The sequence below is a fragment of the Mobula hypostoma genome, chromosome 4 (genome assembly GCF_963921235.1).
Source record: "Mobula hypostoma chromosome 4, sMobHyp1.1, whole genome shotgun sequence".
NCBI classification, from domain to species: domain Eukaryota; kingdom Metazoa; phylum Chordata; class Chondrichthyes; order Myliobatiformes; family Myliobatidae; genus Mobula; species Mobula hypostoma.
In genome coordinates, this window is record NC_086100.1 from 199,453,634 (window position 1) to 199,508,633 (window position 55,000).

At 44.0% G+C, this 55,000-nt stretch overlaps 2 protein-coding genes across 3 annotated transcripts in view; one reads left to right on the top strand and one right to left on the bottom strand.

The window, feature by feature from the left end:
• The window catches only part of LOC134345026 (retinol dehydrogenase 11-like), a 31,967-nt gene extending 21,277 nt beyond the window's left edge, over positions 1–10,690 (bottom strand). Inside the window, exon 1 of the mRNA XM_063045159.1 lies at positions 10,504–10,690. Coding sequence (XP_062901229.1) covers positions 10,504–10,690 — 187 coding nt within the window. The remainder of the gene's footprint in view (positions 1–10,503) is intronic.
• Positions 10,691–20,317: 9,627 nt separating this feature from the next.
• LOC134345027 (sperm flagellar protein 1-like) lies at positions 20,318–35,685 on the top strand. 2 transcript variants are annotated; one of them, XM_063045160.1, is made up of 3 exons: positions 20,318–20,404; positions 31,777–31,879; positions 35,492–35,685. In XM_063045160.1, exons 1-3 carry the CDS (start codon positions 20,370–20,372, stop codon positions 35,582–35,584), a joined length of 231 nt encoding a protein of 76 aa, XP_062901230.1. In that variant the 5' UTR covers positions 20,318–20,369; the 3' UTR covers positions 35,585–35,685. The 2 variants fall into 2 exon arrangements, 1 of the variants encoding a protein (XP_062901230.1); XR_010017595.1 differs by lacking the exons at positions 20,318–20,404; positions 31,777–31,879 and adding an exon at positions 33,409–33,608.
• Positions 35,686–55,000: the final 19,315 nt, after the last annotated feature.

Below are 55,000 nucleotides of genomic sequence, written 5' to 3' on the forward strand. Positions count from 1 at the left end.
ACACCACGTCTACTGCATCTCCTTTGTCTACTCTGCTTGTAATTTCCTTTAAAAATTGCAGTAGGTAAGTCAGGAAGGATTTTCCTTTCAGGAAACCATGCTGGCTTTGGCCTATCTTGTCATGTGCCTCCAAGTATTCCATAATCTCATCCCTAACAATCAATTCTAACAACTTCCCAACCACTGATGTCAGGCTAACAGGTCTATAGTTTCCTTTCTGCTGCCTCCCACCCTTCTTAAATAGCGGAGTAACATTTGCAATTTTCCAGTCTTGAAAGGTCATTATTAATGCCTCTGCAATCTCCCCAGCTAATTCCTTCAAAACCCAAAGGTGCATTCCATCAGGTCCAGGAGATTTATCCACCCTCAGACCATTAAGCTTCCTGAGCACCTTTTCAGTCTTAATTTTCAGTGCACATACTTTATTTCCCTAATTCATTTGTATATTGCAGATGTCTTCCACTGTGAAGACTGATGCAAAATACGCATTTAGTTCCTCTGCCATCTCTGTGTCTCTCATTACACTGAGAGACAGCGTAGGGTAGACGGGGAGAAAAGATGAGATACGAAGGTAAGCTAGCCAAGAATATAAAAGGAGGATAGTAAAAGCTTCTTTAGGTACGTGAAGCGGAAAAAATTAGTTAAGATCAAAGTTGAGCCCTTGAAGACAGAAATGGGTGAATTTATTATGGGGAACAAGGAAATGGCAGACGAGTTGAACGGGTACTTTGGATCTGTTTTCACTAGGGAAGACACAAACAATCTCCCAGTGGCCGGAAGACCTAGGGTAACGGAGGAACTGAAAGAGATTCACATTAGACAGAAAGTGGTGTTGGATAGACTGATGGGATTGAAGGCTGATAAATCCCCAGGGCCTGATGGTCTGCACCCCGGGGTACTTAAGGAGGTGGCTCTGGAAATCGTGGACTCATTGGTAATTATTTTCCAATGATCTATAGATTCAGGATCAGTTCCTGAGGACTAGAGGGTAGCTAATGTTATCTCACTTTTTAAGAAAGGAGGGAGAGAGAAAACAGGGAATTATAGACCAGTTAGCCTGACATCAGTGGTGGGGAAGATGCTGAAGTCAATTATAAAGGATGAAATAACAACACATTTGGATGGCAGTAACAGGATCGGTCCGAGTCAGCATGGATTTACGAAGGGGTAATCATGCTTGACTAATCTTCTGGAATTTTTTGAGGATGTAACTATGAAAATGGACAAGGGGGAGCCAGTGGATGTAGTGTACCTGGACTTTCAGAAAGCCTTTGTTAAGGTCCCATATAGGAGATTAGTGGGCAAAATTAGAGCACATGGTATTGGGGGTAGAGTACTGACATGGATAGAAAATTGGTTGGCAGACAGGAAACAAAGAGTAGGGATTAATGGGTCCCTTTCAGAATGGCAGGCTGTGACTAGTGGGATACTGCAAGGCTTGGTGCTGGGACCGCAGCTATTTACAATATACATGAATGATTTGGATGAAAGGATTAAAAGTAACATTAGCAAATTTGCAGATGACACCAAGCTGGGTGGCACTGTGAAATGTGCAGAGGATGTTGAGATAATGCAGGGTGACTTGGACAGGTTGAGTGAGTGGGCAGATGTATAGCAGATGCAATTTAATGTGGATAAATGTGAGGTTATCCACTTTGGTAGCAAGAACAGGAAGGCAGATTACCATTTGAATGGTGTCAAATTAGGAAAAGGGGAAGTACAACGAGATCTTGGTGTACTTGTTCATCAGTCACTGAAAGTAAGTATGCAGGTACAGCAGGCAGTGAAGAAAGCTAATGGCATGTTGGCCTTCATGACAATGGGAGTTGAGTATAGGAGCAAAGAGGTCCTTCTGCAGTTGTACAGGGCCCTGGTGAGACCACACCTGGAGTATTGTGTACAGTTTTGGTCTGCAAATTTGAATAAGGACATTTTTGCTATTCAGGGAGTGCAGCGTAGGTTCACGAGGTTAATTCCCAGGATGGCGGGAATGTCATATGTTGAAAGATTGGAGTGACTGGGCTTGTATACACTGGAATTTAGAAGGATGAGAGGGGATCTGGTTGAAACATATAAGATTATTAAGGGATTGGATACACTAGAGGCAGGAAAGATGTTCCCAATGCTGGGGGAGTCCAGAACCAGAGGCCACAATTTGAGAATAAGGGGTAGGCCATTTAGAACGGAGTTAAGGAAAAACTTTTTCACCCAGAGAGTTGTGGATCTGCGGAATGCTCTGCCTCAGAAGGCAGTGGAGGCCAATTCTCTGGATGCTTTCAAGAAAGAGTTAGATAGAGCTTTTAATGATAGCAGAGTCAAGGGATATGGGGAAAAGGCAGGAACGGGGTACTGATTGTGAATGATCAGCCATGATCACAGTGAATGGCGGTGCTGGCTCGAAGGGCTGAATGGCCTACTCCTGCACCTATTGTCTATTGTCCATTACAATAACTCCAGCGCTATTTTCTTTTGGTCCTATATCTACCCTCAACTCTCTTTTACCTTTCATATACTTAAAAAAGCTTTTAGTATCTTCTTTGATATTAGTCGGCAGCTTCCTTCCATAATTCATCTTTGCCTTCCTAATGACCTTCTTAGTTTCCTTCTGCAAGTTTTTAAAAGCTTCCCAATCCTCTATCTTCCTTGTATGCCCTCTCTTTTGCTTTTACTTTGGCTCTGACTTCACTTGTCAGACACGATAGTGTCCTTCTTCCATTTGAAAATTTCTTCTTCTTTGGAATATATCTGTCTTGCACTTCCCTCATCTTTTGCAAAAACTCCAACCAGTGTTGCTCTGCTGTCCTTATTGCTAGTGTCCCTTTCCGGTCAACCTTGGCCAGTTCCCCTCTCATGCCATTTAATTTCCTTTATTCCATTGAAATACCGACACATTGGAATTTAGATTCTCTTTCTCAAATTTCAAAGTGAACTCGATTATATTGTAAACAACAGGAATTCTGCAGATGCTGGAAATTCAAGCAACATACGTCAAAGTTGCTGGTGAACGCAGCAGGCCAGGCAGCATCTCTAGGAAGAGGTGCAGTCGACGTTTCAGGCCGAGACCCTTCGTCAGGACTAACTGAAGGAAGAGTGAGTAAGGGATTTGAAAGTTGGAGGGGGAGGGGGAGATCCAAAATGATAGGAGAAGACAGGAGTGGGAGGGATAGAGCCGAGAGCTGGACAGGTGATAGGCAAAAGGGGATACGAGAGGATCATGGGACAGGAGGTCCAGGAAGAAAGACAAGGGCGGGGGGTGACCCAGAGGATGGGCAAGAGGTATATTCAGAGGGACAGAGGGAGAAAAAGGAGAGTGAGAGAAAGAATGTGTGCATAAAAATGAGTAACAGATGGGGTACGAGGGGGAGGTGGGGCCTTAGCAGAAGTTAGAGAAGTCGATGTTCATGCCATCAGGTTGGAGGCTACCCAGACGGAATATAAGGTGTTGTTCCTCCAACCTGAGTGTGGCCTGAGTGTGGTTGGAGGAACAACACCTTATATTCCGTCTGGGTAGCCTCCAACCTGATGGCATGAACATCGACTTCTCTAACTTCCGCTAAGGCCCCACCTCCCCCTCGTACCCCATGTGTTACTCATTTTTATGCACACATTCTTTCTCTCACTCTCCTTTTTCTCCCTCTGTCCCTCTGAATATACCTCTTGCCCATCCTCTGGGTCACCCCCCCCTTGTCTTTCTTCCCAGACCTCCTGTCCCATGATCCTCTCATATCCCCTTTTGCCTATCACCTGTCCAGCTCTCGGCTCTATCCCTCCCCCTCCTGTCTTCTCCTATCATTTTGGATCTCCCCCTCCCCCTCCAGCTTTCAAATCCCTTACTCACTCTTCCTTCAGTTAGTCCTGATGAAGGGTCTCGGCCTGAAACGTCGACTGCACCTCTTCCCAGAGATGCTGCCTGGCCTGCTGCGTTCACCAGCAACTTTGATGTATGTTGCTCGATTATATTGTGATCACTGTCCCCTAAGGGTTCCTTAACCTTATGCTCTCTTATCACCTCTGGATCATTGCACAACACCCAATCCAGCACAGCTGATCCCTTAGTGGGCTCAACAACAAGCTGTTCTAAAAAGCCATCCCTGTGTACATACATCTATTGATGCTTCTGGACACATCTTCAGTGATGTTCCTGGAATCATCGGGTGTTTCGGGTCTTTCAACGTCATACAACCTCCTCCAGGTGACCCAGCCAGGGCTGATCAGACCCCAGCTTGTGTCCAGATGGCTAGCTACTTATGACTCCATGGCTCCCCTCTTTTGAGCCACAGCCATCTTGAGGCCCTCTCTGCCGCATCGGTGGTACTGCGGATGGCTCTCCTCTTCCTCTCTCCCTCGCTGCCCAAAATGCTGAAGGCTCTAACTAAGGAACAGGCTATGAATCCCCTACAACCAACCTCCACTGGGAGACACCTCGCTCTCCATCCAGCCTGCTGACAGTTGCTGACCAGTCCTGCGTACTAGGAGAGCTTCCTTTCAAAGGCCTCTTCCAATCTATCTTCCCATAGGACTGTCAGCTCCAGCAGCACCACTTGCTTAGTAGACTCAGACACTAGGACAATGTCTGGTCGCAGGATGGTGGCTGCGATATGGTTGGGGAACTTCAGTTGCCCTTCGAGGTCCACCAACAGCTGCCAGTCCCTTGCAGAGGTCAGAATGCCTGCAGATGTCCTTTTGGCAGGTATTGGCTGCTCTCCAGCTCTGACAAAGGCAATGGTCTGTTTGGAGGGTTGGGACCACTTCGCCCACTCAACTCCTGCGCTGATGGCTTCAGCGATGGTCTTCAGGACCTGATCATGCCTCCACCTGTACTGTCCGTCACCAAGTGCCCTTGCGCAGCCACTGAGGATGTGCTCCAGGGTTCCTCGCTTGGAGCACAGTGGGCACGCAGATGACTCTGCCTTGCCCCATGTGTGCAGGTTTGATGGGCTTGGAAGCACATCGTACACTGCCTGGATGAGAAATTGGATGCGGTGTGGTTCGGCTTTCCAAAGATCAGCCCAGGTCACTTTCCTCTCAACCGCATTCTCCCATCTTGTCCAAGCTCCCTGTTGCTTCATTCCCACTGCCTCGCAGGCTCTCATCTCCTCCACTACTGCTCTCACCTCCTCCTGAACTAGACGACGCCTTTCCTTCCCTCTGGTGTCCATTTGGGGAGTTGGAAAGGATCCTAGCCCAGCTCGGCCTTGTGTGACCACTCCCACCAGCCTCCTGTGACGCAGCCTTGCCTCTGCCTCCTGAACAGCTTCCTCTGCCCTCCACTTCCTGCCAGTACTTACTTGGATCCCTGCTCTAGCCACCTTCGGGTCACTTGAGTCCCTATACTGTAGCACTTCTCTGGCTCTTGTTGCCTTGAATTCTTCCTCCAAGGATTTGAAGGGCAGTTGCAGTTTGTTGTGTCCATAGAGTGCGATGCTGCTCAGGCTCTTTGGCAGCTCCAGCCATCTCCTGAGGTGGTTGCTAACCCTCCTCTCTAAGGCTTCGACTGTCGAGATCGGAACTGCATAGACGAGGAGGGGCCACAGGATTCTGGGAAGAATGCCATGCTGATACACCCAGGCTTTAAACTTCCCAGGTAGGCCAGACTTGTCCACCGATTTCAGCCAGCCATCCAACAGGGTGCAGGTTGCCTGAATGAATGTTGTGCCCCTTAAAGAGCTGTCAAAAACTTTGCCTAAGCTCTTGACTGGCTTTTCTGTGATGGTTGGGATGGTTGGGATGGCTGTGCCTGTGATGCTGAACCGGAACTTGTTCTCCACCTTCCCTTTCCTCAGCACCATCGATCTTGATTTGGCTGGTTTGAAATGCATCCGGGCCCACTCCACCAGCTTTTCGAGCCCTTGCAGAATCCTCTGACAGCCTGGGACTGATTCTGTGGTGACTGTGAGGTCATCCATGAATGCCCTGATAGGTGGTTGCCGTTGAGCGGAATTCATTCTGGGCCCTCTGCACTCTGGTTCAGCAGACTTAGTGAGCATGTTCATGGCTAGGGAGAACAGTGTCACTGAGATAGTGCACCCTGTGATGATGCCAATCTCCACCTTGTGCCAGCTTGATGTAATTGCTCCTGAAGAGACCCTCATCCTGAAGTTGCTGTAATAATCAGCGATAAGGTCTCTGATTCTGCTGGGGACGTGATATTTGGTCAGTGTGAACTGCACCCGCTTGTGCAGGATGGAGCCATATGCATTTGCCAGGTCGAGCCACAACACTGACAGGTTGCCCTTGTTCTCTCTGGCCTCCCTAGACATTCTACAAATTCTCTCTTGAGGTCCAGTACTGGGCTGGTTTTCCCAATCCAGTTTTATGTTAAAATCCCCAACGATTATCATGACATTGCCTTTCTGACACGCCTTTTCTATCTCCCGCTGAAATTTGTAATCCACATCCCGGCTGCTGTTTGGAGGCCTGTATACAACTGCCATTAGGGTACTTTTACCCTTGCCATTTCTTAACTCAACCCTTAGAGACTCTACACCCTCCAATCCTATATCATCCCTTTCTAATGATTTAATGTTATTTTTTATACACAGAGCCACACCACCCCCTCTGCCTACTAACCCAACTTTCTGATACACCGTATATCCTTGGATGTTCAGCTCTCAATGGCAGCCATCCTTTAGCCGAGTTTCAGAGATGGCCACAACTTGCCAATCTGTATCTGAATTTCAAGATCGTCCATTTTATTTAGAGACTTAGAGACAGGATTTATAAGAATTTGAGAAGTGTGGTCTGATTAGGGATAGTCAGGATGTTTTTTGTGAGGGGCAGGTTCTGCCTCACAAGCCAGAATGAATTCTTTGAAGGTGTGACAGCTGCTTCTTGAAATCACTCACCAAGTATGTTTAGTTGTGTGAAAAGATACCTTCTGTGGGAATGACGTTCATGGCAGGGAAATACAACAACCAACAAGCCACATTGGTAAAAGCAGGAGGGCCAGCGTTGTGGGGGCATGATTAGCTGGGACAGTTACAATTTGCTGGACGTCTATCCACCATTTGCATGCCATGTCCCTGGCGATGAAGTCGACCGAATGCCAATTACTAAAGGTACCTGATGATGCCAAAAATATCTCTAAGCCTCTGTTTGGAACCAAGGAAGGGCCATGATCCCCCCCCCCAACCCCCCGCGCAAGCAGCAACGAGCAACAATCCCCCCTCCCCTCCCAGCAAAAATAAATGAGCATCAGGACCGTCACCGAGTCCCAGCGTGTGCTAAACAATAGCAAAGACAGACCAAAGTTACTCCAAAGGCTTCCCATTTCATCCGACATCCGACAACCCACAAACCACAGGTTCTCTCTCTCCCAGCTCTTCTTTCTTAATGACTATATGCTCAAGCTTTTCAGTCCTCTGTAATCATCCCTACAATCGCCAAAATCCTTTTCACCGGTAAACACTGAAAGCAAAGTATTCATTAAGTATCTCCGCTACCTCCTCCAGCTCCATGCACATGTTTCTTCTCTCGCTCCTGGTTGGTCCTATTCTCACTCGACTCATCCTCTTGCTCTTCACATACTTGTAGAATGCCTTGGGGTTTTCCTTAATCCTGTCCGCCAAGGCCTTCTCATGGCCCCTTCTGGCTCTCCTAATTTCCTTCTTAAGCTCCTTCCTGGCAACCTTGTATTTTCTAGAGCTCTACAGTACCTGGTTTCTTGAACCTTTCATAAGCTTTTCTTTTCTTCTTAACTGGATTTATTACATACCTTGTGCTCCATGGTTCTTTAGCCCTACCATCCTTTCCCTGTCTCAATGGAATACTGATGCAGAACTCCATACAAATGTTCCCTGACGTTTGCCACATTTCTGCTGTGCATTTCCCTGAGAACATCTGCTCCCAATCTATGTTCCCAAGTTTCTGCCTAATAGCATCATATTTCCCCCTACCCCAATTAAATGTTTTCCCAAATTGTCTGCTCCTATCCCCCTCCAACGCTAAGGTAGAGGAGATAGAGTTGTGATCGCTACCGGCAAAGTGTTCTCCCACGGAGAGATCCAACACCCGACCATGTTCATTTCCCAATACTAGATTAAGTACAGCCTCTCCTCTAGCTGGCTTATCTACATATTGTGTCAGGAAACCTTCCTGAACACACCTAACAAACTCCACCTCATCCAAACCCCTTGCTCTGAGGAGATAGAAAATGTAGAAAACCTACAGCACAATACAGGCCCTTCGGCCCACAATGCTGTGCCGAACATGTCCCTACCTTAGAAATTACCAGGGTTACCCAGAGCCCTCTATTATTCTAAGCTCCATGTACCTATCCAAAAGTCTCTTAAAAGACCCTATTGTATCCGCCTCCACCACCATTGCTGGCAGCCCATTCCATGCACTTATTACCGCTCTCTGTGTAAAAAACTTACTCCTGACTTCTCCTCTGTACCTACTCCCCAGCACCTTAAACCTGTGTCCTCTTGTGACAGCCATTTCAGCCCTGGGAAAAAGCCTCAGACTATCCACAGGATCAATACCTCTCATCATCTTATACACCTCTATCAGGGTCACCTCTCTTCCTCTGTCACTCCAAGGAGAAAAGGCCAAGTTCACTCAACCTGTTTTCATAAGGCATGCTCCCCAATCCAGGCAACATCCTTGTAAATCTCCTCTGCACCCTTTCTATGGTTTCCACGTCCTTCTTGTAGTGAGGCGACCAGAACTGAGCACAGTACTCCAAGTGGGGTCTGACCAACCTCTGTGTTATACACCTCCAACCTTTGTGTCATATGTTAATATTTGTCAGACAATATTTGGAAAGTTAAAATCAATCATCACAACAACCCTATTATTTTTGAACTATTCCAGAATCTGCCTCCCTATCTGCTTCTCAATATCTCTGCTACTATTAGGGGGTCTATAAAAACTCCCAGTGGAGTTGTTGCCCCCTTCCTGTTTCTAACTTACACCCAGAATGACTCAGTAGACAATCCCTCCATGACTTCCTCCTTTTCTGCAGCCGTGACACTATCTCTGATTAGCAATGCCACTCCCCCACCTCTTTTGCCTCCCTCTCTGTTCTTTTTGAAACATCTAAAGCCCGGAACACTCAGCAGTCATTCCTGCCCCTGAGACATCCAAGTCTCTGTAATGGCCACAATATCATAGTTCCACATACTGATTCACACTCTAGTTTAATCTGCCTTGTTTATGATACTCCTTGCATTAAAATAGACAACTGTCAACCATCTGGCTCAGTGCATCTTTGCTCTAACAACTGCCTGTCCTTCCTCACAAACTCCCTACGAGCTGTCTCTACCTGTGAACCAACTGGCCCATTCTCTGCTTTTTCACTATGGTTCCTACGCCCCCGCATTTATAATTCAAACCCTCCCCAGTAGCATTAGCAAACCTCCCTCCCAGGATATTGGTTCCCCTCCAGTTCAGGTGCAACTCATCCCACTTGTACAGGTCACCCCTTCCCAGAAAAGGTTCCACTGATCCAGGAACTTGAAACCCTGCCCCCTGCACCATCTGCTCAGCTACTCATTCATCTGTGCTATCTTCCTGTTCCGACCTTCACCAGCTCGTGGCACTGGGAGTAATCGGAGATGACCACCTTGGAGGTTCTGCTCTCTAGCCTCCTTCCCAACTCCCTCAACTTACTGCAGTGGACCACTACCCCTCTCCTGCCTGTGCCATTGGTACCAACATGTACCACGACCTCTGGTGAGTGTGGGGGAGAGAGCGAGGGGGTTTGAGTGCGGGGGAGAGAGTGTGAGGGGGTTGAGTGTGGGGGAGAGAGCGAGGGGGGGTTGAGTCTGGGGGAGAGAATAAGGGAGAGATTGGGAGGGTTTGAGTGTGGGGATGGGTGTGTGGGTGGGGGAGGGAGGGAGGGTTTGAGTGTGGGTGGGGTTGAATGTGGGTGAGGGAGGGAGGGTTTGAGTGTGGGTGGGGAAGGGAGGGAGGGGTTGAGTGTGGGGATGGGTGTGTGGGTGGGGGAGGGAGGGAGGGAGGGTTTGAGTGTGGGTGGGGAGAGCGGGAGGGGTTGAGTGTGGGGATGGGTGGGTGGGGGAGGGAGGGAGGGGTTAAGTGTGGGTGGGTGAGGGAGGGAGGGAGGGTTGAGTGTGGGTAGGGGAGAGCGGGAGGGTTTGAGTGTGGGGATGGGTGGGTGGGGGAGGGAGGGTGAGGGGTATCTATTCAGAAGGGTCAGTGAGAGGGTTCAGGTGGGTGGAGAGAGCGAGAATGGGTTGTATGGGAGAAGGAAGAGGATTTTGGGTTGAGGGTTAGAACTACATCCTAACTCACTGGCCTCTCCCTGGGATCTCTATTTCTCTGCCGGGATTGCCAACTTGGAGAATTCTGCAGCAGACGTCGGGAAGCATTTGACCATCAGCAAAATGTTCCAAGTCCCGGATCCTCGGCCCTCGGGGTGCGGGACGGAATCTCCCCTCAGCCCCTGTACCAACCCCTGCACAGAACCCCGAGCTTCGGAAGGATCGGCAGCCTCCGCTCCGGTGCGACGCGGGATTTGGAGCGGTGCTACAGCTTCGTTACCTGTGTTGGATCCGGTGACGATGGCCGTCTTGCCGTTGAGATCCACGGGGCAATCCCTGGGTCTCCAGCAGCCCTTCCTCTGTAACCGGACCACCAAGTAAAGGAGGATGGAAGCCACGAACCAGAGAGGATGGGAGGTGAGAGAGGAGAGGACGGAGATAATGGAACTGAGTTGTACGCGATCCATGTTCCGTGCGTACTGTGACGGGACGTTTCTCAGAATACACGCTCAGCTCAGAGCACAATGTCCCACCGTTAAAGGGACTTTGACAACACACACTCCGAGGTCGGGAGGGATGTGGTGTTTGGCCAGAGGACCTTATGACACACGTTTGTACCCAGAGAAACACACGGAAATATTCAAAGTTCAAAATAAATTTATTATCAATCTACATATGATCCATTTTCCTGCGGGCATTCACAGAATCAATGAAAAACAAAGACAGACAGTGTGAGAAAGTCAGTACATTCTGCAAATACACACAGAAAAACAACAAATTGATAATGACACTAATCGATAAATAATGTTGAGAACACGACTGGTGTCCTGAGCTGCGTACAGTCGTTTTCAATGCAGGAAATATCATAGGAGGTCAGGTGAGCTGAAGGCATGGATCAACACCTGGGACTCAGACATTGTAGCCATTGGTGAGACCTGGTTGCAGGAGGGGGCAGGACTGGCAGCTCAACATTCCAGGGTTCTGTTGTATTAATTGTGACAGGGTGGGATGGATTAAAAGAGGAGGGATGGTGTTACTAGTCAGAGATAATATCAGTTCAGTGCTCAGTCAGGACAAACTGGATAACTGGTCTGGTCAGGCATGGGGCAACAAGGCCCTTCCCTAGTTGCCTCATGTGGCGATGAGCTGCCTTCTTGATCTGCTGCAGTCCCCGAGGTGTGGGGACACCCACAGTGCTGTTAGGGAGGGGATTCCATGATTTTGACCCAGTGACAATGAGGGAAAGTGATATGTTTCCAGGTCAGGATGGTGAGTGATTTGGAGGGGGATTTCCAAGTGGTGGTGTTCCCAGGTATCTGCTGCTCTTGTTCTTCCAGACGGTAGCAGTTGTGGGTCTGGAAGGTGCTTCTTTAGGAACTGTGGTGTGTTGTTGCAGAGCATCTTGTAGATAGTACACACTGGAACTGTTTGTCGATGGTGGAGGGACTGGATGCTTTGGGAAGGGGAACCAATCAAGTGGGCTGCCTTGTACTGGATGGTGTCGAGCTTCTTGAGTGTCGATGGAGTTGCACTCACCCAGGCGAGTGGTGAGTATTCCTGACCTGACCTGACCTGACCTGAGTGGACAGGCTTTGGGGAATCAGAAGGTAAGTTACACTCCACAGGGTTCCTAGCCTTTGACCTGCTGTGGTAGCCACGGTGTCGAAATGGCGAGAGCAGTTCAGTTTCCTGTTGAAGGTAACCCCAGGATGTTGATAGCAGGGGATTCAGTGATGGTGGTGCCACTGAATGTTAAGGGACGATGGTTAGAGCCTCTCTTGTTGGAGATGGTCATTGTCTGGCACTTGCATGGCTCGAATGTTACGTGCCACTTGTCAGCCCAAACCTGGAGATTGTCCAGGTCCAGCTGCATTTGGGTATGAACTGCTTCACTATCTGAGGAGTCACGAATGGTGCAGAACGTTGTGCTGTCATCTGTGAACATCCCCACTTCTGACCTTATGACAGACGGAGGGTCACTGTTGACGCAAATGAAGATGGTTGTCCCTCAGACACTTGCCTGAGGAACTCCCGCAGTGATGTCCTGAGGATGAGATGGTTGTCCTCCAACCATCACAACCGTCTTCCTTTGTGTCAGGTATGATTCCAACCAGTGGAGGGTTTTCCCCCTAATTCCCATTGACTCCATTTCAGCTCAGCAACCTTGATGCCATACTCAGAAAGCTATGACCACGTTAACACACCAGCAGCAGTCCGACAGAATTAGAGGAACAAACTTGAAAAGGAGATCGCCGACTGTTGCAAGGAATATAAGGTTGCTATAGTAGGTGATATTAACTTTCCACATTTTGACTGGAGTCTCATACTGTCAAAGGACTAGATGGGACAGAGTTTGTCAAATGTGTTCAGGAAAGTTTTTCATCAACGCATAGAAGTCCCAGTGAGAGAGCATGCTACACATTAGACCATAAGATATAGGAACAGAAGTAGGCCATTTGGCCCATTGAGTCTGCTCCCCCGTTCAGTCATGGGCTGATTCAATTCTTCCAGTCATCCCTAATCCTGTGCCTACTCCTCATACCTTTTGATGCCCTGGTTAATCAAGAACCTCTACCTTAAATGCACCCAATGACTTGGCCTCCACAGCTGCTCATGGCAACAAATTCCAGAGATTTACCACCCTCTGACTAAAGTAATTTCTCCGCATCTCTGTTCTAGATGGACATCCTTTCATCCTGAAGTCATGCCCTCATGTCCTCGACTCCCCTACCATGGGAAATAACCCCCTTCATTCTCCTGAACTCCAGGGAATACAGCCCAAGAGCTGCCAGACGTTCCTCATATGCTAACCCTTTCGATCCTGGAATCATTTTCATGAATCTTCTTTGAACCCTTAGTATATCCTTTCTAATCAGCAGAGGTTGATGTTCTGGAGCATGCTGATATTAAGGGAGAGGAGGTGTTGGAGTTGTTAAAATATGTTAGGACAGATAAGTCCCCGGGGCCTGACGGAATATTCCCCAGGCTGCTCCACGAGGCGAGAGAAGAGATTGCTGAGCCTCTGGCTAGGATCTTCATGTCCTCATTGTCCACGGGAATGGTACCGGAGGATTGGAGGGAGGCAAATGTTGTTCCCTTGTTCAAAAAAGGTAGTAGGGATAGTCCAGGTAATTATAGACCAGTGAGCCTTACGTCTGTGGTGGGAAAGCTGTTGGAAAAGATTCTTAGAGATAGGATCTATAGGCATTTAGAGAATCATGGTCTGATCAGGGACAGTCAGCATGGCTTTGTGAAGGGTAGATCATGTCTAACAAGCCTGATAGAGTTCTTTGAGGAGGTGACCAGGCATATAGATGAGGGTAGTGCAGTGGATGTGATCTATATGGATTTTAGTAAGGCATTTGACAAGGTTCCACACGGTAGGCTTATTCAGAAAGTTAGAAGGCATGGGATCCAGGGAAGTTTGGCCAGGTGGATTCAGAATTGGCTTGCCTGCAGAAGGCAGAGGGTGGTGGTGGAGGGAGTACATTCAGATTGGAGGATTGTGACTAGTGGTGTCCCACAAAGATCTGTTCTGGGACCTCTACTTTTCGTGATTTTTATTAACGACCTGGATGTGGGGGTAGAAGGGTGGGTTGGCAAGTTTGCAGATGACACAAAGGTTGGTGGTGTTGTAGATAGCGTAGAGGATTGTCAAAGATTGCAGAGAGACATTGATAGGATGCAGAAGTGGGCTGAGAAGTGGCAGATAGAGTTCAACCCGGAGAAGTGTGAGGTGGTACACTTTGGAAGGACAAACTCCAAGGCAGAGTACATAGTAAATGGCAGGATACTTGGTAGTGTGGAGGAGCAGAGGGATCTCGGGGTACATGTCTACAGATTCCTGAAAGTTGCCTCACAGGTGGATAGGGTAGTTAAGAAAGCTTATGGGGTGTTAGCTTTCATAAGTCGAGGGATAGAGTTTAAGAGTCGCGATGTAATGATGCAGCTCTATAAAACTCTGGTTAGGCCACATTTGGAGTATTGTGTCCAGTTCTGGTCACCTCACTATAGGAAGGATGTGGAAGCATTGGAAAGGGTACAGAGGAGATTTACCAGGATGCTGCCTGGTTTAGAAAGTATGCATTATGATCAGAGATTAAGGGAGCTAGGGATTTACTCTTTTGAGAGAAGGAGGATGAGAGGAGATATGATAGAGGTGTACAAGATAATAAGAGGAATAGATAGAGTGGATAGCCAGCGCCTCTTCCCCAGGGCACCACTGCTCAATACAAGAGGACATGGCTTTAAGATAAGAGGTGGGAAGTTCAAGGGGGATATTAGAGGAAGGTTTTTTACTCAGAGAGTGGTTGGTGCGTGGAATGCACTGCCTGAGTCAGTGGTGGAGGCAGATACACTAGTGAAGTTTAAGAGACTACTAGACAGGTATATGGAGGAATCTAAGGTGGGGGCTTATATGGGAGGCAGGGTTTGAGGGTCAGCAGAACATTGTGGGACAAAGGGCCTGTACTGTCCTGAACTATTCTTTCATCTAAAATATAGAGCCCAAAACTGCACACAATATTCCAAGTGTGGTCTCTCCAGTTCCTTATAGAGCCTCAACATCACATCCCTGCTCTTATATTCTATACCTCTAGAAATGAATGCTAACATTGCATTCGCCTTCTTCATCACTGACTCAACTGGGAGGTTAACCTTTAGGGTATCCTGCACAAGGACTCCCAAGTCCCTTTGCATCTCTGCATTTTGAATTTTCTCCCCATCTAAATAATAGTCTGCTCGTTTATTTCTTCCACCAAAGTGCATGATCATGCACTTTCCAACATCGTATTTCATTTGCCACTTCTTCATCCATTCCCCTAAACTATCTAAGTCTCTCTGCAGGCTCTCCATTTTCTCAACACTACCCACTCCTCCACCTATCTTTGTATCATCAGCAAATTTAGCCACAAATCCATTAATCCCATAGTCCAAATCATTGACATACATTGTAAAAAGCAGCGGTCCCAACACCGACCCCTGTGGAACTCTACTGGTAACTGGCAGCCAGCCAGAATAGGATCTCTTTATTCTCACTCTCTGTTTTCTGCTGATTAGCCAATGCTCCACCCATGCTAGTAACTCCCCTGTAATTCCATGGGCTCTTATCTTGCTAAGGCTGACAAGGGAAATTAGGGATAGTATCAATTCCAAAGAAGAAGCACACAAATTAGCCAGAAAAAGCGGCTCACCTGAGGACTGGGAGAAATTCAGAGTCCAGCAGAGGAGGACAAAGGGCTTAATTAGGAAAGGGAAAAAAAATTATGAGAGAAAGCTAGCAGGGAACATAAAAACTGACTGTAAAAGCTTTTATAGATATATGAAAAGAAAAAGATTGGTTAAGACAAATGTAGGTCCCTTGCAGTCAGAAACAGGGGAATTGATCATGGGGAACAAGGACATGGCAGACCAATTGAATAACTACTTTGGTTCTGTCTTCACTAAGGAGGATATAAATAATCTTCCGGAAATAATAGGGGACCGAGGGTCTAGTGAGATGAAAGAACTGAGGGAAATACATGTTAGTCTTTTCAAATATTTTTATTGTATATACAGGAAAAATAATGAGTATATCGAAGTAACAACACTTACAATACCTCAAAAAAACCATTATCTTAAAGATTGAAAAAAAATTTTGTGATAACAAAAAAAACCTACCAAGCAGAAAAGTGAGAAAAAAGAAGAACCCATTAGGTGTACAACCCCGGAGCCATGTGTCATACAAAAAGCTTCTAGAAGTAAACATCAAACCGCCAGCAAGAAAAGAAAATATACTAAAAAAATTTACAATTAGATCGTGGAAAAATTATATCTATTAACTCAAATGATAATAACGAGCAAATGAGCCCCATCTTTTCTCAAAATCAAATAAAGGTTCAAAGGTTCGACTTCTAATTTTCTCCAAACTAAGACATAGCATCACTTGAGAGAACCATTGTGACAAAGTGGGAGCTGATGTATCCTTCCACTTCAACAAAATGGCCCTCCTAGCTATCAATGTAACAAATGCAATAACATGTTGGTCAGACACAGAAATACCATGAATATTTTGAGGAACTATTCCAAAGAGCATAGTTAATTTATTAGGTTGTAAATTAATTTTAAGTCCTTTAGAAATTGTTGAGAAAACCGACTTCCAGAACTGTTCCAATATGGAACAAGGCCAAAACACATGTGTCAGTGTAGCTATCTCAGTTTTACATCTATCACAATGACTATCAACATTAGGAAAGATTTTAGAAAGTCTCTCCTTTGTCAAATGATAACGATGTACAATTTTAAATTGAATCAATGAATGGCTAGCACAAATTGAAGAAGAGTTAACCAACTTCAATATCCGCATCCAATCCTCCGTCATAAAAGTCAAATTAAGTTCCTTTTCCCAATCCTGTTTAATCTTAGATAAAGGACGCTTATCCCATTGTAATAATAAATTTTAAATTCTTCCAATAGAACCCTTAATCAAAGGATTCATACTCATAATAGTATCTAACAGGTCAGCCTCCAATATGTAAGGGAAATTACTTAAATATTTTTGTAAAAAATATCTAACTTGAAGGTATTGCGGGAAGTGTGAGTATGAAAGAGAATATTTATCAATTAATTGTTCAAAAGACATCAATCTATCTTCTTTAAATAAATCCAAAAAAGAATTAATACCTTTATTTTTCCAAAGTAAAAAATTGGATCACTCAAAGAAGGCTTAAAAAAGTAATTTTGGTAAATTAAACTACAAAGTTTAAATTTTTTATATTAAAAAAATTGCGGAACTGGAGCTAAATTTGTAAAGAATACTTAATCACAGGATATAGGTTTAAATTAACAACTTTACCTAATTGCATAGGTAAAGGAGCTGCCAATAACGAGGTTAAATTCAGTTCCAGGTCTACCCAAATTGGCTGATCACTCTTAACAACCCAGTATAACCAAAAAGACATATATCGCGGATTAATAGCCCAATAATACATTCTAAAATTAGGCAAAGCAAGACCTCCATCCTTTTTCAATTTTTGTAAATGACATTTACTAATTCTTGGTCTTTCATTATTCCAAATAAAAGATAAAATAATAGAATCAATCTGATCAAAAAACTTACTAGTCAAAAAAACAGGAATATTCTGAAATAAATATAAAAATTTTGGTAAAATCATCATTTTAACTATATAAATACGACCAACAAGTGAAAATGTAAGTGGACTCCATCTACTAAATAAATACTTCATAGAGTCTACTAAGGGAACAAAATTAGCTTTATAAAGATCCTTATATTTTTTAGTAATTATAATACCTAAATATCTAAAAGAGTCTGAAACTTTAAAAGGAGTATTATCATATATAGAGACAGAATCATTTAAAGGAAACAATCCACTTTTACTAAAATTTATTTTATATTCTGAAAAACCTCCAAATTCATTAAACAATTTTAGCAAGACAGGAATGGATTTGCCAGGGTTAGATATATAAACCAATAAATCATCAGCATAAAGAGAGACCTTATGTATGGTCTCATTCACAAAGATCCCACGGATATTTTTAGGCTCACGAAGAGCAATACCAATATTAAATTAAACAACAAAGGACTTAATGGAGAGCCTTGCCTTGTGCCCCGTGAAAGCTGAATAAAAGGAGACTACAATTGTTAGTGACAACAGTAGCAATAGGGGCTTTATATATCATTTTAATCCAATTATTAAAATTAACACCAAAGCCAAATTTCTCTAAAACATTGAATAAATATTTCCATTTGACTCGGTCGAATGCTTTTTCAGCATTCAAAGATACAACACATTGTGGAGTTTTAGAAGAGGATGAATATATAATGTTAAATAGTCTCTGAACATTTGAAAAGGAAAAGCGACCCTTTATAAAGCCTGTTTGATCTTTACAAATAATTTTACCCAAAATATTCTCCATCCGATTGGCGATTATCTTTGACTAAATCTTGACGTCAACATTCAGTAATGAAATAGGTCTATATGAAGCACAGTCAGTAGGATCTTTATCTTTTTTAAGAATTAAAGAAATAGAAGCCTCATAAAAAGTAGAGAGTAAGTCACCTTTCACAAAAGAATCCTTAAACATTTCCAACATATACGGAGAGAGCAACTTTCCAAATTTTTTGTAAAATTCTACAGGATAGCCATCAAGTCCTGGAGACTTAACAGATTGCATTGAAATAATAGCTTTATGAATTTCGGCTTCAGTAATTTGAGCATCGAGAGCTTTTTGATCCGTAGCCGAGATTTTAGGAAAATAATCTTTCGTAAAAAAGGCATTCATTTTAGAGGAATCTAATGGACATTGAGATTTATATAGCTCAGCATAAAAATCTTGAAAAATCTTATTAATTTCTTCATATTCCGAGCTAAGGTACCATATTTCCTACGAATTTTTATGATTTGCCTTTTGGCTGTAGCCATTTTTAATTGAGATGCAAGCAGTTTATTATATTTATCTCCAGACATATAAAATTGGCTCTTTAACTTAAGCAAATAACTTTCAATGGGATGAGTTATTAACAGGTTATATTGTGATTGAAGTTCCACCCTTTGTTTAAATGAATCAGTATTGGGGGAAATTGCATAAATATTATCTAAATCTTTAATTTGTTTTGAAATTCTACCTAATTCTGCTTTAGTTTGTTTTTTAAGTTTAGCTGAATAAGAAATAATCTAACCACGTAAAAGTGCTTTAAATGTATCCCATATAACTAATTTAGACATACCCCCTATATCATTAAAAAGAAAAAATTCTTTTATCTGGGTTTCAATGAAAGTGACAAAGTCAGAGTTTTGCAATAATGTCTGAGACATGCGCCAAGGTGGGCGGGCGGGCAAGAGTGACATCATCAAATTCAAAAGACAAACTCAGAGGCACATGATCAGATATAGCAATAGCGTCATATTCGCAAGTTTTAACACTCGGCAAGAAGCGGGGATCGATTATAATATAATCAATCCTCGAATATTTTTTATAAACGTGTGAGAAGAAAGAATATTCTGTATTATCGCGATGAAGATTCCTCCACAAATCAATCAACCCAAAATCAATCAAAAAGGAATTAATAAATGACGCGGATCGATTTGGAAGTCGAGCTCTTATCAATCATAGGATTTAAACAACAATTAAAATCCCCACCCATTATGAGCAAATATTCATTTAAGTCAGTCTGTAAAGCAAATACCTTTTTAAAAAAAGAAGGATCATCTAAGTTAGGACCATACAAATTAACCAAAACAACTTTTCTATTACAGATTGTTCCTTTAACAATTAAAAATCTACCATTAGAATCTAATTCAATATCCTCTTGAATAAATATATTAGGTTTGATGAAAATAGACACGCCTTTTGTTTTACTCTGAGAAGTAGAGTGGAATTGCAAACCATTCCACCATCTAAAAAATCTATTTTGATCTCCCGCACTGATATGTGTCTCTTGAGCAAAAATTATATCAGGTTGGAATCGGTTAATAATTTTAAAAGTCTTCTTTCGTTTAATAGGATGATTCCAACCACGTACATTCCAATTTATTATATTAATCCGTTTGAACAGCATACTATAATTTCATTCTACTTTATACATGCACAAAGCACATACCAATACAGGATGATCAAAGATGGCGGTGATGAAGAATACAACCAAATAAAAAAATACACATGCTCTGGAACCACCCAATGGGAAAAAACTAACTGTAAACCCACCCACCCACACCCGGGAACCAGAAAAAGGCAAGCGAACTACGATAGAATTCAAAGCTGCTGACTGCTCCGTCTGTGTTTTCTTTCCCTCCCCCCAGTTAGTAAAAAAGTAGAGTGACCTTGTAAAAAAGACAACAAAGTCTCAGCAAAGAAAGGTACTTACATTCCATCGACTAATAAACAAGAAAGAACCAAAATATTGTTACCCCTTAGAGTGAAAAACCAGCACCATCTTTAAGTTTAATATTAATTTCCTAAAAACAAACTTTAAATTCAACTATAAAATGTTATCATAAAACCGAAAAAAATTATTAGTATATTTGATTGGAAACGATGAGTCGACATTGAAACTGAACCTATAAGCATTCTTCAAATCCTTCCCCCTCCTTCTTTGTTCAGTCCTGACGAAGGGTTCCGGCCCAAAACGTCGACTCATCGTTTCCACGGATGCTGCCCGACCTGCTAAGTTCATCGAGCGTGTTGTGAGTGTTGCTTTGATCCCAGCATCTGCAGATTATTTTGTATTAATAGTATATTTGACCCAGCTGAGTTTTCCTGACATGTCTATCCACGGCCTCCTCTACTGTAAAGATGAAGCCACACTCAGGTTGGAGGAACAACACCTTATATTCCGTCTGGGTAGCCTCCAACCTGATGGCATGAACATCGACTTCTCTAACTTCCGCTAATGCCCACCTCCCCCTCGTACCCCTTGCCTTTCTCCCCGGACCTCCTGTCCCATGATCCTCTCATATCCCCTTTGCCCATCACCTGTCCAGTTCTCGGCTCCATCCCTCCCCCTCCTGTCTTCTCCTATCATTTTGGATCTCCCCCTCCCCCTCTCACTTTCAAATCTCTTACTAACTCTTCCTTCAGTTAGTCCTGACGAAGGGTCTCGGCCTGAAACGTCGACTGTACCTCTTCCTAGAGATGCTGCCTGGCTTGCTGCGTTCACCAGCAACTTTGATGTGTATTGCTTGAATTTCCAGCATCTGCAGAATTCCTGTTGTTTGCGTTTTTTAAGAAACAACTAAAATAATGTTATCTCTTAGAGAGAAAAACCAGCGCCATATTTAAGTTTAATATTAATTCCCTAAAAAAGTTTTAAATTCAATTATAAAATGTTATAATAAAACAGAAAAAATATATAAAAAGCCCTATTAGTCGGAAAAAACTACCAATTAGCTACCAAGTATTAAATTAAAGGAACAAATCGCCTTATCTTCTTCCCTCAGTCATAAAATGTCCAGAGATCATTTGAGCAGAGATACTTAAACCATAAATCTTTCCAAAGGAAAAGCAAAATAATATGCAATAAAGAACAACTCTCCATGTTCTTTAATTAGTCTCTCAATGGAATATACAAGTGACCTTCATAAATCTTTATTCCAAAATGCGAATAATATACAAATAGCCAAACAGCCTTTCAGATGGATCATTCAACAGCGGTGTTGGTGACAGTGGCAGGTAAAGCCTGAACGAAATCCAGTGCAGCTTTTGAATCAAAAAAGGTACGAGGAGGAGAATTAGCAGGGAAAATTTTAATTCTTGTCGGATACCTCAAAGATGGGAAAAGATTCTTATCATATGCTTGTTTCATTACTAGGGCAAATTTTGATCTTTGTTCCATTATCTCTCTTGGATAATCTTCGTAGAAGCGGAGCTCAGATTCCATAAATCTCAAAACTCTCTGTTTTCTTGCCCGTTGCATCATTTGATCTAAAATTTTAAAGTGATGAAAGCAAACCAGAACAGATCTTGGTTTACTAGAGTCCTTCGATTTCGAGATAAACGCCCTGTATGCCCTTTCTATAGCAGGCGGCTTTGATAGAATGGTAGGAAATAAAGTGTGGAAAAGCTTACCAAAGTAAGCCATTAGATCTCCATCTTCAGCTCCTTCCTGCAGCCCAACAATTCTTATATTCCTTCATCGAGACCTAGTTTCCAGGTCTATAATCTTATTTTGATATCTTTCCAAACGAGTTGTAGTTTCAGACAACTTTTGCTTAGTTATCTTCAATTCCTCTTCGTGTGAAATAACTTGAGTTTCCAGGTCTTTAAGTTTTCACAGAAATGACTTCATTTCATTACTATCCTTTTCCAGTTGGTCTTTAATTGATCCATTCTGATCCTTAATTGAACTCAGTGTCCGAACGATATCTTCAGCCCACGATGGCATTTCATCAGATCTTTCCTTTTGCACCTTTCCTTTCCCATTACCTTTATCACTAGGTTCAGGTAAATTCTTCCCACTTCTTGTAGGCATAGACATATTGATCACCCTCAAGAATCAACAAGTAAAAATTTAAAATTCAGAGCTTAAACTGGGGAGAAAGAAAGAAAACTAAGAGCAGCAGAAAAATACTGCTACTCCATTGGCAGACAGGGGCGGTCCTCTGTTTCTACTATTTTTAATGTTTCTTAGTTGTACACGTGATTTTTTTGTGTTCTATCGCTGAGCAGCAGTGAACCAACTGATTGGCCGATGAGAGTTCTCTTTGGGAACTAGTTGACTTGATCAGCATTTCTGATCTGGCAATTGTTCACGATTGCACTTAATGAAAAAAAACCTATCACCTTCCAGCAAGCCTCCTTTCCTCATCCCAGCTTTTTAATCTGCCATCTTCCGCTTCCTTCTCAGTTCTGAAGACGGATCTTGGCCCGAAACATCGACTGTTTCTTCATTTCCAGAGAAGGTGCCTGACCTGCTGAGTTCCTCCAGCATTTTGTGCTTGTTGTTTTGGACTCTCTTATGTGTCACATTTGTTATTGTGTTGTTGATCATCAGTTTTGTGGTTGAATAGTTAGAAACCATAGAAAAAACTACAGCACAGAAACAGGCCGTTTGGCCCTTCTTGGCTGTGCCGAACCATTTTCTGCCTAGTCCCACTGACCTGCACACGGACCATATCCCTCCATACACCTCCCATCCATGTATCTGTCCAATTTATTCTTAAATGTTAAAAAAGAACCCGCATTTACCACCTCGTCTGGCAGCTCAATCCATACTCCCACCACTCTCTGTGTGAAGAAGCCCCCCCTAATGTTCCCTTTAAACTTTTCCCCCCTCACCCTTAACCCATGTCCTCTGGTTTTTTTCCCCCCTTGTCTCAGTGGAAAAAGCCTGCTTGCATTCACTCTATCTATATCCATCATAACTTTATATACCTCTATCAAATCTCCCCTCATTCTTCTACGCTCCAGGGAACAAAGTCCTAACCTATTCAGCCTTTCTCTGTAACTGAGTTTCTCAAGTCCCGGCAACATCCTTGTAAACCTTCTCTGCACTCTTTCAACCTTATTTGTATCCTTCCTGTAATTTGGTGAACAAAACTGAACACAATACTCCAGATTCGGCCTCACCAATGCCTTATACAACCTCATCATAACATTGCAACTCTTATACGCAATACTTTGATTAATGAAGGCCAATGTACCAAAAGTTCTCTTTACGACCCTATCTACCTGTGACGCCACTTTTAGGGAATTTTGTATCTGTATTCCCAGATCCCTCTGTTCTACTGCACTCCTCAGTGCCTTACCATTAACCCTGTATGTTCTACCTTGGTTTGTCCTTCCAACGTGCAATACCTCACACTTGTCTGTATTAAACTCCATCTGCCATTTTTCAGCCCATTTTTCCAGCTGGTCCAAGTCCCTCTGCAGGCTCTGAATACCTTCCTCACTGTCTACTACACCTCCAATCTTTGTATCATCAGCAAATTTGCTGATCCAATTTATCACATTATCATCCAGATCATTCATATAGATGACAAATAACAATGGACCCAGCACTGATTCCTGTGGCACACCACTAGTCACAGGCCTCCACTCGGAGAAGCAATTCTCTACTACCACTCTTTGGCTTCTTCCATTGAGCCAATGTCTAATCCAATTTACCACCTCTCCATGTATACCTAGTGACTGAATTTTCCTAACTAACCTCCCACGCGGGACCTTGTCAAAGGCCTTACTGAAGTCCATGTAGACAATATCCACTGCCTTCCCTTCATCCACTTTCCTGGTAACCTCCTCGAAAAACTCCAATAGATTGGTCAAACATGACCTACCACACACAAAGCCATGTTGACTCTCCCTAATAAGTCCCTGTCTATCCAAATGCTTGTAGATTCTGTCTCGTAGTATTCCCTCCAATAACTTACCTACTACCGACGTTAAATTTACTGGCCTATAATTCCCCGGATTACTTTTTGATCCTTTTTTAAACAACAGAACAACATGAGTCACTCTCCAATCCTCCGGCACCTCACTTGTAGACAGCGACATTTAAAATATTTCTGCCAGGGCCCCTGCAATTTCAACACTAGTCTCCTTCAATGTCCAAGGGAACACCCTGTCAGGTCCCGGGGATTTATCCACTTTAATTTTCCTCAAGACAGCAAACACCTCCTCCTTTTCAATCTGTACAGTTTCCATGATCTCACTACTTGTTTCTCTTAATTCCATAGACTTCATGCCAGTTTCCTTAGTAGATACCGATGCAAAAAACCTATTTAAGATCTCCCCCATTTCCTTTGGTTCCGCACATAGCCGACCACTCTGATCTTCAAGAGGACCAATTTTATCCCTTACAATCCTTTTGCTCTTAATATACCTGTAAATGCTCTTTGGATTATCCTTCACTTTGACTGCCAAGGCAACCTCATGTCTTCTTTTATCCCTCCTGATTTCTTTCTTGAGTATTTTCTTGCACTTCTTATACTCCTCAAGCACCTGATTTACTCCCTGTTTCCTATACATGTCATACAACTCCCTCTTCTTCTTTATCAGAGTTGCAATATCCCTTGAGAACCAAGGTTCCTTATTCCTATTCACTTTGCCTTTAATCCTGACAGGAACATACAAACTCTGCACTCTCAAAATTTCCCCTTTGAAGGCTTCCCACCTACCGATCACATCTTTGCCAGAGAACAACCTGTTCCAATCCACCCTTTTTAGATCCTTTCTCATCTCTTCAAATTTGGCCTTCTTCCAGTTCAGAACCTCAACCCTAGGACCAGATCTATCCTTCTCCATGATCAAATTGAAACTAATGGTGTTATGATCACTGGAACCAAAGTGCTCCCCTACACAGACTTCCGTCACTTGCCCTAACTCGTTTCCTAACAGGAGATCAAATATTGCATCCTCTCTAGTAGGTCCCTCTAGTTTGCATTCCAAAAACTTCAATAAAAGTATTAACTGGAGAATTGAAATCATCATACAAAAGCAATCTTGCTTAGTCACATACCACCTTGTTAACACCCTTCGTCAGAAAACTAATGTAGATAAACATAACTTCAAAAACAATTTTATTTAACCTCCTTGAGCTTCTAAACATAGTTCACTAAACCTACTCACATCATCTTTGTCAGTGGAAATGAATAAAAGTCTTCGGGACGTAAAGGGAAGGGTGAAGATGCCAGAGTGAAAAGCTGGGGGGAGGGGAAGATGGATAGCTGGAAGATGACAGCCGGAGCCGGGTTGAGCAAAGGGCTGGAGAGGAAGGAATCTGATAGGAGAAGCGAATGGACCATGGGAGAAAGGGTAGGAGGGGCTCTAAGGGGAGGTGGTAGACAGGTGAGAAGAGTTAAGAGGCCAGAGTAGGGAATAGGGGAGGGGGAGGGATTGAGGTGGTATCCAACTCATCATTCTCCACACCACCCCAGAATTCGCTCGTGCAGTCTGTTGGGTTTTTCTTGTTCTGGAATAATGGGGGATCTCATTGAATATTGAATACCCTATTGAATACCAAAAGGCCTAGATAGAGTAGACACAGAAAGAATAATTCCTATAATGGGGGCGTCTAGGACCAGGAGGCATCAGGATAGCCTCAGAATAGAAGGATATCAATGAAGAGCAATTTCTTTAGCCTGAGAGTGGCGAATCTGTGAAATTCATGGCCGTGGACATCTGTGGAAGCCAAGTTATTGAGTACATTTAAAGCAGATATTGATAGTGTGAGGGGATCCAGGAGTGCCCCTATTAACTGTTTGGAGAGAGACATTTATCATTGATGGTTTGTTTGGAAAGGAGAGAGAGACAGAGTTATTTACCACTGATATGTTGCTTTTGAAGAGAGAGAGAGAGAGACGAAGATTAACGGTTGGACTGTTACTTTAAGGCATTGGAAGTAACTTTGGATTTTTACTGAGTTTGGAGTTGGAGACAGCACCGAGCAGCTCGAAGGTTGCTATGGTGACTGAAGGTGGTGGACACTCGATGTTATGATTTTCAGCAGGTTGTTGATGTTACTTCCAAGGACAGGTTGCCTGCTTGTGTACTCCTTTACAGACAAAGAAAGGAGGGACTCTTTGAATGACAGGTGATACTCAGCCTGGTGGGATAAATAGGAGGTCAGATGATACAGACCTCAGACACATGATCTGGACACTGAATGAGCATTGCTGTGCCCGCAGAGAAAGTGGGTTTTGGAGGATCGATCAGGCGGATTGATCCAAGTTGCTATTCCAGTTTGAGGAGAAGGGGTTGACTGGTGGGGAGTTGTCTATGTGTCCACCCTCTCCTGGGTGATAGCTCCACCACAGAAAACCGGTCCCCCGGTTAAAGTCACAGTCGGTGACTTGTAAAGGATTTCGGAGGACGACGAGAAGATCAACGGCATCAGCTCAGCTGAAGACTCAACTCACTCTCTCTCTCTCTCCATCACTACTCAACTAAATACCACGAACTGAACTGAACTGAACTTTACTCAACATACCTGTTTGATTTATCTGCATTTATATTACTGTATTGTGTAGCTACTAATAAATATTATTAGTTGTTAGCAATACGAGACTCCAAAGTGTTTTCCATCTCTGCTGGTTCTTTATCCCTGTCACAGGGTCCGTTACAATAGTTTCTTGATTAGTAAAATGCTACGGGGAGGAGGCAGAGAATGGGGTTTGAGAGGGGTAATAAATTAGCTACGATGGAATGGCAGAGCAGACGTGTTTGGTTGAACAGCCAAATTCTTCTCCTATCTCTTATGAACTTATATCTTATCAACTCTCCTCAGACTTAACCATTTGCCTGCACATAATGAACAATTTACACTGACCAACTATCCTACCAAATTCTTTGCTTGGATGAATGTGCAAACTCTGCACAGAGAGAACAGAGGTTAGGATTGAACCTGGGTCGCTATAGATGTAAAGTTGTTTGTGTGTCTCTCTATCACTTTGTTCTGTGCAGTATGACGTAACTCCTCAGCCCAGGAGCATGAAGAGCTCAAATGGATTTGTGTCGCATTGAATTGGAGCACAAAAGCCTATGTCCAAGTTGCCCTGTTTACTTACCCAGACTGTTAATGGCTTCAGCCTGTTAACTTGCACAACCAATTCCTCCACAGTGCCTTCATCAGGATATTGTCCAGAAACCTGTAACAAAGTGCATGAGGGCTGTTTAATGCAGGTTACCTATTTAAGGGCCTTTGGTTGCTTGAATCATGTGGGAAATGGCTGATGCAATCTCAATTTACTGAAATTTCGATTTATAGTTTTGTTTTTCATAAATCTGTGGCTGCCTTTGTCAACTAGGTTTGTAACAATGAACTCCAGAAATTCTGAAGATGCTGGAAATGCGGAGTAACACACACAAAATGCTGGAGAAACTCAGCAGGTCAAGTAGCATCTTTGGAGCTGAATAAACAGTTGATGTTTCAGGCAGAGATGCCCTTATATATCCTGATGAACGGTCTTGGCCCAAAACCTCGAACTATTTCTTCCTCTTCGTAGATGCTACCTGAACTGCTGAGCTCCTCCAAAGCTTTGCGTGTGTTATTCGTGTTACAATCTCAAGATGGAATGTGTTCTAATGTGGGATTCTGTCTGATAACTGGAGTTGGATTTCAAAATCTGCATCATGGTTTATTTTGTAAGTTTGTACAGAGGCAAGAAGAATTGTTTAACTTTTGAAGATCCAGTAAGCTGCCTTGATGGAAAATGTACACAGCTGGCTCAGGATAAAGATTTTACTATTTATTTAAAAAGTAATTATAGTGTAATGCCAATATACATAGTTTATTCTAAAAATATGCTTTATTCATTATATATAGTATGTAGTATATATATTATAAATAAGGTATATCATACTTTAAATATATAGTTTCTGGTGTATATAGTGTATATTTTTTATGAAATCAGGATCATGGGTTCAGTGACTGGGAAAAGAAGAGACACACTACTGGTTAGTAAATTAACTATTTATTTGCAGGACAAGACAGAAGCTAAACATACACACATTGGCCCTCTTTACTGCAGCACAGCTCCACTGTTTACCATTTCCGTGGCACTATCGACTACCCGGTCTGCAGCGACTCAGAGAGTGGAAAGAGGCCACATGGTTACTGTGTGCTAGATTTAAACACTACTGGCAACGTGCTGTCATCAGCTAAATGGTAGGTAGTGGGTAGGACTGCAATGCTCATTACATGGGCCAATCCCTGCCTCCCACAGGGGAGTGGCTTTCAATGAGTAGGTAATATCCCACCCCTCGAAAGACACAACATTGTGACACATAGCCCTCAGGCTTGTATAACCCCCTGTGGGGACCCCACAATACTGCACACAAAACATAACTGGGAGCCGCTGCTTTAACTAAATACCCCACCACGGTCGAGGTTAGACTATGATTCTCTGGTGAGCTGTCACTGTCGTGATAGATCCCTTTGACTAGATTACAGTGGCAAATGTCTCTAGTCCTTTCCTCCACTGTGTTCCATTCCTTCTGGCGTTGTAAATCCCACTCAAAGAGGGATACCTGACCTTAACTACTGCTGTCACTCTGCCCCACAGCTATTCCTCACCCCCATGGAAGGTGGGTGACATTCTAAGGGCGTTGTTCATCACATGATGGGACAACACCCTCCCCCACACCACCTCAGGGCACCCATCTCCCTGTTTGATAAGCTCATTCCAGCACTATCTGCACCACAGATCCTCAACAGCCACATTAGCAGAGGATGTGCTATGGATCATGGTGTCATGGTGTCATGGATTCTTGATTACCTGACTGGCAGACCACAGTATGTGTGCTTGCAACACTGTGTGTCCGACAGACTGATCAGCAGCACTGGGGCTCCACAGGGGACTGTCTTGTCTCCCTTTCTCTTCACCATTTACACCTCGGACTTCAACTACTGCACAGAGTCTTGTCATCTTCAGAAGTTTTCTGATGACTCTGTCATAGTTGAAAGTATCAGCAAGGGAGATGAGGCTGAGTACAGGGCTACGGCAGGAAACTTTGTCACATGGTGTGAGCAGAATTATCTGCAGCTTAATGTGAAAAAGACTAAGGAGCTGGTGGTAGACCTGAGGAGAGTTAAGGTTCCGGTGACCACTGTTTCCATCCAGGGGGTCGGTGTGGACATGGTGGAGGATTACAAATACCTGGGGATATGAATTGACAATAAACTGGACTGGTCAAAGAACACTGAGGCTGTCTACAAGAAGGGTCAGAGCCGTCTCTATTTCCTGAGGAGACTGAGGTCCTTTAACATCTGCCGGCCGATGCTGAGGATGTTCTACGAGTCTGTGATGGCCAGTGCTATCATGTTTGCTGTTGTGTGCTGGGGCAGCAGGCTGAGGGTAGCAGACACCAACAGAATCAACAAACTCATTCGTAAGGCCAGTGATGTTGTGGGGATGGAACTGGACTCTCTGATGGTGGTGTCTGAAAAGAGGATGCTGTCCAAGTTGCATGCCATCTTGGACAATGTCTCCCATCCACTACATAATGTACTGGGTGGGCACAGGAGTACGTTCAGCCAGAGACTCATTCCACCGAGATGCAACACAGAGCGTCATAGGAAGTCATTCCTGCCTGTGGCCATCAAACTTTACAACTCCTTTCTTGGAGGGTCAGACACCCTAAGCCAATAGGCTGGTCCTGGACTTATTTCCTGGCATAATTTACATATTACTATTTAACTATTTATGGTTTTATTACTATTTAATTATTTATGGTGCAACTGTAACAAAAACCAATTTCCCCCAGGATCAATAAAGTATAACTATGACTATGACTATGACTATGATTCCGCTGGCTTCTGCCTATACCTGTCTCCCAGCTCTACCAGTTCCTTTGCAGAGAGCTCCCTGATGGTAGTCATTTTGGTGAGGTCCATTGTGCTACCATCACCAGGTCCCTCTGCCCTAACCCGCTGCTCTTCTTCACCTTGTTCCATGGAGTCTGGAGGGACAATGGGCTGGTGGACCCCTTGCCAGTTCTGGGATGGTGTGGCCTCCGGTCTGGCCTGTACTGGTGCAGCCACATAAGGCAAAAGGTGCTCACTTAGAGGGAGAAACCCAAGGCTCTCTTCTAACCTCTCTCCCCATCCTCACTATCTAACCACATGTCCACATTCCCCATCCATGTGTCGAATTCGCCTCCCCACAACATAAGGGATGGACCTGCGGGCGGCCTCTAGCTACCGCACCTTCACTGGCCAACAGGCCACCTCTGTGCTCTTATCCTCTAACTCTAACCCAAATGTGTGCTGACTGGGCAACCTCTCCCGTGGTAACACATCGCTGATTTAGCAACTCCATTCCTTCATTCCTCATACTACCTCTTTCTCCTTCTGTGAAATTGTCTCATGTTGCTGTCTTACTTTGGCTGCCAGCAGCCAGAAGGCACCCGTCTGGTTCCCCTAGCTCTTGGGGAGTCCTACCTTAATATGCACTGACACAATGTGGTGTTCCATTTTCACCCTGCCGAAGTCCAACTTGTCTGACCAGTCTATGGACATCCATAGCCACTGTTGTTGGTCCAACCTAGGACTCGGCACCCCTCGCAAGAGGGGGGTTCTCTCTCTTATTTTTCCTTCTAAAGATATTCAGCTTATGTTCAATCACTGCACCTTGCTTGCAGCTCCAATTGTTGTGTGAAATCGGACTCACAGGTTCAGAAAGTGGGGCAGAAGAGACTCACTACTGATTAGTAGGTTGGCTATTCATTTACGGGACAAAACAGTCACTGAACATTCAGTAAGCCCGTCACGCTGCGCTTGATTACAAATACATATCTAAACTGAGCACCTGAACTGGCAGGACAAGACAGACACTAAACATACTGTTCACGCTGGCAAATACTTATCTAAAGTGTGTGCTGGGCCCTCTTTACTGCAACACACTACACTGTTTACTGTTTCCATGGCGTCCTCACCCTCCTAGTCCATGGCAACCCAGAGAGCGAAAAGTGATGTGTGTTTTAAACTCTACCACCACCATGACAGCATCAACTAAATGGCAATTAGTGAGAGAGGCTGCTCCTTACACAGGCCATTGCTCCTTATACGGGCCAATCCCCACTTCCCATGGGGGAGTGACTTTCAATGAGTGGAGTTAGACACTTACTGCAATAGTATGTAGTGTACAGAACACTCAGTGGTTGTATTTTTGTCTGTTCATGATCTTCTGCTGCTTTAGCCATTCCACTTCAAGGTTTGACATGTTGTGCATTCAGAGATGCTCTTCTGCACACCACTGTTGTACCACATGGTTATTTGAGCTCCGGTCCCCTCTCTGTCAGCTTGAACCAGTCTGGCCATTTTCCTTTGATCTCTGTCATTAACGAAGTGTTTTTGCCCACAGAACTGCCTCTCACTGGATGATTTTTGTTCTTCGCACCATTCTTCATAAACTCGAGATGTGAGGCAGAATCTACAGAAGGAAATAAATGTCAATGTTTCAGTTCCCAAGCCCTTCATCAACTAAATCTTGTTTAATTTCTGTAACTTCTTCTTCATTAGTCTTGATTAGCAACACATTCCAGTGTATTCCGATAAAAACGTGACAAATAAAGTTAGTTTCAATCTCTAGATTACTGTTTGGAATTTCGTTCTTATTTTCAGTCCAGCGAAGGCACATCCTGGATGTCCACAGCTAAGGCCGGAGGTGAGGATCTTGTTGGAGGGAAAAGAACAGGCTGTGCTGGTGTTTTGGGAAACTATCCAGGTAGGAACACAAGGAGCATTTCCTTCATACGTATGTTTTCATGCAACTCGGTTATGTTTACCTTAACACAATCTGATCGTATGTTTTTGTATTCCCAAAATGGTCTGCTGACTAAAATCTATCACCTCAGTTGCCTTGTCTCTGTGAGTGCAGTCTCTTCTTGTTGGCTAGCCAGGTGGCCCAGCTCAATCAGTGTACCCTTTCTCCATTTCTTCCCAGTGGCCACTTTATTCAGAACACCTGCTCGTTAATGCAAATATCTAATCAGCCAATCATGTGGCAGCAACTCAATGTATAAAAGCAGGCAGACATGGTCAAGAGGTTCAGTTGTTGTTCAAACAAAAATAAAAATCAGAATGGTGAAGGAATGTGATGTAAGTGACTTTGATGTTGGTGCCAAATGGGTTTGGTTTGAGTATCTCAGAAACTGCTGACCTCCTGGGATTTTTAAGCACGACGGTCTCTAGAATTGACAGAGAACGGTTCGAAGAACACAAAAACATTCGTTGTGCGGCTCTTCTGTAGACAGAAATGTTGTCTTAATGCGAGAGGTTGGATGAGAATGGCCGCGGTGGTTCAAGCTGACAGAAAGGCGGCAGTAACTCTAATAACCAGGCGTAACTACAGTGCTGTATCGAAGTGCATCTCTGAATTCACGACATGTTGAACCTCGAAGTGGTCAGCAGCAGAAAACCATGAACGTACACTCAGTGGCCTCTTTATTATGTACAGGAGATAGCTAAAAAAGTGGCCACTGTGTATAAATTTATATAGGTACATAACTATGCAGGGAATGGAGGGGATCATGTGCAGGCATACGGGATTATTGAATGAATGAATGGATTGACTTTATTACTTAGATCAGGGATGGCCAACCTAAGGCGCATGTGTCAAAAGTGGCACACTGGATGATTAGAAGGGGCACATTGCACCCCAGTGATAATAATAAAAAAGTAAGCCTACTCATGCAAAAAGTATTAACCAAAAACCGATTTGTAGAAAAAAAATCTATAACAGGAATTCAAGTAGCTTAGAGCTAGAAATGGGTTTTACTGAAAATAAATCTAAAACTCAGCAATTATTTTTAGCGATTTTATTATTTCGTGCACATCTTTTGGTGAATGTTTTCTTCTTTCACATTAATCTGTTTTCAAGTTTAAAAAAATGTTCAGTGAATCAAACTAGGAAAGAAGGACTTTTGTTCTGCACTGGTTCCATAACCGTTCAATACACATTTGATACTTGTTTGATCCTGACGTGCCAGGCGTCTCCACCAGCGGTGCGTCGCAGGTTTTTGCCAGTCGGTTTGCAATTGACACTCGTGCGCTCCGGAGTTGTGCTCTGTTTGTCCTTTGTGAACATTTGCAGTTTTGTCCTGTTTTGAAAATTAAGCCTTGATTTTACATTCAGTTACCCATCACAGTGCAAAAGGAAATGAGCAAAAGAAAAGCAGGAAGTGATAGTAAGCATGAATTCAATGAACGGTGGGAAAACGAGTTTCTTATTTATAGCGGGTCCGTCAGGAAAACCATTGTGCATTGTTTGTGAAAACACTTTCTCACATAATAGAAGACATGATCTTAATAGACGCTATAAAACACAACATTAGACTGAAATAGAAGGAAAACTGAAGCTGGTGCTTGGGTCTGAGTTACGGAAAGAATATGTGATTAAGAAAAAGGAAGAAATCAAAAGAAGACAAAATATATTTGTTAAAAGTCTCATTAAGGTAAGTAATGTTTATCTTGTTTTTATATTAAATCAATATATCATGTAAAAATGCTAAATATGTCTATATTAACATATTTTTACAAGAATTGAATGGAGTACAAGAGTTGTATGGCGCATCTGAACTCGTGCGTGAAAAAATTGATGCGTGGAATGTAAAAGGTTGGCCACCCCTGACCTAGATCCTTCATATGCATGAGCAGTAAAAATCTTACGCTATGTCTCCATCTAAATGTGCAATGTGCAATTTGTAGTAATTTGTAATAAATAGTGGGTACAACAGAACAGTCAATATAACATAGAAATATGATTGTATCAGTGTGAATTAAGCAGTCTGATGGCCTGGTGGAAGAAGCTGGCCCAGAGCCTATAGGCAACACACATCAAAGTTGCTGGTGAACGCAGCAGGCCAGGCAGCATCTCTAGGAAGAGGCACAGTCGACGTTTCAGGCCAAACGTCGACTTAACCACTTCCTAGAGATGCTGCCTGGCCTGCTGCGTTCACCAGCAACTTTGATATGTGTTGCTCGAATTTCCAGTATCTGCAGAATTCCTCTTGTTTCCGGCTTTATAGGTTCTGGCTTTAATGCTGCGAAACCCGTTTCCTGGATAGTAACAGCTGGAACAGTTTGTGGTTGGGGTGACTCTGGTCCCCAATGATCCTTCGGGCCCTTTTTACACACCTGTCTTTGTAAATGTCCTGAATAGTGGGAAATTCACATCTACAGATGGGCTGGGCTGTCTGCACTACTCTCTGCAGAATCCTGTGATTAAGGGAGGTACAGTTCCCATACCAGGCAGTGATGCAGCTAGTCAGGATGCTCTCAATTGTGCCCCTGTAGAAAGTTCTTAGGATCTGGGGGCCCATACCAAACTTCCTCAGCTGTCTGAGGTGTAAGAGGTGCCTTTTTCACCACACAGCCGGTATGTACAGACCATGTGAGATCCTCAGTGATGTTTATGCTGAGGAACTTAAAGCTGTTCACCCTCTCAATCCCAGATCAATTGATGTCAATAGGAGCTAGCCTGTCTCCATTCCTCCTGTAGTCCACAACTAGCTCCTTTGTTTTTGCGACATTAAGGGAGAGGTTGTTTTCTTGACACCACTGTGTCAGGGTGATGACTTCTTCTCTGTAGGCTGCCTCATTATTATTTGAGATTAGGCCAATCAATGCAGTATTGTCAGCAAATATAATTAGCAGATTGGAGCTGTGGGTGGCGACACAGTCATGGGTATACAGAGAGTAAAGGAGGGGGCTTAGAACACAGCCCTGAGGGGCACCTGTGTTGAGGGTCAGAGGGGCAGAGGTGAGGGAGCCCACTCTTACCCCCTTCCGGCGATCTGACAGGAAGTCCAGGATCCAGCTACGCAAGGCAGGGTGAAGGCCGAGGTCTCTGAGCTCCTTGTTGAGCCTGGAGGGAATTATGGTGTTGAATGCTGAACTCCAGTCCAAGAACAGCATTCTCACATGAGCATCCTTCTTCTCGAGATGTTTAAGGACAGTGTGTAGAGCAGTGGCTATTGTGTCATCTGTCGATCGGATGTGTCAGTAGGTGAATTGTAGGGGGTCCAGTGTGGGTGGCAGCAAGTTGCAGATGTAATCCTTGACCAGCCTCTCAAAGCAGTTGCTTATTACTGAGGTGAGTGCAACAGGACACCAGTCGTTCAGACATGTTACTTTGATCTTTTTAGTTTTGGATTAATACCTTGGATTAGTTTTCATTTGGTATCACTTGCAGCACAGATGACATGGAACAGAGGGCCTGGTCCTGTGCTATACCGTTGTGTGTGCTTTGGTAACTGTGGTGTTATGGTAGACCTGAGGCACGATGTCAAGGATGTGATTTTCAACTTCTCCTGAATATTATGTTTCGATCCCTCAGGTGAAAATCCGCCGTCTTGAGCATCTTCTCCACTTGAAAGATGTCCAAATTGATGGTCTTACTCGTTGCCTACAGCAAGCTGAACAGAGATGAAAGGCCTTCGCCCTCTCTTCCACTCCAAGCTTGTCATGACAAACTAGTCAAAGTGTTTCTTTTTTTCAGATATGGTTTAAAAAATTAATAATGAAAATTAAAATGAGTCTCTGATACTTAGCAACTTGTCAGAAATATATAGCAGTCACACACATATAAAAAACAAGAAGTACGGGAGGTATTCAGCACACAAGAGATGCTAGAAACTTTGAGCAACATATGCAAAATGTGGAGGAACCCAGCAGGACAGGCAGCATTTGTGAAAGGGAATAAACAGTCGATGTTTTTCATCAAGACCCTTCATTCGGTCCCAATGAAAGGTTTCAGGCTGAAACATTAACTGTTTATTCCTGTCCATAGATGCTGCCTGTCTTGCTGTGTTCCACCACCACTTTGTGAGTGGAGATATTCAACAGTACAAGCAGCATCTATGGAGGAGAATAAACTATCAACATTTTGGGCCAAGACCCTACATCAGGACTGTTTATTCCTTTTCATAGATACTGCCTGACTTGCAGTACAGGCAGCATCCACGGAGAGAGAAAATATAGGGATAGAATTACAGGATGATAGCTTGTCATTAGAACTGGCTTTTACATGCCAGGTAGGAAGACGAGGTGACTTTTCTCAGGCTTGTGATGGGTCGAGTCTTACTGGAACCACGCAGGAGGCTGAAAGAGAGAGAAGTAAAGGAGGCACAAGACACCACAGATCTCACCTTTCCCTCCTACGAAGCCCATAATCCTCCATTTGTCTTTCATCCATGTGTCTATCTGAGTCATTTAATCTCCCTAATGAATCAGCCTCTACCACCACCCTGAGCAGTGTATTCCACGCACTCACCACTCTCTGTGTAGTAAAGCTTACCTCTAACGTCTCCCTTATACTTCCCTCCACTTACCTTAAAAGAATCGTTCATTATGTGCCATGTTGTATGACATAGGCAATCATTGTCTTTCCACAACCATGGTTGTTCTTGGCAATTTTTTCTGCAGAAGTGGTTTGCCATTGCCTTCTCCTGAGTGGTGTCTTTACAAGACTGGTGACCCCAGCCATTATCAATACTCTTCAGTGATTGTCTGCCTGGCAACAGTGGTCGCATAAGCAGGACTTATGATATACACCAGCTGCTCAAACAACCATCCACCATCTGCTCCCATGACTTCACATGACCCTGATCGGGGGTGAATGCAGGTACCACAACTTGCCCAAAGATGACCTGCAGGCTAGTGGAAGGAAGGAGTACTTGACACCTCCTTTGGCAGAGACGTGCCTCCAACCGATCACCCCACTTAGAAAGATATCCTCTGGAATTAGCCAATGCTGCCCTGGGTAAAAGGGGCCTACTGTCCATTCTACCTATGTCTTGTATTATCTTCTACGCCTCTATCAAGTCACCTTTGCTCCAAAGAGGAAAGTTCTAGTTTGCTCAATTTTCCCTTATATGACATGTCCTCTAATCCAAGCAGCATGCTGGTAAATCTCTTCTGCATCCTCTCTAAAGCTTCCACATCCTTCCTATAATGAAGCAACCATAACTGCAAGAAAACAGCTTTACCCCTGTCTCCAGGCTGCTCCTCAGCACTCTTCTTAACATGTGTACTAAAGACTGAACCTTCATTGTGTCATTGTTCACTTGTTGACTTCCAGCAAGTGTACATTTATCAATTATTTGACTGGATAGCCCGGAGCTCGAGCACTGCAACAGTTGTTGCAAAAGCAGAGACTGGCTCTTTCTCTGTGATCTCATCCACTCAGAGTTAATAGGGATCCATGCTCATTTATAGCGAGAGGATTTGAGTACAGGAGCAGGGAGGTACTACTGCAGTTGTACAAGGCCTTGGTGAGACCACACCTGGAGTATTGTGTGCAGTTTTGGTCCCCTAATCTGAGGAAAGACATCTTTGCCATAGAGGGAGTACAAAGAAGGTTCACCAGATTGATTCCTGGGATGGCAGGTCTTTCATATGAAGAAAGACTGGATGAACTGGGCTTGTACTCGTTGGAATTTAGAAGATTGAGGGGGGATCTGATTGAAACGTATAAGATCCTAAAGGAATTGGACAGGCTAGATGTGGGAAGATTGTTCCCGATGTTGGGGAGGTCCAGAACGAGGGGTCACAGTTTGAGGATAGAGGGGAAGCCTTTTAGGACCGAGATTAGGAAAAACTTTTTCACACAGAGAGTGGTGAATCTGTGGAATTCTCTGCCACAGCAAGCTGTTGAGGCCAGTTCATTGGCTATGTTTAAGAGGGAGTTAGATATGGCCCTTGTGGCTACAGGGGTCAGGGGGTATGGAGGGAAGGCTGGGTTCTGAGTTGGATGATCAGCCATGATCGTAATAAATGGCGGTGCAGGCTCGAAGGGCCGAATGGCCTACTCCTGTACCTATTTTCTATGTTTCTATGTTTCTATATTACTGGATGATAGAAAAATGTCAATGTCAGCTAGAGTTTACCATGATAACTCCAATCAAATTCACTAACCTTCTGACCTAAAGTATAGACTTATTTGTGTGTCTAATCTATTTTTCCATGACAATGCACACTCAATTCTCTAGCCTTCTGTCAAATATAGTCCTTCTTGCCTCGAGTATATCGACACTATTTTGCCAATCAACGTCAATATCTTGGTTACTTCCATTTTCTTAGTCTCAGTGTCATTCCATCGTGCTGCCAGTGTCCGCATCTCATCCCTGCATCCCAGAGCTGAGTTAGGAAGGTCATACATCAAGCAGAGAAGACATCCTGGACTTCTCTTTTAGCCCACGGACATATGCAGAGTGGGCTAAAGGGTTTGCTGTGCATTGAAAGCTTCCCAAGAGTGTAGGCATTCTATGTTATTCCTTAGGGAGACTTCCTGCCAAAAGCAGCAGGCTGAAAGGCCTGGAGGGTCTCGTTGGCAACCTTGCCCAAAGAACATGCTCTTCACCTGCCTGTCAGGGAAACCCTGTACCCCTGCTCCCTTTTTCTCCCACAAACTCCTCTTTGGGAGCTCTGTGCATCTCCTGTGCTGTCATTGTATAATTCATTCTTGAAGCAACATCACTATCCAGTAACTGGAAGAGTGTTTCTTGAATTGAATGTACACGTCTCAGTAAAAACACATTCCCAGGATTGCAACAGTCAAGTACTTGCAATAGATAACTACACAACTATGCCCATTCAATGTCAAGATAAATTTATTATCAAAATACGTACATATCTCCATGAGATTAATTTTCTTGCAGGCACTTACTGGGAAATAAAGAAATACAAGAGACAAATTGTGTGAAAAATAAATAAATACTAAGAACATGAGTTGCAGAGTCCTGTAAGTTGTGGAATCAGTCCAGTATCAACGGGAGTAAATTTCAGGTTATCTACACCGATTCAGGAGCATGACGGTTGCAGGGTAATAATTGTTCCTGAACCTGGTGGTGTGGGAGTTAAGACTCCTGTATCTCCTGCCCAATGCCAGTGGAGAGAAGAAAGCAAGGATTGGACACAGAGGGTCCTTGACAATGGACACTGCTTTCCTGTGGCAGCACTCCTTGTAAGTGAACTTCCTTCCAGTACACCTTTACATTTATCTGTTGCAAGAACTTGTAGGTGATGCATTCTTGGGAGCCAGTCTTTACAGAGCCATGTGCTCAATACAAGAAACACTCTTCTGAACACTGGAGAGGGATGCTGCTTGAAGAATGAATCCTCCAAAAATGCTGCATTAAGACGTGACAACACTATTTTGGACTTCTTGTTTTGGAAGATCCCTATCTCGATCTGTCATATTGGGATGCCTAACAGCTTGTTATGGCAACTGCTCTGCCCGTGACCAAAAGGAACTACAGAGAGTTGTGGATGCAGCTCAGCATATCATAGAAACCAGCCTCCCATCCGTGGACTCCATCTATACTGCTTGCTGCCTCAGTAAATCAGACGGTATAATCAAAGACAGGGTGGCGGGGTGGAAATATGTCTACCAAATGAAGCGTAAGGCACTCCTTCCCTCTGCTAGCCTGCAGGTCACCCTTGGGAAGGGTGTAGCGCCTGCTTCACCCCCCTATCAGGGTCAGGTGAAGCCATGTGAGCCTGCGGTGGATGGTCAAATGAGCAAATGGTGTGTATCACAGGTACTGGTTATACGACCAGGCAGTCAGTCTCTGAAGGATGTTGAAAATGGTTGTGATCACCCATCTTGTAAAGACACTACCCAGAAGAATACAACGGCAAACCACTTCTACAGAAAATTTGCCAAGAACAATCATGGTCCACATCATACGACACTGCACATAGTGTTGTTATTGTTGATAATCAAAGATCACATTCACCCACATTGTTACCACCATCCAGACCGTGCTCTCTTCTCATCAGGAATGAGGTACAGGAACCTTGCATCCTACACCACCAAGTTCGGGAAAGTTATTACCCTTCAACCACCAGGCTTCTAAACCAGAGTGGATAACATCACTCAACCCAACACCAAACTACAAACGTTTGTAATTCCACAATGTATAGTCACACTATCAAGGACTTTACGACTCATAATCTCAATATTATTTTATTGATTTATTTATTATTTTGTTTTTCTTTTTATTTGAATAATTGGTTACCTTTTACACATTGGTTGTTTGTCAGTCTTTGTGTGTAATTTTTCTTCGATTCCATAGTGTATCTATAATGAATACCCATGAGAAAATGAATCTCAGGGTAGTATGGTTACATATGCATTCAGCGGCCATTTTATTAGATATCCCTGTACACCTGCTTGTTAATACAAATATTTTAATCAGCCAATCATATGGCAGCAACTCAATGCATAAAAGCATGCAAACTTGGTCAGAGGTTCAGTTACTGTTCAGACTAACATCAGATTGGGGAAGAAATGTGATCTAAGTGACTTTGACTGTGGAATGATTGTTGGTCCCAGATGGGGTGGTTTGAGTATCTCAGAAACTGCTGATCTCTTGGGATTTTCACACACAACAGGCTCTAGAGTTTACAGAGAATGGTGCCAAAATGAAAAAAACACATCCATTGAGTGGCAGTTCTGTGGGCGAAAATGCCTTATTAATGGGAGAGGTCAGAGGAGAGTGGCCAGACTGGTTCACGCTGACAGGAAGGTGACAGTAACTCAAATAACCATGTGTTACAACAGTGGCGTGCAGAGAAGCATCTCTGAATACACAACCCATTGAACCTTGAAGTGACAGACACAAAATGCTGGAGGAACTCAGCAGGCCAGGCAGCATCTATGGAAAAGAGTAAACAGACAATGTTCTGGGCCAAGACCCTTCATTGGGACCAGAAAAAAAAATGATGAGAAGTCAGGATAACTGAACCTTGAAGTGGATGGGCTACTGCAGCAGAAGACCATGAACATACACTCAGTGGCTACTTTATTATCTTTCAACAATGGAGCTGGCAGGAGATGACATATCAAATGGCAGTGAAAGCGGAGGAAGACTGCAGCAGTGAAGATTCCCCAGTTGTCTTGCATTCTGGACCCTGACTCCAATCTGTCAAGGACCTTGTGGTGGCATCAGCCTTCCCACGTTACACAACGTATTCTGTGCAATGTATTCAATGCATTCTTCAGCAAGGGAATCCACCATAACACCCTGGAGTTACATGGATCCCTGATCAACACTGCAGCCACCTAAGGACCCACCAATAGGCAACCCCTTAGGAGAACATCATACCCGACTCGAGTGTAGTACTACTACTAGAAAGATATGAGCTCTGGGAATGATTCTACTGAGGCCTCAGACACACAATTACTTCACAACTCCATAACTGTGATTGTGCTGGAATGTAAAAAGCTGCAGGGAGTAGTGGACTTAGCCCAATACACCACAGGCAAAACCCTCCCACCCAAGTGAAAAGTCTACATGAGGTGCTGCCAGCAGAAGACAATATCTATCATCAGAGAGCGCAAACACCCAGGCATGCAAGTCTTCTTCCAATGGGCAGGAGCTACAAAAACGTGAAGTCCTGCGCCACCAGATTCAGGAAAAGCTATTTCCCTTCAACCAACCTGCACCACCTCAGCAGAGCAACATTATGACAGCCTTAACTGCTTTGTACAACAATGGACCTTTTTTTTTGACATTGGGACAAAAAAAGGGCCAAACACATTAATGAAAACTATGGTCAGAATGCAGATGGGATACAAAAGACTGTAGATGCTGGGACATGGAACAAACAAAATGCTAGAGGACATGCAGGACACGCAGTGCCTACAGCACAAAATGGGCTGTCAACATTTTGGGTGAAGACCCTTCATCTAAATTGTGTGGGAACTTAAATCAGAGGATTGAAAAGGAAGGGAAAAGTAAAACAGGAAATTGTTAATAATCTGCAAGTTTGAAGCAAATTTCTATATTGTTTCCAGGAAATCAGTGGGTAATTCTGAAAGTCAACTTGTGCACTGCAGTGAAAATGATGGCTAATGAAGGAAAGAAGAGATTAAATATTTCCTTGAAAGTGGCGTCACAGGTGAGTGGGGTCATGAAGAGTGATTTTGACACACTTGCCTTCATAAATCAAAAGTACTGAGTACAGGAGTTGGGAAGTTACGTTAGAGTTGTATAAGACATTGGTGATCATAATATGTGGCTCAGAAGGCTCCAAGTAGTTCATATGGTTCCGTTTATCATCAGAGAATGTGTATACAACCTGAAATACCTAGTCTTTGCAGACATCCGTAAAAAATAGTAGAACCCCGGAAGAATAAATGACAGGACAAATGTTAGAACCCCAAAGCCTACTCTTCCCTCTCCCTGTGCAAGCAACAGCAAAACATCAACACATGATTTACTGTTTGCTACTGTTGTTCAGGAGGATGGAAACTAATGTGGCAGGGGATGGGAACAAGTGCAGAGAGACAGAGGGGTGTAAAATGAGGGTAGGAGCAAAAAGTAGTAAGGTGAAAAGTAAAAGTGGCAGGCCGGCAAATCCAGGGCAAAAATCAAAAAGGGCCACTTTTCAACATAATTGTATAAGGGATAAGACTATTGTAAAAGAGCGCCTGAAGGCTTTGTGTGTCAATGCAAGGAGCATTCGTAACAAGGTGGATGAATTGAAAGTGCAGATAGTTATTAATGAATATGATATAGTTGGGATCACAGAGACATGGCTCCAGGGTGACCAAGGATGGGAGCTCAACATTCAGGGATATTCAATATTCAGGAGGGATAGACATGAAAGAAAAGGAGGTGGGGTAGCATTGCTGGTTAGAGAGGAGATTAACACAATAGAAAGGAAGGACATTAGCTGGGAAGATGTGGAATCGATATGGGTAGAGCTGCATAACACTAAGGGTCAGAAAATGCTGGTGGGAGTTGTGTACAGGCCACCTAACAGTAGTAGTGAGTTTGGGGATGGCATTAAATAGGAAATTAGAAATGTGTGCAATAAAGGAACAGCAGTTATAATGGGTGACTTCAATCTACATATAGATTGGGTGAACCAAATTGGTAAGGGTGCTGAGGAGGAGGATTTCTTGGAATGTAGGCGGGATGGTTTTCTGAACCAACATGTCGAGGAACCAACTAGAGAGCAGGCTATTCTAGACTGGGTTTTGAGCAATGAGGAAGGGTTAATTAGCAATCGTCGTGAGAGGCCCCTTGGGTAAGAGTGACCATAATATGGTGGAATACTTCATTAAGATGGAGAGTGACATAGTTAATTCAGAAACAAAGGTTCTGAACTTAAAGAAGGGTAACTTTGAAGGTATGAGACGTGAATTAGCTAAGATAGACTGGCAAATGATACTTAAAGGGTTGACGGTGGATATGTAATGGCAAGCATTTAAAGGTCGCATGGATGAACTACAACAATTGTTCATCCCAGTTTGGCAAAAGAATAAACCAGGGGAGGTAGTGCACCCGTGGCTGACAAGGGAAATTAGGGATAGTATCAATTCCAAAGAAGAAACATACAAATTAGCCAGAAAAAGCGGCTCACCTGAGGACTGGGAGAAATTCAGAGTCCAGCAGAGGAGGACAAAGGGCTTAATTAGGAAAGGGAAAAAAGATTATGAGAGAAAACTGGCAGGGAACATAAAAACTGACTGTAAAAGCTTTTATAGATATGTGAAAAGAAAAAGATTGGTTAAGACAAATGTAGGTCCCTTACAGTCAGAAACAGATGAATTGATCATGGGGAACAAGGACATGGCAGACCAATTGAATAACTACTTTGGTTCTGTCTTCACTAAGGAGGACATAAATAATCTTCCGGAAATAGTAGGGGAAAGAGGGACTAGTGAGATGGAGGAACTGAGGGAAATACATGTTAGTAGGGAAGTGGTGTTAGGTAAATTGAAGGGATTAAAGGCAGATAAATCCCCAGGGCCAGATGGTCTGCATCCCAGAGTGCTTAAGGAAGTAGCCCAAGAAATAGTGGCTGCATTAGTGATAATTTTTCAAAACTTTTTAGATTCTGGACTAGTTCCTGAGGATTGGAGGGTGGCTAATGTAACCCCACTTTTTAAAAAAGGAGGGACAGAGAAACCAGGGAATTATAGACCGGTTAGCCTAACATCGGTGATGGGGAAACTGCTAGAGTCAGTTATCAAAGATGTGATAACAGCACATTTGGAAAACGATGAAATCATCGGACAAAGCCAGCATGGATTTGTGAAAGGAAAATCATGTCTGACGAATCTCATAGAATTTTTTGAGGATGTAACTAGTAGAGTGGATAGGGGAGAACCAGTAGATGTGGTATATTTGGATTTTCAAAAGGCTTTTGACAAGGTCCCACACAGGAGGTTAGTGTGCAAACTTAAAGCACACGGTATTGGGGGTAAGGTATTGATGTGGATAGAGAATTGGTTGGCAGACGGGAAGCAAAGAGTGGGAATAAACGGGACCTTTTCAGAACGGCAGGCAGTGACTAGTGGGGTACCACAAGGCTCAGTGCTGGGACCCCAATTGTTTAAAATATATACTAATGATTTAGATGAGGGAATTAAATGCAGCATCTCCAAGTTTGCGGATGACACGAAGCTGGATGGCAGTGTTAGCTGTGAGGAGGATGCTAAGAGGATGCGGGGTGACTTGGATAGGTTAGGTGAGTGGGCAAATTCATGGCAGATGCAATTTAATGTGGATAAATGTGAGGTTATCCAATTTGGTGGCAAGAACAGGAAAACAGATTATTATCTGAATGGTGGCCAATTAGGAAAAGGGGAGGTGCAACAAGACCTGGGTGCAATTGTACACCAGTCATTGAAAGTGGGCATGCAGGTACAGCAGGCGGTGAAAAAGGCAAATGGTATGCTGGCATTCATAGCAAGAGGATTCGAGTACAGGAGCAGGGAGGTACTACTACAGTTGTACAAGGCCTTGGTGAGACCACACCTGGAGTATTGTGTGCAGTTTTGGTCCCCTAATCTGAGGAAAGACATCTTTGCCATAGAGGGAGTACAAAGAAGGTTCACCAGATTGATTCCTGGGATGGCAGGACTTTCATATGAAGAAAGACTGGATGAACTGGGCTTGTACTCGTTGGAATTTAGAAGATTGAGGGGGGGTCTGATTGAAACGTATAAGATCCTAAAGGGATTGGACAGGCTAGATGTGGGAAGATTGTTCCCGATGTTGGGGAAGTCCAGAACGAGGAGTCACAGTTTGAGGATAGAGGGGAAGCCTTTTAGGACCGAGATTAGGAAAAACTTCTTCACACAGAGAGTGGTGAATCTGTGGAATTCTCTGCCATAGGAAACTGTTGAGGCCAGTTCATTGGCTATATTTAAGAGGGAGTTAGATATGGCCCTTGTGGCTACAGGGATCAGGGGGTATGGAGGGAAGGCTGGGGCGAGGTTCTGAGTTGGATGATCAGCCATGATCATAATAAATGGCGGTGCAGGCTTGAAGGGCCGAATGGCCTACTCCTGCACCTATTTTCTATGTTTCTATATAGTTGTTGAAGAAAGTGCAAAAATGGGTCTATCTATCAATTGCAAAAAGACAGAATGTATGGTAATATCCAAAAAAAAGGAGAATCCCATCTGCAGGCAGAGAATAAATGGGGAAGACATAAAACAAGTACAGGACTTTTGTTACTTAGGAAGCTGGGTGATATCAGATGGCAGGTGTGACTTGGACATTAAAAGAAGAATAGGGATGGCAAAAGACACCTTTACGAGAATGAAGAGTATACTGACTAACACAAAACTAGGCATGACAACCTGCCTCAGAGTACTGAAATGTTACATTTATCCAGTTATGTTATATGGCTCAGAATGTAGGACAATATCTAGTAACATGAGGAAATGAATTGAAGCAGCAGAGATGTGTTTTTTGAGGAGGATGCAAAGAATATCATGGACAAAACGAAACGAATATCTAACGAGGATGTCATGAACAGAGCAGGCACAAAAAGAGAAATAATGTATGAGATCATGAAAAGGCAACGTAACTTCATTGGACATGTGATTAGGAAAGAGGAGTTAGAATGCACGGTAATTATGGGAAAGATTGAAGGGAAGAAAGCAAGATACAGGCAAAGACAAATGATGATGGAGACAGCAGCCAGAGAACTGGAAATGAATCCCAATGAATAGATCCACTTGACCTGAAACAGGAGTGTGTGGGCCATGGCAGTCAAAGCTCAGACTGGGCACGGCACTTGATGATGATGATGATGATGATGAGCTGTATCTTAAATATATTTAGTGAAGAAGCCTCAACTGTTTCCCTGGGAAGGGAATTCCACAGATTCACCACTCTCTGGGAAAAACAATTTCTCCTCATCTCCATCCTAAATCTTCTCCCCTGAATCTTGAGGCAATGTCCCCTCGTTCTAGTCTCAAACAGAGTCCATAGAGAAGCAGGTTTCTGTGAGCTGTCCTCAACCATCTCCTGTTTCTTGCCGTGAGCAGTTGCCATACCAAACCACGATGCATCCAGAGAAGATATATTAGAATCAGTTGTTCTATATGCTTCTAATAAGGCATATAAAACAACTATTACCAAGAATTACTAAGATTTAGCAAGGTTGAAATTGTAGTTTCATTAATATATAATTTGTATTTTTAACTTGTATTATTCACGATATGTGGTGTTGGGCTCCACCTACTGGTGGCAAAGCAATATAACAGTTACATAACAATTTATCGTCTTTCATTTTTCATTGGCTGAGTCTTATCCATGTTATGCCTGTTTCTCAAACAAGAGAAAATCTGCAGATGCTGGAAATCCAAGCAACACACACAAAATTCTGAAGGAGCACAGCAGGTCAGGCAGCATCTATGGGAAAGAGTACAGCTGATGTTTTGGGCCAAAACCCACCTTTTAATTGGCCCTTATATAACTTCGGAATATACCCTTCTTCGGTATAAGTGTCAGTCTCTGAAAAAAGTTGTCATCTTGTCCGTCTTTTCCTTGAGTTCCTTCCTTTAGTTCCTGTGTTCTGCACCTATTTCTTTACTTAAACTTTAAGCCAAAAGTTTTCAACTCACTCTTGGACTCCTAAAATAATCTGTGGATTGGAAAATCACCAGATCTGACAGCTATTTTGTATGATGCATCGGTAACAAAATGGTGAGGGTTAATGAGGACATTTGGAATTTCTATAGTTTCCTGAAGAAAGGGAGGCATTGGTGTCCTTCTTTTGTCAAGGTGTCTACATGTTTAGACCAAGATGGGCTCCAGGCGCCATACCCCGGTAAACCGCTTCAGCTGGCGGGCTAAACCACGTGAGGGGGTGATGTTAACACGGCACCACTGGGCGAAAGACTTCCATGATCAAGTCAGCGGCCGGGGCGGAAAGGTTCTCAGATGAACTATAATGGCCACGTGTTCACGACCAAGGCGAGCCACCTAGTTGGAGGAAATCGGCTGCGGTCAAACCTGGAGAGGGATGGGCTCTGCCAGGTTTCAGATGCCCAAGAAATGCCGCATGATGAACACACCAAAAAGCAACTTCATACCGGATCGGTCACAGCCCGGGTTACCAGTGACCGCACTATCCGCCTCACACCAGGGCGGACGCGATAAACGTGCTACTGGTGATTCAACACAGAAGATCCGTGGCAGAGAACATCACAATCGCCACATGGAATGTAAGAATGCTGAACCAAGCTGGGAAACTCAAGGAACTCGCGCATGAGATGGAAAGATACAACTGCCACCTCCTCGGGCTCTGTGAAGCCAGATAGAAGAACGCTGGAGAAGTTCATACTGAGGAAGGACATGTACTCCATTACAGCGGAGAAGAGAACAGACATGAAAATGGCGTAGGGTTCCTAGTCAACAAATCCATCAAGAACGCTGTCCTAGGATGCCAACCAGTGTCAAGCAGGCTCATGACCTTCCGCCTGTGAGTAAACCATTCAACATCACAGTGGCACATGTCTACACCCCAACAACAGACTACAACAATGAACACATTGAAAAATTCTATAAGAAACTATAAGATGTCATCGACAAGGTGGACAAAAAAGATATTTTGATCATTCAGGGTGACTGGAATGCCAAGGTGGGCAGAGACGCACAAGATGAGTGGGGGGATCTCATCGGCCCCTCATGCAATGACACCTCCAATAAGAGGGGACTACGCCTGCTGGAATTTGCTAGTTATAACAACATGGTGCTGTCGAACACACTTGGAGAACACAAAGCATCCCGAAGATGGACCTGGCGTGCCCCCAGTGGTCAACATCACCAGATTGACTACATCCTGGTGCAAAGACGGCACAAATCTGGTGTGAACAGACGAAAGACCAGAACATCCCAGGAGCAGATGTGGGCAGTGACCATGACCTTGTCATGATGAACATCAGAGCGTGCTTGAGGAGAATCAACAAGCCGAAAGATAGTTGGCTGAGATTCGACCTTGAAAAACTGAAAGACCCCGCCATCTCTGAAGAATTTCAGGCAGCAACTGGGGGGATGTTTGCACCAATACTCCTCTTTGATGAAGACCTGGAGACCACCACAAATAACTTTAACATAGTGATGACCAAAACAGCAAGCAAGATTCTGGGGAAGTCTAAACCATGGGTCACTAACAAGATACTGGATATGTGTGACACAAGAAAATTAAAGAAAGATAAAAACACAGCAGAAGGAAGAACAGAATACAGGAAAATCAACAAGGAAATCAGGAGGGAGATGAAGGAAGTAAAGCGAAGATGGATAGCCGAACAATGTGCACACATTGAAGACAGCCTCTCCAACAACAACACAAAGAAGGCGTTCCAACTGGCGAAAGATCTTACCAAAGAAAAACAAGCCAAAGTGAACACCATCCAAGACAAAAATGGCAAAAGTCTCACAACGAAAAGGAAATAATGGAAAGGTGGACAGAGTACTGTTCAGAACTGTACAACTACCAGAGCAAAGGGGATCCAAGCGTGCTGAATGTGCAGGGATCTTCCAATGAAGATTTTTCAAGGGCAAAAAGACCCTGATGGGAGTTATCTACAAGCCACCGAACAGTAGCCTGGAAATAGGGTGCAGGTTAAATCAAGAGTTAAAATTGGCATGTCGTAAAGGTAATTCTATGGTTGTTATGGGGGATTTTAACATGCAGGTAGACTGGGAAAATCAGGTTGGTACTGGACCCCAAGAAAGGGAGTTTGTGGAGTGCCTCAGAGATGGATTCTTAGAGCAGCTTGTATTAGAGCCTACCAGGGAGAAGGCAATTCTGGATTTAGCATTGTGTGATGAGCCAGATTTGATAAGGGAACTCGAGGTAAAGGAACCATTAGGAGGTAGTGACCATAATATGATAAGTTTTAATCTACAATTTGAGAGGGAGAAGGGAAGATCGGAAGTGTCAGTATTACAGTTGAACAAAGGGGACTATGGACACATGAGGGAGGAGCTGGCAAAAGTGGACTGGAAAGATACCCCAGCAGGGATGACAGTGGAACAACAATGGCAGGTAATTCTGGGAATAATACAGAAGGTGCAGGATCAGTTCATTCCAAAGAGGAAGAAAGATCCTAAGGGGAGTAAGGGGCCATTGTGGATGACAAGGGAAGTCAAGGACAGTATAAAAATAAAAGAGAAGTATAACATAGCAAGAATGAATGGGAAGCCAGAGGATTGGGAGACTTTTAAGGAGCAACAGAAGATAACTAAAAAGGCAATACGGGTGTGGGGGGGAAGATGAGGTACGTAGGTAAGCTAGCAAAAAATATAAAGGAGGATAGTAAAAGCTTCTTTAGGTATGTGAAGAGGAAAAGATTAGTTAAGACCAAAGTTGGGCCCTTGAAGACAGAAACGGGTGAAATTATTATGGGGAACAAGGAAATGGCAGAAGAGCTGAACAGATACTTTGGATCTGTCTTCACGAGGGAAGACACAAACAATCTGCCGGATGTAATAGTGACTAGAGGACCTAGGGTAACGGAGGAACTGAAGGAGATTCACATTAGACAGAAAATGGTGTTGGATAGACTGATGGGACTGAAGGTTGATAAATCCCCAGGGCCTGATGGTCTGCATCCTAGGGTACTTGAGCTGGCTCTAGAAATCATGGATGCATTGGTAATCATTTTCCAATGTTCTATAGATTCAGGATCAGTTCCTGCAGATTGGAGGGTAGCTAATATTATCCCACTTTTTAAGAAAGGAGGAGAAAACAGGCAATTATAGACCGGTTAGTCTGACATCGGTGGTGGGGAAGATGCTGGAATCAATTATAAAAGATGTAATAGCGGCACATTTGGATAGCAGTAGCAGGATAGGTCCGAGTCAGCATGGACTTAAGAAGGGGAAGTCATGCTTGACTAATCTTCTGGAATTTTTTGAGGATGTTACTATGAAAATGGACATGGGAAAGCCAGTGGATGTAGTGTACCTGGACTTTCAGAAAGCCTTTGATAAAGTCCCACATAGGAGGTTATTGTGCAAAATTAGAGCACATGGTATTGGGGGTAGGGTACTGACATGGATAGAAAATTGGTTGGCAGACAGGAAACAAAGAGTAGGGATTAACGGGTCCTTTTCAGAATGGCAGGTCGTGACTAGTGGGGTACCGCAAGGCTTGGTGCTGGGACCGCAGCTATTTACAATATACATTAATGATTTAGATGAAGGGATTACAAGTAACATTAGCAAATTTGCAGATGACACAAAGTTGGGTGGCAATGTGAAATGTGAGGAGGATGTTATGAGAATGCAGGGTGACTTGGACAGATTGGGTGAGTGGGCAGATGCATGGCAGATGCATGGCAGATGCAGTTTAATGTGGATAAATGTGAGGTTATCCACTTTGGTGGCAAGAACAGGAAGGCAGATTACTATCTGAATGGTGTCAAGTTAGGAAAAGGGGAAGTACAATGAGATCTAGATGTCCTTATTCATCAGTCACTGAAAGTAAGCATGAAGGTACAGCAGGCAGTGAAGAAAGCTAAAGGCATGCTGGCGTTAATAACAAGGGGAGTTGAGTATAGGAGCAAAGAGGTCCTTCTGCAGTTGTACAGGGCCCTGGTGAGACCACACCTGGAGTACTGTGTACAGTTTTGGTCTCCAAATTTGAGGAAGGACATTCTTGCTATTGAGGGAGTGCAGTGTAGGTTCATGAGGTTAATTCCCGGGATGGCGGGACTGTCATATGTTGAAAGATTGGAGCGACTGGGGTTGTATACACTGGAATTTAGAAGGATGAGAGGGGATCTGATTGAAACATATAAAAATATTAAGGGATTGGACACGTTAGGGGCAGGAATCATGTTCCTGATGTTGGGGGAGTCCAGAACCAGAGGTCACAGTTTAAGAATAAGGGGTAGACAATTTAGAATGGAGTTGAGGAAAAACTTTTTCATACGGAGGGTTGTGGTTCTGTGGAATGCTCTGCCTCAGAAGGCAGTGGAGGGTAATTCTCTGGATTCTTTCAGAAAAGAGTTGGCTAGAGCTCTTAAAGATAGCGGAGTGAAGGGATATGGGGAAAAGGGTACTGATTGTGGATGATCAGCCATGATCACAATGAATGGTGGTACTGACTCGAAGGGCTGAATGGCCTACTCCTGCACCTATTGTCTATTGTCTAATGAGGAAGACTATCCAATCATGCGTGAAGAATTTGAAGCTGCAATACAATCACTGAAGTGCAGGAAGCCAGCCGGAGTTGACAACATCCCTGCTGAACTGCTGAAGTATGGAGGAGAGGCTATGATAGACATGCTTACCACCATCTGCAATAAGATCTGGCAGACAGGAGAATGGCCGACACCTTGGACTCAGTCGCTGATCACTGTGCTTCCCAAGAAAGGCAATCTCCAACTTTGCCAGAATTACCGTACCATCAGTTTGATCAGCCGTGTAAGCAAAGTAATGCTCAGAATCACCTTGAACAGGCTGAGACCTCAGGCAGAAGACATCATTGCCGAGGAACAAGCAGGCTTCCGTAAGGGCAGAAGCAACGCTGAGCAGATTTTCAACCTCCGCACCCTCGGTGAGAAACACCTTCAGCACCAGAGAGAGTCCTGCCACGTCTTCATAGACTTCAAGAAGGCATTTGACAGAGTCTGGCATGATGCCTTATGGGCCACCATGAAGAAATTCAACATGGGGCAGAAGCTGATTCATACAATCCATCAGCTTTACGCCAAGGCAACCAGTGCAGAACTCGCTCAGGGCACCATCGGGGAGTGTTTCCATACCTCTGTAGGAGTCCGTCAGGCCTGCCTCCTCTCCCCCACTCTCTTTACCGTCTTCCTGGAACGAATCATGAGTGTTGCCCTTGAAGATCATGTGGGCACAGTCAGCATCAGAGAGAGGAACATCACAAACCTAAGATTTGCTGACAACATTGATGGACTTGCAGGAAAAGAGGACGAACTGGCCAACCTGGTCAGCCATTTCGACAGAGCCTCCACAAAGTTTGGAATGGAAATAAGTGCTGAGAAAACCAAGTTCACAGCAAACGCCAACGGTGCCATCACAACAGACATCTCAGTCCATGGTCAGAAACTTGAGACAGTGCAAATACCCAGGGGTAATCATCAGTGATGAAGGATCAAGACCAGAAGTCCTGGCAAGAACCACACGGACAATGACTGCACTATCCAAACTCAAGACAATATGGAGGGACAGCAACATCACCATGAAGTACAAGATCAGACTCCTGCGTGCACTGGTATTCTCCATCTTCCTGTACGCATGTGAGACATGGACCCTCACCGCAGAGCTACAGAGGAAGATACAGGCGTTGGAAATAAAATGCTGTCGCAATATCTTGGGCATCTCATACTTGGACCACATCACAAACAATCAGGTCTGCAAGACCATCCAGCACCACACTGGCCCCCATGAAGACCTTCCCACAACGGTGAAGAAAAGAAAGCTGAGATGGAATGGCCACGTAACAAGATCCAGTGGCCTTGCAAAGACCGTTCTACAAGGAACTGTGGAGGGGAAAAGAAGGAGAGGTAGACAGAGGAAAAGATGGACGGACAACATTAAAGAACGGACAGGGAAAACATTTGCGGTGACCCAGGCTCTGGCACACAATCGCGACAGATGGAACAGACTGGTGCAAAGCTTGTCATGACAGTGGCCCTGACGACCCCACCAGGAGTTAAGGGTGAAAGGCAAGGCAAGGCAAGAGCTATTGGTAAGTTTACTCTTAGGAACTTAAAGCTCTCAAACTCTCTTGACCTCAGCACCATGGATGTAAACAGGAGCATGTGCACGACCACACTTCCATCCATGTCTCCCATCCAAGCCCAACTTCCCTTTGATTCTTGTTTTCAGTATCCTCTTATAGAGCAAACCTACCATTGAGTATTACAGCATGAGCAGTCCATTCAGCCCAACTCATCCATGCTGAATAAATTGTCTAACTAAACTAGTCCCACTTGCCTGAGTTTGGTCCATATCCCTCTACATATAAATGCCTTTTAAATGCCGTAATTTTACCCTTTCCCATATCCTCTGGCAGTTCATTCCATAAGTTCTTCATTCAGATGTGGAAGTGTGGAAGAAGCTGCCAGTGGAAGTTGTGGATGTGCGTTCAATTTCAACTTTTAAGAAAAATTTGGATAGGTACAAGGATGGGATAGGTGGCAGGATGGAGATACATCTCTAGCAAAGGAAGTGTAAGGCATTTCTTCTGTCTGCTAGCCTGCAAGTCTGTAAGACCATAAGGCATAGGAACAGTATTAGGCCATTCAGCTCGAGTCTGCTCCGCCATTCCATCGTTGATCCCAGATCCCACTCAGCATCATACACCTGCCTACTTTGATGCCCTGACCATTAGGAAACTATCAACCTCCGCCTTAAATATACCCATGAACTTGGTCTCCACCGCAGTCCGTGGCAGAGCATTCCACAGATTCACTACTCTCTGGCTAAAAAAAAATTCCTCCTTACCTGTGTTCTAGAAGACTGACCCTCAATTCTGAGGTTGTGCCCTATAGTTCTGGATACACCTACTATAGGAAACATCCTCTCCACATCCACCCTAAATAGTCCTTTCAACATTCGGCAGATTTCAATGAGATCCCCTGCATTCTTCTAAATTCCAGTGAGTACAGGCCCAAAGCTGCCAAACACTCCTCATCTGTTAACCTCTCCATTCCAGGAATCATCTTCATGAACCTCCTCTGGACTCTGTCTAATGATAACACACCCTTGGGCAAGCTGTAGCACCTGCTTAGCCACCAATCAGAGTCAGGTGAAGCCATGGAAGCAGGTGGTGATACATATCGCATGTCCTGGTTATTCAACCACTGACATCAGGCTGATAGTCTCTGAAGAGTATTGACCATGGCTGGGGTCACCCATCTTGTAAAGACACTGCCCAGAAAAAGGCAATGGCAAACCACTTCTGTAGAAAAATTCACCAAGGACAATCACGATCATGAGACCATGATCGCCCACATCACATGACACGGCACGTAATGATGGTGATGATGACATGGATGGGAGGGGTATGGAGAACTACGGTCCAGGTGCAGTTCAATGGGACCAGACATGGACTAGATGGGCTGAAAGGCTTGTTTCTTGCGATGTTCCATGACCTTATGACTTCATAACATATATAACTACCACCCTCTAATGTGAAAAACTTGGCCCTCAGATCCCTTTTAGGTCTTGCCCTCTTCCTTTAAACCTATGCCCCCTTGGGAGGAGAAGATGGCAGTATGACGCAGCTCGCAGCAGCCACTCCGGTGGTGATGTCTGTTATCTGTTAAGTAGGGTGCCGTGCACAATCCTGATTTGATGGAGACGGACGTGAGAGCACGGAGGAACATCTGGTGAAACTTCTGAAATGCCCACTTCGCTGCTGCTGCTACTGTGTGATCCAGAATCTCCGGAGGGGAAGGCCCCGAGTCCTCGGCTTTGCTTGTTGCTCGGCGGCCAGGGCGGGGTCGAAGCGCTCGGCAGAGGATGGTGCTCAGAGAGGCTGTGTCGAAGGGGCTGGTCCGAGGCTCGAAGTTTTCAGACGGACTCAGAGTCCTCTGCGGTTGGGT

Excerpts from the sequence above, each read along its gene's own strand:
- LOC134345027 (XM_063045160.1), top strand. The coding sequence starts at position 20,370 with ATGCTGCCCGACCTGCTAAGTTCATCGAGCGTGTT. Across the intron at positions 20,405-31,776 it reads CTAAGTTCATCGAGCGTGTT|TCCAGCGAAGGCACATCCTG; the intron begins GTGAGTGTTGCT and ends TCTTATTTTCAG. Across the intron at positions 31,880-35,491 it reads TGTTTTGGGAAACTATCCAG|GTGAAAATCCGCCGTCTTGA; the intron begins GTAGGAACACAA and ends TCGATCCCTCAG.